Raw genomic sequence first — 72,089 nt, forward strand, 5'->3', positions numbered from 1 at the left:
ATTTATAAAAAATAATAGGATTTATTTTAACGTAATAAAGTAATAAAATCAAAAAAAAAAAATGGTGCTGATTACATAAATATTTTTTTTTTTTTGTTTTTATTTATTAATCAGATCAAAATGTGTCAATTACAAAAAAAAAACTAAAAACAATATATTTTAATCAATTTCGAGTATCATTTATTAATTTTTAACCTAATATAACCTAAACTAACTAAACAAAAGCTAACCTAACCTAATTTTCTTGTAAAATTATTTGTGGTTAGGGATGATTCAAGGAACAAAGTTCAATATATTTAAAATAATTAACAATTAATTTGACGTAATACAGTAATAATATTTAAAAAAGAAATGGTGCTGACTATATAAATATTTTAATTTTGTATTATTTATTAATCAGACTAGATGTATCGGTTAGTGTAAACCAACAAAACCGAAAAAAATGTGAATGAATAATTTATTTGGTGCTGGAAATAGAAAAAGTTCCAAAACAAAAGTTTACAATTCCAAAATACTCCATTTTAAATTAGTGTTGAAACATTTACTAAAAAACTTTGATACTACTACTTTGATACTAAAACTGTGATTTTTTAACCTTTCAAGGACAAAATAATTTTGAGAAAACTGAGTTTTTATTTTCCATATTTTAATAAATTTGAAGTATTTGTCGAATTTAATCTAACCCAATATAATCCAACCAATTCCAACGTAACCTAACCTAAGATTTGTTTAAAAATCAGCAATTATTCAAGTAACAAAATGGTTCCAAATATATAACAAATATAATATTGAATAATAAATCATGTAAATTATTAGTATTTATTTAAATATAAAAAAACAGATATTTTAAAAAGGGTGCTGATAAAATGCATATTTTATTTCGTTTATATTCATTAATCACCCTGAATGTGTTTGTTAGTGTCAACCAGTCAAACCGAAAAAATTGTGAATTGAATAATTTATTTGGTACAGGAAATAGGAAAAGAACCGAAGTTTACGACTAAACCAAAAGTTTAAAAATCGATTGTGTGGGAGATACTTCATTTTAAATTATGTTTCTAACAATTGTCAAAGAACTTTGATCATTAGTTACATTAATTACATTAATACTGTGGATTTTAATATTTTATTGCTACATTAAGAAGTTGTTTCAATTGTACACTAGTTTTTGTCATCATGATTGATTTTATCATTTACCTTTTTACTTTTTTGTTTGGTGCTACATTGAATTAGTAAGTAAAATGGAAACATTATCATTTAAACTATATTAAGAATAATAATCAATTTAAATTGACGTCGCCAACATTTATTAAATTAATGGACAGAGTTTTTACTTGTGACATTTAAATTAGTTCCGAGTATCGTGGCACTTAATTTTAACCTAAAATAACATAACCTAGATTTTCTTTTAAAATTATTTATGGGCAGCATTTACTGAAGCAACAGTATAATAAATATAATATGCAATAAATAAAAATTAAGTTATTATAATATTTAAACATTTTTTTAATGTTTTTAAACATTAATCAAAATGAAAGTGTTGATTAGTGTTGCTTATCATCCATTCCTTTTTTACTAACCTGAACAGAAATTTTACTTTAGATATATCAATTAATTTCATGGTTATTTTAATAATTTTTAACATCCTAAACTAACTTAACCTAACCGAATCTAACCTAACCTAGTTTAACCTAACCTAACATATTCTAAACTTGATTTCCTTTTAAAATTATTTGTAATCAGAAATTACTGAAGCAACGAAATAATGTAACAAATAAAAGAGTTTGTGTTTATTTATGGTAAACAATATAAAACATTATATTTGGTAATGAAAACAGAAAATAATCAAAAATTTACTTTATTCACTTTTAAACTAAACTAAAATACTCTAACTTATATTTTCAATAAAATATTTTATTTTAAATAGGATCCCGATAGTATATAAATTTTTTTACATTTTAAACATAATAAGACTGAATATGTCAGTTAGAATTAGAGTCAAGTTAATTTTCAATAGATTTTATTAATTATTGACCAATATAAAGGAACCGAAGTTAACCTAACAAAATCTAACTTAAGTTTATTCTCACCAATTATTAAAAAAATGTAATAAATAAAAATTAGTACTATTTATTTAAATGCAATAAAACAATAATATTTTTAAAAAGGTAAAATTAAATAAAAACCACTCAAAGTAGATAAAAAGTGGCTAAATATTTTAATTAGTGAAGGAAATAAGAAAAAATTGAAGTTTACGACTAAACCAAAAGTTTAAAAATCGATTGTGTAGTAGATACTTCATTTTAAATTAGTTTTTCGAACAATAATTAAAGAACTTTGATCATTAGCACAAAATTAATACCCTGAGTTTTTAATATTTTGTAGTGATACCAAGAAATTGTTTCAGTCTACTTGTTTAAGCCATTTAAATTGATTTTATTACTTACCTTTATAGTCTTTTGTTTTTTAAGCATTTAAATGAACAAAGTTAATAGAAACATTATATTAAAAATTTAAAACAATTCAACTTGGTGTTTCAAACATTTGTTAAAAATCATTACAATAAAATTAATTTGTAAATGTTTCAAGCACAGTAAAATGTAAGTGAGCAGTATCTTTCATTAATTTTTAACCTAACCTAACATAATTGAACTCATCTTTTTAAAATTATTTGAGGTTAATTGTATTATTTAATATTTTATCGTGATTATAAGAAATAGTTTCAGTGATTAAAATTATCATTACTTACATTTGTAATCTTATGATTTGAAGAAAAAAATAAAATAGAAACCTTAATTAAATTATATCAAAATTTTTTATATAAATTATATTTATATTATTTTTTATTAGTACAAATCAATTTTAATTTTCTTTAAAATATTTTTTACTTTTCTTAATTTAAGGAAATCTATCAATTTAAATTGATTTTATTACTTACCTTTATATTCTTTCGTTTATTCTAAGCAATTAAATGAACAAAATTAATAGAAATCTTATTAATTAAATTATATTAAGATTCAACATGATGTTTCAATTATTTGTTAAAAATCATTACAATAAAATTAATTTTTTAATGTATCTGTATCTTTCATTGATTCTTAACCTAACCTAACCTAATTTAACCTAACATAAGTTAACTCTTCTTTTTGAAAATTATTTAAGATTAATTAAATTATTGTACTTAATATTTTATCGTAATTATAAGAAATAATTTCAGTCATTAAAGTTATCCTTACTTATGCTCTGAAGAACAAAATAAAATATTATTAAAAATATTATTAAATTATATTAAAAATGTATAAAAATTTATATGTTCCCAACATTTATTTAACAAAATTAATTTGTTAATGTTTTCAGTACCTTAAAGGTAGGTGAATAGTATGTAACCTAACTTTATCCACTTTTTTAAAATTATGTGAAATCCATTCTAATCTTTTTAATATTTTATATTAATCAGAAAAAATGTCAATATTCAGTCATCAAAATTATCATTACTTACTTACCTTTATAATTTGATCGTTTGGGAGTCATTAAATTAGTAAATAAAACAACATCATTATTAATTAAATTATATTAAAAATTTATAACAATATATACAAGTATGTTACAGTAGTTTTGTACAGAATCAATAACATCGGAAACCAACGTCAACAAAACTCTATGGTCCCCTGAAACCATAAACTCAAAGAATACAATCAACATCAAACTTAATAATTTGGCAGTAATATAACTGTGCGCATTTATTAAAAAAGATGAAGATTACACCGTTGTAAATCGCCATTTTCGTCTAAAATTGATGCCAAGATTTTACTACAAAACCGCACCGGATAATGTACGAATTTTGCACCATTTAATTTATACGAACAAACAAGGAAGTTATGCGGTTAATGGTTCGATTGTTACGTCTTCAAAAACAACATAACTTCAGTTTTCGTCTTCGCTAATTTTCCGAATAAATTCCTGCCAAAAACTAAAGTGCCGATAAATTGGTGTTTCAATTAACGTTAAAGTAAAAATAATAAAAAAAAGTAGGGAAAATTGCAATCAATTTTAAACTGCGGCTCTTTTTTTTGTTTTAGTTTAATTTCGTCGTAATGATGAGACTGTGAGAGGCGTAATCTTCTCCCGACCCAATTTTCTTGAATTAAGAATATTCTAAGGGAAAATATTGCGACATAAAATATTGCCGCCTCGATGTAATCTTCAGCTCCACAACTCATTACGTCTCAACATAATCCTGTATAAAAATGGTTTTACAAGAAAACAAGGGGTAAGTCGTCGTATTTACATGCTGTATGCAAATTGTAAAAATATAGGCACTATTATTCACTAGGTTTATAGTAATGAATATTCCACAATGATATGCCAGTTTTGTTTCGGGTCAAACAGTCGTGAATAATGGACACACTTTTGGGGCGAATTTATTCGGTGGAATCGAAGAAGTGACCGCACCCAAGTTTAAGTGCCGGGCACCGGATTAATGGCAACATGTTTCGGCGGAAAGCTTTAAAATTGATCAAATAAAAGTTGGCTTTAAGTTTCGCCCAAAGTTTCGGGATCATCCGTGATCGAGGTGCATCAAAAATTACTAAATTAACAAAGTTTACCCCGTTACGTATGAATTATTAATCAGTTTTTAAAGCTGTTCCATTATAATCGAAATGAAAATAAACACCCGGAATATTGTTGTAATCCGTGTGTACTAAATTCTTGTTTTGTAAGCTCGATAAATGTTGAAAATAGCATTTATTAATAAACATAAATGGCCGGTGAATGGACATTAAAATTATTGGTGCGTATTTGTTTAATACATTATTTACAATGCCGTTCCAATTTAACGAATACGCGATTTTAAATTTTAAATAATATAAAATAAAACATGAAATTTCTTGTATTGTATTATGGAAAAAGTCGCCGTCATAAATTTCCGGCACAACAATTATTTATTACGTAAATTAAATCGTGGCGAAAACATAAAACCTCGACTCATAACTCGTCTTAATGTGCTTATACCGAAAACGGTGGATTTTTCGTTTGGGTTTATGTAACTTCGAAAACTTTTCCGCTCAATATATAAATTATTTGACGGCGAACTTTTGCCAAAACTAAAAATGTTTCCGTTATGGAATCGCCAATAATTCAACGTGTTATTTAGTTATTTCGGTGCGCTGGATTCTTTTGTCTTGTCAATCAATCAATTTTTTGCTGAATTAAGCTAATATTTTGGATATTCTTTAAATTTCTCAAACAAAACAATATAAAAATAAATAATAAGTAATTAATTAGTTTTTATAAATGAATCAGTTGATTTTTATAAACTTTAGATGATAAAATTAGTTTTAATTTTTTTTTTTGAATTAATTAAATAAATTTTAGACCCATTTTTGAATTAATTTAAATAAAAATAAAATATCGAAAATTTGTAGAAAATCCGTTAATAAATTATATTAAATTAAAAAAATAATAAATCTTATTTATATGTTTATCAATTTTGAACTTAACTTAATATAATATAGTAAATATAAATGTAAAATAAAAATATTTAAATAAATTAAATAAATTAAAATATTAAATTTATAAAGTAATTTTATTTAATTTATTAATATTTATATTTTATATTTTTATTCTACATGAATTTATTTAATAAGAAATTAAATTTTATTGCAACATTATAAAATTTTAATTTAATTTTCAATATTTATTCAAAGGTATCAATTTATATTTCTCTTAATTTAAATAAAAGTTGTGAAATTTAATATTTTATAATTTCAATGACAAAATTAATTATGAACTACACTTAATTTAATGAAATATGTACTGTGTAAAATAAAATAAAATTTATTATGAAAAGTGTAGAAAATTTATTAAATTTATATAATTAATTTTTTACTATTTATCCATAATAAATTTATTTAAATTATATTAATTAATTGTAATTTGAAAACATATATTGTAAGAAATGTGTCAAATTTTTCAAAACTTATAAAATAATCTTAATTCATTTATTATATTATATTTAATTTTATAATATTTAATGTAAAAATAAAAATTGAAAATTTAATTTTTATTACTTTTTATTATCTCAAAAACAAAATTAATTTTAAAATTCCCTTAATTTAAATAATACATGTATTTTTTAAATTTTAATCAAATTAAATCTGAAACTAGTAAATTAACAAAATAAAAAATTGTTTAAAAAATAATACTTTAGTATTTACTACTTTTCATAATTTATAAATTTATTTAACGTAAAATAATTTCGAGAAGAAAATAAATTTTTCAAAACTTTTAATTAAAAAAAAAGAAAATAATAGAAACTAAAGTTTAATCGAATTTAAATTGAAATTTAAAAATTTGCGAAATTTATGTAAAATTAAATTTTATTAAAATGAATAGACATTAAAAATTAAAAAAAAAATTAATTAGTTAATTTAATTTTTATTAACTTAAAAGGAAAATCAATTTTCATCAAATTGCCTTAATTTAAAGAAATTTATGAGCCTTTTAAATTTTAATCAAATTTAAAATAACGTAAATTTTCAATATATAATTATTTAGAATAAAATAAATTTTCAATTTCATTTAATTTAAGAGAATAAGAATATTGTTGAAATTTAAAGAAATTTGAAATAAAATTTTCCAAAATTTATTTATAAAAGCGATTTTAAAATTGAAATTTATTAAATATTAAATTTCAAAATTTAAAATTTTCAAATTTAAAACTTGGTAAATACAAATGTTAAATTTTAAAATTTAAATTTAATAAATTTAAAATTTTAAAATTTATATTTATTAAGTTTTAAATTTGAAAATTTTAAAATTTAAATTTGTTAAATTTTGAAATTTTCAAACTTAAACTTATTAAATTATAAAATTTGAATTTACTAAACCTTAAATTTATTAAATTTTGAATTTTTAATATTTAAATGTATTAAATTTTATAATATAAATGTTTTAAATTTTAAATTATAAAATTTAAACAAATATTTTAAATTTTGAATTTTAAAATGTAAATGTATTAAATTTTAAATTATAAAATTTAAATTAAATATTTTAAATTTTAAAATTTATGTTTATTAAATTTTAAAATTTATTTAAATAAATTTCAAATTTGAAAATTTTAAAATTTAAATAAATTAATTTCAAAATTTTAAATTTTAAAATTTAAATTTACTAAATTTTAATTTTAAAATTTAAATTTACTAAATTTTAAATTTAAAATTTAAATGTATGAAATTTTAAATTATAAAATTTAAACTAAATATTTTAAATTTTGAAATTTTAAATTTTAAAATTTATATTTATTAAATTTTAAATTTTAAAATTTATTTTTATTAAATTTTAAATTTTAAAATTTAATTTAATTAAATTTCAAATTTGGAAATTTTAAATTTTAAATAAATTAATTTCCAAATTTTAAATTTATTTAATTTTAAATTTTTGAATTTAAATGTATGAAATTTTAAATTTTGAATTTTAAAATTTAAATTTACTAAATTTTAAATTTATAATTATAATAATTTATTTAAAAAACTTTTATTTATAAAAGTGATAAATCTAAAATAATTTTAAAATATAATAATAAATTTGAGAAATTAATTTAAAAATACTAATCTCATAGAAAATTGATGAAAAAATTATATTAAATTTAAAAAAATAATAATTAGACTTACCTGAAACTTAAGAATTTCCAATATATATAAATTATTAAATTTAAATGATTTATAGATAGTTTGGAAAATTAAAATGTGTTACATTTTCACGACTTTTGACATTTTGATATTGAAAATACGTCTAAAAATTAACATAATTATATTTTAAATATGCGTAAAAGCAAATAAGTTAATGTGATCTTACATAAACTAACCCTTTGAAGATTCTTTTTTAACAAACCAATAAAAATCAAGTTTTGGTTGTATATTTTTTAAACAAAATTTTTATTTAATTAGCAATGTAGGAAATAACAAAGCAATAATTAAAGTTAATTCAGAAATTAACTGTTTAACACAGAAACCACAGAAGCCAAAATTGAGCCAGCCATCTTATTACCTTTGATTAAAACGTCGCGAGTCAGTCATACAGCGAAATAACTTATTTATCAACATCAACAAGGTTAGTTTGCAGTAGATCCGCATCAAAATTCATGGAAAACAAACAACCGGAACCCCATGTACACGGGTAAACATTCAAGACCCCGACTAAAGCCGGCGAATAAAAACCACACGGTCGAACTTCAAATGCCGGTGCCCGTGCCGTTGGGCAGATTGGCGTTCGGCGTGTCCTTCTTGATCTCGTCAATGGTCGAGACCGACATCCTGCGCTCGGTCAGGTCCAGCGGGAACTTGAAGCTGATCTCGCCCTTGCTGAAGATCGCCGTCGTCGCCTCGAGCGACCCTTGCCTACACTCGGCCGCCCGTTTCTGCTGCAGCATCACGTTGCGCGAGTGCCTCTTCATGCACGAGCAGACGACGAAAATGACGGAGAATATCGCCAGGATGACGATGAATACGAGGCCGACGAGGAGGCTCATCTTGCTCCTGTCCAGAGGCTCGGCCTCGTCCTCGTGGTCGGGGTTGTTGCAGGTGGTTATGTCCTCGAACTGCAGCAGGCTCAGCTTCACGTTGCGCAGCGAACGCGGCGAGGCGCAGTGCACGTCTTTGAACAGGTCCGATTTGTTGACGCGGAACAGTATGGGGGCGATGTGGCACAGGTTGCAGGTCCACGGGTTGCCGGTCAGGTTGACGTGTCGCAGGATCTCCATTTTGAGGACGACGCGCTCGCTGAGGCCGCGCAAATGGTTGTGCGATATGTCCAACTTCTTCAGCTGCAGCGGCAGGCTGTCGTAGGGCAGCTCCGTCAGGTTGTTCCTGGAGACGTTCAGCTCGGTTATGCGGTCGGGCAGCACGTTGGGCGGCAGACTGAGCAACTTCATGCCGGATATATCTAAAGTTTTGACTTTGTGCAGCGTCTGGAGGATGAGTTTGAGCGTCGGCACGTCGATGTTGTTGCCGCCAATCACTAGCCTTTGTAACGTTTCGCTGATCGGTTGGAAGGAGACGATCTCCATTTTGCGCAGCTTGTTCTGTCCGATGTCCAGGTCGACCAGACTGGTCATGTTGACGAAGGCGGTGTTGGTTATCTTGGCCAGACGGTTGCGGGCCAGGTTCAGATACTTGAGCTGCTGCTGATGGACGAACGTCCTCTCCAACACTACCGGCAGTAAGTTGCCTGAAACAATGGCATTCTTCGCTGTAATTAATCTCGAAGGTATTTCAATTTATAGGGAATTAACATCGGGAGAAACTGGCAACCATTGTTTTGGAATTTATGGGTCAAGGCTAATGGAATTACTAGTATCATTTTATGTTTATGGTATATATTAAATATTTATGGAAATGAATTTTAAATTTAAATATTTTACACAAAAGCATTTATATTTATATCAAACAATTTTAATAAATATATTTTAAAATGAAGGGTTTTAATTAATTTTTATTAAAAATGTGGACACACAGTCAAATAAATAAATGTTTTGTTCATATTTTTAATTAAAAGTTTTAACATATCAGGGAATTGAAACATTTTTATTAAGAATTGAAAATATGTTAATAAATTGTAATTATAAAATTTTGAAATTAATATAAATTATAATCATAAAATAGATGAAACGTTTTGATAAAAAATTATTAATAACATACAGAATAGTAAACAATTGTTTTATTCAATAATATTTTTAATTAAATATATGAAAACAATTTTATGAATGAAAATGAATTGAAAAGCATTTTTAATACTAATTTAAAATATATAATATATTTAAATATAATATTAAAATTAATAATAACTAAATATAATATATAATTATAAAATATGTCAAATATTTTGGTGAAACATAATTTACTGACTACTGAATATTAATTAACAAAAATCAATTGTAAAACATATTTTATATGATATTTCCACTTTATTATACAAAAATTTCAATAAACACAGTGAATTACCACTAAAATTATTATTGATATTATTATAAGACAATATTTACAGATTTGTTACAATAATAAAAAAAACTGTCTGTTAAAGAAAGGTAAAAAAAATAAAATATTTGATTTGAAATAAAAAAAATAATAAAATATTTAAGTTAAAAAAAATATTTAATTTAAACAAAAAACTATGAAATTAAAAACAAAAAAATTATAATTTAAAACTAAAAAAAACACTACAATATCTAATTTAAATTAAAATAATAAAATAATTAATTTAAATAAAAAAATAAAATATTTAATAATAAAAAAATAAATGTATAATTTAAAATTAAAAAAATATATTAAAATATTTAATTTAAATTTAAAAAAAAAATAATAAAATATTTGATACAAAATTTAAAAATAATAAAATATTTAATTTAAGTATGTGTACAATTTACAATTTATAAAATAAAACATTTATTTTATAAAAACTAAATTATTCATTTTAAAATATTTAATTTAAATTAAAAACAAATAAAACATTTAATTTATATAAAAAAAAATAAAATATTTAATTTAAATTTAAAAAATTAAGAAGTTAAAAAAAATTATATTTAAAAATTAATAAAATATTTAATTTAAAATTAAAAAAATAATAAAATATTTAAGTAAAAAAATACTTAATTTAATTTTTAATTAAAACATATTTAATTTTATAATTTAAAATTAAAGAAACACTAAAATATTTAATTTATGTTAAAATAATAGTAAAATAATTAATTTAAGTAAAAAATTAAAATATTTAATTTAAATTTAAAAAGAATTAAGATGATTAATTTAAAATAAAAAATAAAATATGTAATTTTAAAAAATTAAATAAAAAATTAAGAAATTTATAAACCATAATTTAAATTAAAAAATAAATTTAAAATATAAAAAATAAAGAAATATTTAATTTAAATTAACAAAAATAAAATTTTTAACTAAAATTAAACAAAAATTAAAGTACTTAATTTAAATTAAAAAAATATTTAAATATTCAACTTAAATTGAAATAACAATTCAAATTAAAATTAAAAGAGTTATAAAACATTTAATTTAAATAAAAAAATAAAATTTGATTTAAAATAAAAATTTAATATTAAAAAAATAATAATTTATATGAATAATACAAAATAAATTAATAATAAAATATTTAATTTAAATTAAAAAAGTATTAAAATATTTAATTTAGATTTATAATAAAATAATAAAATACATAATTTAAATTGTAAAAAATTGAAATAATTTAATTTAAAATTTAAGAAATAATAAAATACTGAATTTAAGTTAAAAAAAATTATTTAGTCCGATTAAAATAAATAATTTAAAATTAAAAAAATATGTATTTAATTTAATATTAAAAGAATAATAAAATATTTAATTTAAATTGAATAAATAAATTTATTTAAATTAAATAAATTAATATTTAATTAAGATTAAAGTAAAATAAAGTACAAGTTAAAACAAAATTGAAATATTTAACTTAAAAATAAAAAAAATAAATTTAAAATTAAAAAATAAAACATTTAATTTAATTATCAAAATTATATATTAAAGAAATTAAAATAATTAATTAATAATTAAAAAAATTATAAAATGTTTAAGTTAAAATAATAAAATAATTAATTTAAATAAATTGTAATTAGTAATCAATTATAAAAATATATATTACACAACCAAATTCATTCCAATTACCAAAAATATAATATGTCATTAATGTCAAAAAAATTTATGCTATCAGTTAAAAAATATTTTTTTCACAAAATACATCAATAAAAACCTACAACAAGGTCGCAAAAAGTGCTGATAATTATTATAAGAAAAATCAAAAATTCATTTAACGAGTTACTGAAAATGTCTTCAGATATATAAATATTACCTTGAAGGCTTATTTTTTGAAGGAATGTCGAATTTTTGCCCCATATGCATATGCATAAGTCGAATTAGATTTTGAGCTTCTATCAAACAGACTTGTGTACAAAATCAATACAATTGGCTAAATTTGGTCCAATAAATCCTGTAGTGTACCAATGATAGAATTGCAAATTAATAATTGGAGCATCGTATTGTTGCCCTTTCTCGCTTATATAAATTTAGAGCCGATCCGGTCCGAACATAATTCCATTATCGAGTTTGTTCTGACAATAAACGGCAAGTGAAAAGAAGTTTATTAAACAAAGGGAACGGAGACCGTGAGGAAGGGCGCGGAGCAACTTACCATCGAGTTTTAAACTATGCAAGCGATGTAGATCCTGGAATTCGTCGTAGTCTATAAATTGCATCTGATTGTTTCCCAAATCGAGATGAGAGAGATAAGGCAGCAAATGGTATATTTGAGTGTTTATTCTTTTAAGACCGCATCCCCGACATTCCAGCACTCGCAGATCCTGCAAAGGAAAATTTCAAAATTAGATTTAAAAAGGAGGGGGATGATAATCCGGCCGGCCTTCGGCACCAAGAACAATATTGACTCGGAATTTTATTGAGATTCATCGTATATTGGAAAATTCATCGTCTGGTCCCTCTTCAATAACCTTTTCACTTTTCACCGCTGACTGATTCCAAAAATGTAATGCGTCGACGTGAATGGTTTACAACGGGAGCGATGGAATATTCGCTGGTTTTATGAATGTTTAACGCCGAAATTAAGCTTGGATTATGCGCTTCGGTTTTTTTTTTCTTTCCCCGACCAACAATTAATGGAATTAATATTTAAACTGGCTAATTTATACGAAACTGGTGGGTGATTAAAATTTGAAAAAAGAAATACAAATAACTTCTCGTACACGATACAAGTTTCTGTTTAGTGATTGCAGCTGCACTCTTTTATTAATCAAATTCATAGATATAAAGAAAACTAGAAAAGCCTGATATGAATGATAAATGACGTTTTTTATAAATATATAATTAAAAAAATGTATAATTATGTATTATTAATTATTCTAATTATTATGAAAAACAAAACCTTAAATTAAAATTAAATTATTTAGATTATAGTAAAAAAAGTAAAAATTCAAAATGCAGAATTCAATAAATTAAAATAAAATAATAATTTAGTATAATTAATATATTATTAATTATCATAAAAAACATCTTAAATTACGTGATCATATGTTCACAGTTAATGTAGATTAAAAACTAAATTTTTAAAATTCTACATTAATAGTAAAATATTAAAAATTACAGATACAATAACAATTGAATTAAAGTACTATTAAAATATTTAAAAAAAAAAAATAATAATTCTAACTAAAAAAATAAAATATTTAATTTAAATTAAAAAAAGGTAATAAAATATCCAATTCAAAATTATAAATAAATATATTTAAATTAAATAAATTATTAATTATTTAATATATATATTATAAAATTAATAATATATTTATTTAATTTAAAAATAATATTAAAATATGTAATTTAAAATTAAAAAAAATAAATTATTAATTTAAAATAAAAAAAATTGAAATCTTTAATCCAAAACAAAAAAGTTATTAAAATATCTAATTTAATTAAACAAATTTGAAATATTTAATTTAAATTAAACAAAAATAAAATAAAATTGAAATATAAAAGGTGAATTTAAGTAGTTAATTTAATTTATAAAAAAATATATATAAATAGTAACAATAAAATATTTAATTTAAATCAAAAATAAAACATTTAATTTAAAATAACAAAAAATAATGAAATATTTAATTTGCAATTAAAAATTACATATTTAATTTAAAAATAAAATTTTTAATAAATTAATAAAATATTTAATTTAAATTGAAAAATATTTCAAGTAAATTAAAATAAAAAAGTTGAAATATTTAATTTAATTAAAAAACTATAATATTTAATTAAAAAATAAAAAAAGTATTAAATCTATAATTAACTAATAATATATTTAATCCTTAATAAACGAAAAATTAGAATATTTAAATTAAATTAAAATTAATTAAAACAGTTAATTTAATTTAAAAAAATAAAATTAAAGTAAAAATAAAATGTTTAATTCAAAATTTAAAAAAATACTAAAATATTAACTTTAATTAAAAAAAATAATAATTTATTTTTAATTATTTATTATTTAATTTAAATTAAAAAAATAATAAAATATTTTAATTAAATAAAATAAAATAATTAAATTAAATAAAAAATAAAATATTTAATTTAAATTAAAAAAAAATTATTATATTATTATTATATAAAAATTATATATTTAATTAAAATAATTAAATTAAATTAAATTAAATCAAAATATTTAAATTTAAAATAAAAATGTAAAATATTTAATTTAAATAAAAAAATTAAAATATTTAATTTAATTAAAAAAACTAAAAATTTAATTTAAAAATAATAAAAAAATAAGTATTTAATCCATAATAAATTAATAAAATATTTAATATAAATTAAAAATATTTAATTAAAAAAATAAATAAATATTCAATCCTTAATAAAAGAAAAATTAGAATAATAAATTAAAATAGTTAATTTAATTTAAAAAAATAAAATATTTGAGTTAAGATAAAGAAAATAAAATGTTTAATTCAAAATTTAAAAAATAATAAAATATTTAGTTTAAATAAAAAAGAAATAAAATATTTAATTTACAATTAAAAAATTAAAATATTTAAATTGACTTAAAATTAATTAAAATACTTAATTTAGTTAAAAAAATAAATTAATAAAATATTTAATTTCATATAAAATAAATTAAAAAATTCAATTAAATAATAAAATGTATAATTTAATTGAAAAATTTTAAAAAAATAATTTAAAATAAAAAAATAATAAAATATTTAAATTAAAATTTAAAAAAAATTAAAATATTTAAATTAAATAATAATACAAAAATTAAAATATTTAATTATATTAAAAAAATTAAACAAAATATTCAATTTAGTTAAAAATATAAAAAAAAAATTTAAAATAAAAAAAAATAAAATATTTAATTCAAAATTGAAGAAAAAATAAAATGTTTAAAATAATAAAATTAAGCCGTTTAATTTAAATTTGTAAAAATAATTATAAAATATTTAATTTAAAAGTAAATAAATATTTCAATCAAATAAATCATAAAAAATATTTAATATAAATTAAATAATAAAATATTTGATCCTTAAAAAAACATTTAATTTAAATTGAAATATTAAAAGTGTGAATAAAAAAATATAAAATTTTTTAAATTTAAAAATTAATCAAATATTATTAAAAATTTTGTACGATCATAGTGAAAAATAAAAATTAATACGCGGAATACCATAACAATTAAAATAAAATAAAAAATTAAAATAGTATATATTAATTTATTATTAGTTAATAAAAATTATAATAATGGTAACAAAATAAAAATTAATATAGACAAAAATGATAAAATTAATGTAAAAAATGTAAAAATTATTATGCAGAAAACAATAAACTTATTTCAATAAAGTGATCTAATTTTAACAATTAATGGAATTAACATTTAAACTAGTTAATTTATTCGAATGTGGGAGTGGGTAATTAAAATTTAAATAAAACACAAAAAATTCTCGTACAAGCTACAAGTTTCTCTTTTAGCGATTGCACTCGCACTCTTTTATTAAACAAATTCATAAATATAAGGAAAAATAAAGAAGCCTGACGTGTATGATAAATTGCGTTTTTTTCGTAGCTTTATCCTCCACTCTATTTGGTTTACAAATACGAATTTTGTTTTTTTTTTCCTCAGTTACGTCATGCGATTATGTCATTAGCCTGTGGGGTGTAAAAAATGTAAAAACATGTTAATTTTAATTGCGCCTTTTCCTGAAAAATTACGCCGGTTAATGCAAGGGGCATTATAGCATTCAGCCATTATTTTATCTAGCTTTTTGATTAAAAATACTTTGAACGTTTAATAAATAATTTTTTTCAAACCGACCTTTCTGCCGTCCTTAAATTGGGGCCTTTGTTCGCCACCCGGGAATTTATACTATAGGTACCATTACACAACGTTTAACACATGCTTAGCTTAATTACTGGTTAATCTAAGTGGCACTTTAACAGCTTCACTTAATTGTATGGCAATCTTGGTAATTGTATTACACATTATCACACATTCGTTGAAAGTTGAAGTTGAAATTCTCTCGTGTTGTATTATGAAAATAAAAAATATTTCCAGTTTTTAACTACATTTCGCATGTGTGAATCAGATACGGATTATTCCTGTAACACGATACACGGTGCGCACAGCATTGTTATTTGGGTTACGTTATTTAACACAAAAATTACCGATTTAATTATCGCGGCACGTGATCTTGACTAATTGAATCGCACACAATTTTAAATTTGTACGTTGCATTTCAATGCAGCTGTTGGATTTCTGTGACATTTTAACAATGAACATACCTCCATTTGGGTACCAACGATTTTTTATGGTTAATTTTTCTGTGCAGAATCTAAAAGAGCCACTAAATTTTGTCCACCAGATCTAGTTTTATAATTTAAGTCTTCTTAACTATGTATGTAGCTCAACAACAAAATTACGAAGTGGTATTTAAAAAATTCTATATTAGTGCCTGTATAAAGTGATACTTTCAAATAATCTAGATGCAGATAATTACTAATTAAAATAGTGAGGAATTATTAAATTTACTTCAAAGTCACTGCAGTTTTTTTCATCGGACGTTGGATTTTCTGAACCAACCAAGAAGCTTGGGAAGTCTGCTGAAGGATGAAACTGATATTTCTTCAGTATGTTGGTATGGTATATATAGATCTTATGGTTGAATAAAGATTAAGATGTACAGTGTTTCTACTATTCCTATTAATACGAGACTGTTTAAAATTGTTTTCTACTTAATGTCAAAGTACCAAAAACTTTGGGAGGATTTACATAGGTACATCTACTTACGGATGTCTTGGTTAGTAACCCTAACCTAACCTAAACTAATATAACTAAATATAAACTAATTTAATCTACCCTAACCTAATCTAACCTTAAGTTTTATTCTAACATGCTTTGTAGTTAGCATAATAAATGTAATGGAATCAAAAATAGTATTATTTATTCAAAACAATTTCATATTAATAATTTTAGTAATAATAATAACAAGTAACCTTATCTAAACTAATCCAACTTAAGCTTTTTTCTAACACTATTCATAATCAGCAAACACTGAATCAATAAATATACATGTAACAAAAGTTATGTTAAGTAAAAAAAGTATTATTTAGACAAAACAATTTATATATTCATAATTTTAGTAATAATATCAACAAGTAACCTAACCTAAATTAACCCAACTTAGACTTTCTTCTAACGCTCTTTGTAGTCAGCAAACACTGAATCAATAAATATCCATGTAATAAAAGTAATGATAAATAAAAAATAGTATTATTTACTTAAACAAAATAATTTCAAATTAATAATATTAGTAACAATAACGACAAGAAACCTAACCTAAAGTAACTCAATTTGGGCTTTCTTCTAACACTATTTGTAGTCAGCAAACACTGAATCAATAAATATCCATATAATAAAAATAATGATAAATAAAAAATAGTATTATTTACTTAAAAAAAAATAATTTGCATATTATTAATATTAGTAAAAATAATGACAAGAAACCTAACCTAAACTAACTCAATTTAAGCTTTCTTGTAATTTGCAGTCAAAAAACACTGAATCAATAAATATGGATATAATAAAAGCAAAGATAAATAAAAAATAATATTATTTACTTAAACAAAATAATTACATATTAATAATATTAGTAATAATAACGACAAGAAACCTAACCTAAACTAACTCAATTTAGGCTTTCTTGTAACACTATTTATAGTCAGCAAACACTGAATCAATAAATATCCAGTTAATAAAAGTAATGATAAATAAAAAATAGTATTATTTACTTAAACAAAATAATTTCAAATTAATAATATTAGTAATAATAACGACAAGAAACCTAACCTAAAGTAACTCAATTTTGGCTTTCTTCTAACACTATTTGCAGTCAGCAAACACTGAAACAATAAATGATCCATATAATAAAATTAATGGTAAATAAAAATAGTATTATTTACTGAAACAAAACAATTTATTAATAATAATATTAGTAATAATAAGGACAAGAAATTAGCACAGTTTAGGCATTCTTCTAACACTATTTGTAGTCAGCAAACACTGAATCGATAAATATCCATAAAATAAATGTAATGATAAGTAAAAAAAGTATTATTTACTCAAACAAAATAGTTTCTTAATAATAATATTAGTAATAATAACGACAAGAAACCTAACCTAAAGTAACTTAATTTAGGCTTTCTTCTAACACTATCTGTAGTCAGCAAAAACTAAATCAATATCCATGTAATAAAAGTAAAAATAAATAAAAAATAGTATTATTTACTTAAACAAAATAATTTCTTAATAATAATATTAGTAATAGTAACGACAAAAAACCTAACCTAAACTAACTCAATTTAGGCTTTCTTCTAACACTATTTGTAGTCAGCAAAAACTAAATCAATATCCATGTAATAAAAGTAAAGATAAATAAAAAAGAGTATTATTTATTCAAACAAAACAATTTCATATTGATAATTTTAGTAATAATAACATCAAGAAACCTAACCTAAATAACCCAACTTAGGCTATAATCAGCAAACAATGAATCAATAAATATCCATATAATATAATAAAAATAATAATATATTTATAATTATAAATAAATTATTATTTATATAAATAAATAATTTCATAATAATATAATAATATTAATAATAATAATAAGTAACCTACCCGAGACTAACCCAACCAAATCTATTCTAAACTAACTTACCCTAATCTAAACGAATTTAACCTAAGTTAGATTTTCTGCTAAAACTATTTGTAGTCAACAAAAGCTGAATCGACAAATACGCATAAATAATCATAAAAAAATAGTGTATTTATTTAAATAAAGTAATGGAATCAGAACAATATACTAAATCAGTTATTTGTGTTCGAAGAACAATTAATAATAATAATTTTAATATAATAATAATTTTGTTGCTTTTTGCTTATTTAGCATTAAATTCCTCCAGACGAAATGTCTGTTTTAATTACAAAAAAATCTTTGTTTTTCTTATGCCTTTTACCATAACTAAATTCAATTAGCCTGATCTCAAAAATTAAAATTGATGGCTTTTGTTGAATTAACGCCTTAAAATATTCCAATCCAGTTCTTTCCGCCACCAAAAAGAAAAAATCATATTATTGGCCGGTGTTATTATATTTGAGGCTTTTAAGAAAATTGCCAGTAAATTTATTGTGTCGGATTTCTCGTTATAAGTCATATTTATGAAAGGCAATTATTATTGGTGGCTTTACTTAAGTGGAATTTAGCACTGCTACATTTATTATCAACGTGATCCGCTTTTATCTTTCCCAGGAACAAATATTAAATTTATATTGTTAAATAGATGGCCCACATTAATTTAATTAAGTTATGAACAATATACTAGTTTTAATAATATGATCATTAATGAAAGGATAATTATAAGTAATGATTATACAAATTACGGCAATTTTGGAAATTATAATGGTACACAAAATACATAAATATATATGAGTAATAAAATATGATTACGTTGTTATAAAATATAATTGATCATAGACTCCAATTTATGTTTATTCATGTTTAATTTATACCTAATTAAATTTTAAAATGACCCACATCCAAACCAAACACCGAAAATTACTTTTAATTGATATACAACAAAAGATTTTTCGAAAAATTAATTAATAAAATAAACATGTTCTTAGTATTAGACTAAAGAGTCTCCGGGGGTGACTTCGTGGAGCACTTAAAATCACAAATTACGTGCAAACGAGTTTTTGTTTTTTCTTAATTAATGAACTTAACAGTTTCTTCGGGTTTAATTGCCTCGAATACTGTCGACATCAAAAGTGACTGAAAAAAATAGCAATTACGACCTTAACTCAGGAAACTGCATTAAAAAACTTTACGTTCTCCCGAAGAACGATTAAACAAAGTTTTATAATTATCCATAATCAAGGCACAAATCAAAGGCAACAAAGTTTTAAAAGCAAATAACGATAATTATAGAAAATTCGCAGGTACATCTCAAAAGCGAGTTTACGAGTTAGTTGCAAAATTTATATTTCAATTAATTTGAGAGCACGCCACCCCCGGATCTGCGTTACGGGGGGCAATTATTTTTATTAGACATAATTGGGAGCTGCTTTTTAACAACCGTTTCCTTGCAATTTGTCGAAAACTTAAAGAATAATAATGTGCAAATTGGGGTGAAAAGTAGTTCCTTTATGAATAATATTTTACACTAATTTAATGATAGTTACTTTAGACAATAAAAATAAATAATTGTCACTCGTTTTACTTAACAAAATTATTATTATTATTATTTTACTTTATTTTTATTATAAGGATATTTTTCGATACAATGTTTGTATAGTTACATAGTTTAAGTTAGATTTGGTTTATTAGTTTAGGTTTCTTATTAATAAATATTATTTGATGTAGCAAAAGACTCAAAGAAATAAATATATACTTAAATTTAAAATTGAATTAGCCGCATATATCTAGAATTGCCCTTGATTCGACTGACCTATTTAGTCCTCCCCTAGGCCCATATTACCTTTGGCCTACCCCTGTCTTTCTGAACTCACTAAATTTTGTGAGTAAATTTATGGTATTATTGTGTCCAGACTTTTGATGTTTAATATCAAAACACTAAACATAAATCAAAGAATCCACAAACAAACGTATGGGTGTAAATTCTCCAAATTGTTTATGTTGTGTGTGTGTGACGAATCCACTTTGTGAAAAGGGGTTATCTGACATACTTTGGTCGTTCATTTGGAAGACCAGGAATATTTTAGTCTGTGGATTTCGTCTGTAAAAGGTGTGTAAGCCAAATGTAGCATAATTAATCTTAAGAGTTTAAATATCATAAATTAATTTTAAAAATTTAAATTATTATTTTAAATTGACAAAACTTAAAGTTATGCTAAAAATGTATAAAATTAAGTTTACAAATTAAAAACTTACCAATTATATTTAAAACAAATAAATATTAATTTAAATTTACTTTAATTTTATTTTTACATAAAACTAACAAAACAAAATATTAAGTTTAAAAATATTAAAAATAAACAGTTAAAAGTTAAGTATAATTAAAAAATAATTATTATTAACATAAATTTTAAAATAAAAAAACATTAAGCTTAAAATCTTAAAAATAACCATATAAAAATCAAAATTAAAAATAACAATTAGAACAATAGAAGAAAAAAATAAAATCAATTCATAAAATTAAGCATAAAAAATTAAAATCAATCAAATAATATAATAATAAAAAAATTGTGGACGGATAAAAAAATGAAGATGATATTGAATATTAATTAAAAGATACGTCAGAGCTACAGCTTAAAAATTAAAATTAACAAAATAAATGTGAAAAATCAAAATTTATATATTTTAAAACGTAAATGTTAAAAATTTAATTAAACTAAAAAAAAATGAAATCATTAATTTAAATTTTATAATTCTAAAAATCAAGCTTAAAAATTAAAAACTTTACCAATTATAATTAAAACAAATAAATATTAAATTATAATTTAAATTTATAAAATTTTATAATTGTGTTTTAAAAATTAAATTTAAAAAAAAATAAAATTTTATATTTCAAAATATTAAAGATAAATAATCAATAATTTTAAATGCAATAATTAATTTTAATTGATAAAATTTGAGAAATGAAGCATAACAAATTAAAACTTATTAATTAAATAGAAAAATAATTAGAATTATTAATTTAAATTTTAAAATAAAAAAATGAATCTTAAAATCATAAATAAATATAACCAACTAAAAAAATATAATTATTGATTTAAATTTATAATTCAATTAACTTAAATTTAACATAATTATCGAGAAAAATTTATCTATTTCAAAATTTAAAGCTTAAAAAGTTAAAATTTACTAATTAAATTTAAAAAATTAAAATTATTAATTTAAAATTTAAAAATTAAGCTTAAAAAATAAAAACTTACCAATTATACTTAAAACGAAAAAAAATATTAATTTAAATTTATAAAATTTTAGAAATTAAGCTTAATATTAAAAAGAACAAATTGAACTTAAAAATATTAAAAATAAACTAATAATTAATTAGTTAAAAAGTAAGCTTAAAATGTTAAAAGTAATCAATTAATTATAAAAATAATAAAATTTAAATTTACAAAATTACAAAAACACAATTAAATTAAAAAATAATAATAATTATGTTTGTTTAATTTTATAAAAATCAAAATATTGAAATTGAAAAATTAAAAGTAGCCAATTAAATTAAAGAAAAAGTTGAAACCAGTCATCAGTAATTATAATTAAAAAAAATATTGTAAAAAATAGTTTAAAAAATTGTTGGTAGAAAAAAAAAAACAAGATTAAAAATATAAAATTAAAAGCTAATTCAGCAATACTGAACATATAAGAAAAATAAGGCTTAACAAATAAAAATTAACAAATTAAATTTATATTTTAAAAACAATTAAACAATTAAAAATTACTAATTAAAACAATAATAATAAAATAAAATAATTAATTTAAATTTTAAAATTTAATAATTTAAACTTAAAAAATAAAAGATTAAATAAAAAATTTAAAAACATAAATAATAGAGCTTTTTTAAGCTTTAACTTTTTAGTTAAAAATTAAATTGAATAAAAAATAAAATAAAATTGTTATTTAATTAATTGGTATTTTTTTATTTTTAAGCCTAATTTTTCAAAATATATAAATGAATCTGTTTTTTTAAGAAATAAATTATAAATATAAATTAATGAATTTCTTAATTTAATTACATATTTTAAATTTTTGTAGCTAATTTTTTTAAATATACTTAATAATTAAATTAACATTTTTATTTTTTAATAATTACTCATTTTTTATTTTCTGAGCATAATTTTTCAAAATATACAAATAATTCTATTTTTTCTTTTCAAATTGAACTGTTTTTTCTTAATTACTTAACCCTATTTTTTACAATTTTATAAAATTAAATAAAAAATAAATTATAAATATAAGTTACTGATTTTAATTTTTTTTTTTTAATTTATTTTTTAGGCTTAATTTTTTAAATATTGCATTTATTAATTATATAAATAAATTGAGATAGTGACCTTAAAATCACCAATTAAATAAAAAAAAAAAAATATAAGAATAAGGCATAAAAATTAAAATTAACTAAATAAAAAATATAATACTTAAAAAATATTTATAAAAATTCTGTCAAAGTTCAGACAATAATTAATATACTATTGAAATAAAGCTTAAAGATTTAAAATTAACGTAAATAATGTAGTAATTTAAATCCATAAAATTTAAAAAATTAAGGTACAAAAATTAAAAATTGCCAATTAAACTTAAATTAATTTTCAGTTTCTCCGTACAGCTAGAGGTTGCTACCGAAACAATTGTACATTTCAAAAGAGTCTAAGTATACTCATCCAGATTAAACAAAAACGAAAATGGGGAAATGGTAAGAAACGTGCTTTAGAAAATAAAACTGTAAATATAGTCTATGATAAAGACTAGATCTGATGACAAAATCTAATAGCTAATTTTAATTCTGCAGTTAAAAAGAATTTTGATACCTTTATAAATGGCTGATGGACTAATATATTTAAAATAATATTATAGTTATAATAATAAAATATCATTTGGAATTGGAACCTGTAAGGTCGTCTTATTGGATCACGCAGGGACATGGATAATACGGACTCACCGGTATATCCTTAAAAGCCTCGGGATCCAGCTCCTCGAATTTGTTTCCACTAAGCTTGAGCACATGTAACTTAACAAGTTTTACGAACATCCGTGGCACCAATTCACTAATCAAATTATTCTGCAAACTTAATATTCGTAACTCGGTTAAGTGTTTAAAGACGCCACTCTGGATGCGGCCGATCCTGTTATGGTCCAGATTCAATTCCACCAGGTTGACCAGTCCGCGGAAGTTGTGGTCCAGGATGTTGGTTATCCGATTGAAGGACAGATCCAACAGTCTGATGCTGGGCACGCCCCAGAAAGCGTGCATCGCGATCTGATGCACGTTCGACTTCCTGATGGTCAGCTCCTCCAAGCTCTTGAACCGCTGAAAGATCTGCGATATGGTGAGGGTGTTCTTCACGTCGTCCGGCGCCGATATCTCCAACACTTCCATGCCCAGGTCCATCTCGTCGGTGGGCAGCGGGTCGTGCAGTCCGCCTTTGATGCAGCTCACCTTCTTCTTGCCCTTGTCCGTTTGGTTGCACGTGCACGATGTCGGGCACAGGGCGTTACTTGTACACAGCCACAACAACAACAGGCAGGATGTTGAGACGTGCCAGTTTGAGAGCATCCTGAAACGCACGAAAGAAAATGTTTTACTGCGAACAATGGTAATTGAGTCGAACGTTTTTGCCAATAAATAAAACATTTTATTGAACTGCAGTATCCCTGTATTTTTGAAACGTCGACATTACTACAGTTTTGCGCTCTATTGTTGTGCATTAGCGCAAGACTCGTATTTCGGTAAGTGATCCATTAAACCGGAAACGTTGGAAATAAATTCTTTGTTAAATTTACAGAGAAAACTAGCAAACAAAATCTCCTAAAATTTCCGGGATAAAACAACAATGTGAAGAACGTGAACAAAACAAATATTGTGTGTCATTTGTAAAGTGCAGTAATTTATGAAAGGGTTGTTATAAAATATTGTTTGTTTTTGACGTTTCCATTTTTTTAATGCTGTTTGGTTTGGTTTAATTAATTTTGTACAAATATGTTGTGAACAAGTTATACGAAATATTCATAAATACAAACTTTTCAAAATATTTGTCAAGTTGGATAATATTGTCGAGCTTTCATTTTTTTATTTGGGTTTACCGTTTAATAATTGCATGTTAACCGTTATTTTATTTACATTTTATGAAAATTATTCACACAACATTTTACCCCATGTTATATTTCACAAATTACGAGTAGATTTAAGGGAAGAAAAGTTGGAGTCAACAATATACTACAATTATTTTTTTATTTATTTTTTATTATGGTTCTTGATATTTTATTAGCTTTCAGTTTCATTTATTTTTTTCTGTTTATATTGTTCTTAAATTTTAAATTTTATAAAAATAAATATTAACAATATTACAATTATTTATTAAAAAACCATAAATAAATTTTTTAAAATTAATTAAATAATATTAATTTTTTTTTAATTAAGTTAAGTTTTATTTTTTTTATTAATTGATAATTTTTTATCTCTAATTTTTCAAAGTGTATAAATAATTTTATTTTTTTAAATTTAATTGTTTTTTTTAACATTAACCTTATCTTTATAATTTCTTAATTTAATTGGATACATTTTTTAACTATTTTTTTAATTATATAAAATATATTGCTAATTTTTTATTTTTTAAGCCAAGTTTAATAGTTTTATAAAATTAAATAAAAAGTAAATTATAAATATTTATAATTTAAATTTAATGATTATATATTTTTTAAAGTTAATATTAATTAATTTATAATTTTTTAATTTTATAAATTAGTTTTTTGTTTATTTGTCATTGATTATTTTAAATTTTGTTTAAAAGTATAAAATGAAATTAATAATTCTATTTTTTTTTAATTAATTGGTAATATTTTATTTTTAAACCTAATTTTTCGAAATATATACATTTTTTAACAAATTAAAAAAAAAAATAAATTATAAACATAAATTAATGACTTTATGTTTTTTTCCCTTAATTTAATTGGATATTTTAAATTTTTTAGCTATTTTTTTTTAAAATTAAATTAATAATTTTATTTTATTTTTATTAATTAATTAGTATTTTTTATTTTTTAACCTTAATTTTTCAAAATATGTAAATAATTCTATTTTTTTAAATTGACTTGCCTTTTGTATTTTCTTAACCTTATTTTATTAATTTTATAAAGTTAAATACAAAATAAATAATAAATAATAAATATAAATTAATAATTTAATTTATTTACTTAATTTTTGTATTTTCTTAATTTAATTGCATATATTGTTTAACTATTTTCTTTAATTATGTAAAATTAAAAGTGATATATTTTTTTAATTTTGATAATTTTTTATTTTTTAAGTCTAAATTATCAAAATATATAAATAATTCTATTTTTTTAATTTAATCTTTTTTTCTTTCAATTTCTTAATCTTATTTTTTAATAATTCTATAAAATTAAATAAAAAATACTATAAGTTATAAATATAAATTAATGAATATATATTTTTAAATTTGATTGTTTATTTCTATTTTGTTAATTTTATAAATATTAAGTTAACAATCTTATTTTTTTATTTATTTGTCATTGGTTATTTTTGTTTAATTATATAAAATAAAATTAATAATTCTATTTTTGGTAATTTTATATTTTTAAACCTTATTTATTAAAATATATAAATAAATATAAAAAAGTAAATTATAAATATAAATTAATGAGTTTTTTTTCTTAATTTATTAAGTTTATTTTAATATATTTAATAATTAAATTAATAATTTTATTTTTTTTTTTTAATTAATTAGCAATTTTTTATATTTTAAGCCTAATTTTTCAAAATTTGTAAATAATTCTTTAAATTGATTTTTTTTTAATTTCTTAACCTTATTTTTTAAAATTATATAAAATTAAATAAGAAATAAATTATAAACATAAGTTACTGATTTCTGACTTAATTTTTTAACATTATATTAATAGTATTAATATTTAATAAATAATAATTTACTTTTAACATTAAATATTATTTTATTAAATTTTATGAATTTAAAACTATAAATTCATTTCTTGTTTTAATTTAATTGATTATTTAAGTTTGTTGTTTTGAATATTTATTTTTCAAATGTTTATACATTTTAGTTTTTTGATGTAATTTACATAAATTAATTTTTTTCATTAATTTTTTAAATAAAATAGTAATCTTTTATTCAACAACATTTTGTTAAAATATAACCAAATAATAACTTTTTAATTCATAATTAGATACATTTTGTTTTTATATCCATTAAAACATACAAACTGTATTTAATTTATACATAAACATGATTTGTTCATCTTGATATTAAAACAAACATGATTCAACAATTATTGCTCAAAACACGCTAGAATTAAAATAAATTCACCTGGTCGTAAGCGCAAACATTGATTTGTTGGTATTTAACACGATTCAACGCTTTTTTATTACTCCAATACGGTTTTAGCCGGACATATCGGATTTTTACATCACGAAATTTCAGCAGACCGATTTTTTATTGGGCAAAGTTAGCAGGAATTCATATTAATAAATGATTTATATTTTGCGGGCCCGTTTAAATTGGCCACTAAAATTTTATTTGATTAAATTACATTCGTTTTGTCGATTTAATTTTATAATAGTTCTAACTAAATAGTTAAGGGCCGTAAAATTTGCTAAACAACGAAAATGATCGACGGGTTTTATGTCGAGGTCTTTCTATTAAATTTAAATTAGTGGCCTAGTACCTAGTTAATTGGACAAAGAAACTTTTGTAGTGTGAAATCGGGACAACAAACAAACTACCCCGATGAAATTTTATTTATAACTTCGGCGTTAATTAAAAGTTACCTAAACTAACAAATGAATTCGGAGGTGAAGCGATATTGGGGTTGTGAAATAACATGTTGTCTTCTTCAGACGTCTGAAACTGATGTTTACCAAAGAAGGCAGCAACAAGACGGAACGTCAAATTGTTTAAATTGTAGACACCCTACAAAACCTGAAAGTCACTTTACTCCTAAACATAAGTTCTTAAAATAACAAATATATTTACCCATGTTTGTGTAAGTAATCTAGTTTCTTCTGCCATTATTTATTCTGTAAAATTCTGTGAAACATCAAACAATAAAGATGTAATTGATATTTTACTGATTTTCGACTTTTTTATGTGATAGATATCACTGAATAATTTATTTTTTAATTAGATTTTATTCACGAAAATGGATGAATGTGTATTACTGGTCTTCAGCAACTTTAATCTTCCTCTTACATGGTCTTCTTTCAATTAATTGGCCATTTCATTGATTATTCTATTTTTTTATAATTGGATTAAGATGGATGAAGTCTATACTCCTCCTATTATTTTTTATTTTTAGTCAACAGAAAAAATAACTCAAACTATCATAATTTCTCTATATAATAAATTTGGATTGAATTTATTGCATTTAATCCTCAAAAATAAATTAAAGTGGTTAATTATTGGTCTTCATCATCTTTCACCTTCCACTTACAAGGCCTTAATTCAATTAGTTATTTATTTTTTAATATTAATTGGTTTTTAACTTTAATAAATTTGAAATATAAATTAATCATTTAATTTATTTTCTTAATTTTTATATTTTTTTTAAACTACTTTTTTAATTATATAAAATTAAATCGATAATTTTATTTTTGATGTTTTTAATTTATTGATAATTTTTTATATTTTAAGCCTAATTTTTCAAAATATATAAATAATTTTATTTTTTTTTTTCAATTTAAACTTTTTTTAATTTACTAACATTATTTTCTAATAATTTTAAAAAATTAAATAAAAAGTAATTTATAAATTAATGATTATTATACTTATTTAAATTCAATTGGTTATTTATAATTTTTTAATCTAAATATTAAATTAATAATCTTATTTTTTTATTTATTTGTCATTGGTTATTTTTAATTTTTTAAGCTAATTTTTTTTAATTATATAAAATAAAATTAATAATTCCATTTTTTTTAAATTAATTGGTATTTTTTAATTTTAAGCTTAATATTTCAAAATATATAAATAAATCTATTTTTTTAATAAATTTTAAAAAATAAATTATAAATATAAATTACTTTAATTTTTTTAAATTGGTCATTTTAATTTGGTCATGGTAATTTTTTATTTTAAGCCTAATTTTTCAAAATATATAAATAAATCTATTTTTTTAAAAAATAAATTAGTTTAATTTTTTTATTAATTTAAATGGATATTTTAATATTTTTAGCTAATTTTATTTTTTTTCAAATTTAATTATTTATAATTTTATAATTTTATAAATATTAAATTAATAATCTTATTTTTGATTTATCTTGTTTAATTATATAAAATAAAATTAATAATTCTATTTTATTAATTAATTGGTATTTTCTTATTTTTAAGCCTAATTTAATTGGATATTTTAACCTTTTGTATTATTATTTTGTAATATATTTAAAAATTAAATTAATAATTTTATTTTTTCGATAATTAATTAGTATTTTTTTATTTTTTAAGCTCATTTCTTCAAAATATATAAATAATTCTATTTTTTTTTTAATTCAATTGTTTTTTTTTTAATTTTTAAATATATAAATAAATCTATTTTTTTAATAAATATTAAAAAATAAATTATAACTATAAATTACTTTAATTTTTTTTAAATTGGACATTTTAATTTTATTATCTAATTTTATATAATTTTTAAGCTTAATTGGTTATATATAATTTGTTAATTTTATAAATATTATATTAATAATCTTATTTTTTTAGTTATTTATCGTTGGTTATTTTTAATTTTTTAAGCTAATTTTAATTAATTATATAAAATAAAATTAATAATTACATTTTTTTTAATTAATTGATATTTTTTTATTTTTAAAACTAATTTTTCAAAATATATAAATAAAACTGTTTTTATAATAAATTTTAAAAAATAAATTATAAATAATTTTAGTTTTTTTTATTAATTTAATTGGATATTTTAATTTTTTTTAGCTATTTTTTTTTAATATATTTAAAAATTAAATTAATAATTTTATTTTCTCGAAAATTAATTAGTACTTTTTTTAGCACAATTTTTCAAAATATATAAACAATTTTATTTTTTCAAATTGAATTGTTAATTATTTTTTATAATTTTATAAAATTCTATTTTTTTTTTTTTTAATTAATTGGTAATTTTTTATTTTAAGCCTAATTTTTCAAAATGTATAAATAAATCTATTTTTTTAAAAATAAATTACTTTAATTTTTTTATTAATTTAATTGGATATTTTAATATTTTTAGCTAATTTTATTTTTTTTTTCAAATTTAATTATTTATAATTTTATAAATATTAAATTAATAATCTTATTTTTTTATTTATCTTGTTTAATTATATAAAATGAAATTATTAATTCTATTTTTTTAATTAATTGGTTTTTTCTTATTTTTAAGCCTAATTTAAGTGGATATTTAATTATTAATTTTATTTTTTCGATAATTAATTAGTATTTTTATTATTTTATAAGGTCATTTTTTCAAAATATATAAATAATTTTTTTTTTAATTTAATTGTTTTTTTTTTAATTTTTAAATTTATTTTTTATAATTGTGTAGACTTAAATAAAAAATTAAATTATCTACCTCTTACCTTAAAAGTTTTTACTATGTTCCTTGAAAGTTTTTTGTTTTGTCTGTTGTTTCTACATTTGGAGCAATTTTGTTATTTATTATAGCCATGAGAAGTAATATCTCAAGTAATAAAATGTTTACTACTCTCACAGGATGTAATCCATCCATCCTCGTCCTCTTTCGTGAACTCAATCCAATTATAAAAAATAAACTAGTCAATGAAATGAGCATGTAATTGAAAGTCCAGAGGTAATAAATAATGTACAGAATCGCAGAAAAGACGTATAATACGTTAGTGAAGGATAATGAAGACTGGTGATACTTTCATGGACTCAATCCAATTAATGGAAAAGAATTGTCAATGAAACGGTCAAGTAATTGAATGAAGCCACCGCGTAACAAAGTGAGTCGAAAACTAGTAAAATTTCAATTACACCTCGATTTGTTTTCGGCCATATCAAATCGAGGACAATGGAAAGGAGAACGACAAATTGAAAAAGTTACTGTCAGCTCTTATAGTTATCGCATAGAAAGTTGTTAGGACAAATGCAATTATATTTAACCGCGTGGAAAAGTTTCGACATTATCCGGAACATTATTTAAAATTTTCAGTTTTATCGCACCCCCTCGCCCTTTTTATTTTTACCAACAAATAAATAAATTCAGGTCGAAACGAAGATGGCACTGTGCGGCACGAATGCGAATTAAGGATAAACGACACACATCCGGCTCGAAACTTTTACGCCCGATGAAAAATTACCCGACACCAAACGTTAAAATTAATTTAAAACAATTTATTTGCATAAGCCAACTTAAAAACGGTAAATTCTGGTTAGTTCCATTAATTACCTTAAACAAATATTTGTTCTGGCCTTTTAATTAAATGCACCAGTAAATAAAACTTTAATGTTTTTTTTTTAAATAACTTTGTACTAAACTTTGTGCAATTTTTAATATGCACCTCAATTAATTTGAATCTCGATGGTCCCGGATACGAAAAGTTTTCTTGGGCCAATTAAATTAAATTCCCGAACAATGTTCTGCCGTGAAAAATAGCTTCCTTCGGGTTATCCAATAAGGGAACTAAACGTGATAGTTTCGTTGCCACTACGAAATTCCATTTTAATATTAAACAACGTGACAGTATCAAATCCCGTCTTTGACATAGGTAAAACCGGATACGTACATAAATAATAACTTCATAAAATAGAGATTGATGATTACCAAATTAACTTGGAACCTTTGAATTGTGCATTATGCAAATCAGTCATTTTTACGCCTGGAACGAGTACACTGAAAAATGGTGCCAGACATGGGGATTTAAGAGCGTTAACGAGAGAGGCTGTAATGTCTATTATCCGATACGTAAATCGTGATAAATGATCCGAGCCGGATGGCTGAGGAAAATTTTATTTGTTTCCGAGAACTCGCCTATTTTCCTTCGGCTCGAACCGGATCTGGTAATTGTGAAATACAATTTCGATTATCCGATATTTCGAATCATCCGAATACTTACACAAACTCGGTAATTTATTTATTGTTTTCAGGGCTTACGTTAAGGAGTAAAGTGATTTTCACAGGTTAATTTGTTGTATCGAACTTTTAACAGTTGAGACATTATTTCTCTTCCCCATAATAAACACTTGTAAGTGGAAGTTGCAGGATGATGAAGATCAGTAATACACATTCATCTCTTTTTGGGAACTCCATTCAATGGTCAATTAATTGACTGATTCTTTCTATTATCATTTATTTTAGCTAACGGAAATAATAACTCAAGCTGCCACAACTCCTCGGTATATTAAATTAACCTGTAAGAAAAATCAGTATGTTCAAACAATCAAGAGTAATTGATATTTTACTAATTTTCGACTCAGTTTGTTACAACAGAGGACAGAGGACAGAGAATAGGCGACAGAATACAGAGAACAAAGGACAGACAGCAGAAAATAGAGAACAGAGAATAAAGAGTAAAGAATAGAGGAAAGATAACAAAAAAAAAAGAGGGTAGAGGACAGAGAATCGAGGATAGAGAACAGAGAACAGACGACAAATAACAAAGAACAGAGACATGGGGCAGAGGACAAAGGACAGATGACAGAGGTCAGAAGACAAAGGACAGAGGACAAAGGACAGAGGATAGAGGACGGAGGACAGAGGGCAGAGAACAAATAGCGGAGGACTGAGAACAGAGGACAAAGGACTGACATCAGAGGGTAGAGAACAGTGGCCAGAAGACAAAGATCAAAGGATAATGGACTGAGAGCTGAGGACAGGGGACAGAGAACAGAGGGCGGAGGACAGAGAACAGAGGGCAAAGGACAGAGGTCAGAGGGCAGAGGTCAGAGAACAGAGGACAGAGGACAAATGACAGACGGCAGAGAACAAAGGACAGACAGCAGAAGATAGAGAACAGAGAATAAAGTATAAAGAATAGAGGAAAAATAACAGAAAAAAGAGGGTAGAGGACAGACAATCGAGGATAGAGAACAGAGAACGAAGAACAAAGAACAGAGGAAAGAGGACACAGGACATTGGACCGAGGACAGAGAACAGTTGACAGAGAACAGAGGACAGATAACAGAGGACAGAGACATGGGGCAGAGGGCAAAGGACAGAGGACAAAGAACAAAGGACAGATGACAGAGGTTAAAGGACAGAGGTCAGGGGATAAAGGACAGAGGACAAAGAGCAGAGGACAGATGACAGAGGACAAAGGATAGAGGTTAGAGGACAAAGGACAGAGGATAGAGGACAAAGGACAGAAGATAGAGGACAGAGGGCAGAGGACAGAGAACAGAGAGCCGAGGCCAGAACAGATAACAAAGAACAGGGAATAAAGGACTGACATTAGAGGACATAGGATAGAGAACAGAAGACAAATAACAGAAGTCAAATGACAGGGGACAGAGGACAGAGGACAGAGGACAGAGGATAGAGAACAGAAAGCAGAGGACAGAGGGCAGAAAGCAGAGAACAGAGAGCAAAGGACAGAACAGAAGACAAAGGACTGACATCAGAGGGTAGAGAACAGTGGGCAGAGGACAAAAATCAAAGGAGGAGGGTAGAGGACAGAGAATCGAGGATAGAGAACACAGAACGAAAAACAGAGGAAAGAGGACAGAGGACAGAGGACATTGGACCGAGGACAGAGAACAGATGACAGAGAACAGAGGACAGATAACAGAGGACAGAGACATGGGGCAGAGGGCAGAAAACAGAGGACAAAGGACAAAGGACAGATGACAGAGGTCAAAGGATAGAAGTTAGAGGATAAAGGACAGATGACAGAGAACAGAGAACAGAGGACAGATGACAGAGGATAGAGGACAAAGGTCAAAGGACAGAGGACAGAGGGCAGAGGACAGACGACAGAGAACAGATAGCAAAGGACAGAACATATAACAAAGAACAGAGGGTAAAGGTCTGATATTAGAGGAACAGAAGTCAAAGGTCAGGGGACAGAGGACAGAGAACAGAGAACAGAGGACAGAGAACAGAGAGCAGATGTCAGAGAACAGAGGATAGGGGACAAATGACAGAGATAGAGAACAAAGGACAGAGAACAGAGGACAGATGAGGACAGAGGACAAAGGACAGAGGACAGATGATTGTGGACAGAGAACAGTAGACAGAGGACAGAGGATACAGAACAGTTGACATAAGACAGAGGACAGAAGATAGAGAACAGAGGACAGACGACAGAGGTCTGAGAACAAATGGAGGAGGACAGAAGATAGAAAGTAGAGGGTAGAGGGTAGAGGACAGATGATAGAGGACAGAGAACAGAGGTTAGAGGACAGAGAACAGAGGTTAGAGGACAGAGAACAGAGGGCAGAAGGTAGACAACAGGGGTTAGAGAACAGAGAACAGAGTATAGAGGACAAAAGTCAAAAGACAGTCTAATTGGATGGTGACCATGAACGTGGACATCAGTTACTTGTCCATTTCAATAATTATTCTATTTTACTAATTTAATGAAGTCGACGAAGATGGAGTCTCTCTATTCCGTATTTCTGATATTTATTAATATATATCTAGTGTTTTTACAAATTTGAATCAATCTGTTTCCTCCTATTATTATTTATTTTAGCGAAGAGAAAAACAATAACTCAAACAGCCCAGATTCCTCGATACAAGCTAACCTGTGAGAAACATCAATAGGCTCAACCCAGATGTTGGAATCAGACGTATTTCGCAGTTTTGACGGAAATCATAATGGGAGAAATCCGTTGCTGACTCGGAATTTTAATTAAATTTCGCCGGGTTTATGCATAATTTATTTACCGAATGCTTTAAGAAAACGTCTATATTTGCGTAACGCCCGCGGATATAACAGATGTGTAAACATTCATTCCCCAAAATAAAATTGATAACTGCAAACACGCCAGATTACAAAGCAGCCTCCGGAATCGGAACATTCCCCGGGGAAGGATCCCAACGAAATATATATATTGGCTTTGTACTAGGAACGAGGAAAAAATGGAAGGGAGTTATAGCTTCAATTATGAGCCGGTACAAAGAGTGACAAATTAAGTCATCGTTTATTTCCTCGCACGGTTCCACCGTCTCGTCGTCGGGGCTTCGACAAAGGGGTATTTTTAAGGATTCACACGCGGTTTAGCCGGTCTCAAAAGAACAAACACGGAGAACACGTTCGATAAAGTCTCTTTGATTCTCTGTCGGTTACCCGGTTCTTTTTTTTGGCGATGCATTAATTCGCGAGATGCACTCTCGCCGCGGTGTTGGGCGGAAGCCTCCGACAATACGTTCAATCAACCAGTTTCGTCGTGATCTCGTACCTAAAAACCCATTAAACAACGTTCAGATGACGCTCCTATGTCGGGTGTAACGGAACAGCAGGACGGATAATTCAGGTTGTTTAACTAAGTGGGCCGACGCGGATCCTCGCGATTTTTATGGATAAGGAATTGACGGTGTGGGAAACGTTTCGAAAACAGCGGCGCAGTTTTCACGCTTTTATTCTCGGCGTTTTGTATTCACAATTGAATTCGTTCACAATAAAATCCCTGTTTTCTGATACTTTCCGAGTTACTCTAATTTTATGTTATGTTGTGTTACGTTTGGTTAGAGTAAGTTAAACTAGTTTAGGTTAGATTAGATTATATTACAATAAATTAATTTAGATTAGAAATTTTGTTACATAAATTCGACAAACACACAATGTAATTTTACTAATATAGTAATATTAATAAACATTTCTTAGTTGATATTCTTTATTTCGCTAAAAACTAAGCCTCACCTAATAACATCAAACATCTTTGTGTTAAATTTCAGTAAAATAAACAAAATTTACACGTATAAAGATTGAGATATGTTAAGTTATGATAAGTTAGGTCAGAGTAGGTAATATTATTACCTAATAATATTAATAGTTAATAGTTAATTTCAAAAAGCATTTTTTATTCTATTTTATATTATTATAAAGGTCCCTTTAATTTATATTATTTAAAAAAAAAACTTAGTCTCTACCATCAGCAAACATTAAAATCTAGTAATAAAATTCAATAAAAACTAGAATATTTACATTTGGTAATTTTCTGTTTATTATTTTAAAAATATGGAAATTTTCTTGATTTTTTTTTTAATAATAATCACTCTAATTGCATCTTAGAATGAAGCAGGTTAGTTGAGGTTAAGTCAGATTAAGATAAATTAAATTAGGTAATATTTCTATAACTTACATTAAATTTGAAATATTGACAGTTAATTTTAACAAAATTTATTTTACTTTTACTAAAAAATTGTTATAGATTCTTTTTAGTTTATATTCTTTTTTTTCTAAAAATTTAGTCTCATTTACCAATATAAATATTAAAACCTAGTAATAAAATTAATAAAAAGTAGAATTTTTATATTTTATTTTAAAAATAGAACAATTTTCTTGTTTTTTTCACTGATTATCACTCTAATTCCATTTTAGAATGAAGCAGGTTAGGTTGAAATAAGTGAGGTTAGGTCAAAAATTAAATTAGGCAATATTTGTATAACTTACATCAAAATAATAATTAATAAAAAGTAGAATATTTACATTTTGTAATTTTCTGTTTTTTATTTTAAAAATAGAACAATTGTCTTGTTTTTTCATTGATAATTACTCTAATTTCATTTTAGAATGAAGCAGGTTAAGTTGAGATAAGTGAACTTATGTCCGAAATTAATCAGGTAATATTTGCATAACTTACATCAAATTAGAAATATTAATTGTTAATTTTAACAAAACTTCTTATATTTTACTTTAATTTAATCTCATCTAACAACATTAAACATTAAACCAAGTAATAAAATTTAATAAAAAGAAAATATTTAAATTTTATAATTTTCTATTTTTGAAAACATAGATATTTTTTAACTAATTACTCTAATTTCATCTAAGAAAGAAGTAAGTTAGGTTAAGATAAGTGAGGTTAGGTCAGATTAAGTTAAATTAGATTAAGTAATATTTGTATAACTGATGATAGTTAATTTCAACAAAACTTCCTGTATTTTGCTTTTACTAATACTAAAATTTAGTCTCATCTAACAATATAAACATTAAAACCTAGCAATAAAATTTAATGAAATATATATTTACATTTTGTAATTTTCAGTTTTTTTATTTTGAAAATATAGGAATTTTCTTGTTTTTTTTTTCACTAATAATTACTCTAATTTCATCTTAGAATAAAGTAAGTTATGTGGAGACATGTGAGGTTAGGTCAGATTAAGTTAGATTAGGTTAGATTATATTTGTATATCTTACATAAAATTAGAAATTTTAATTTTAACAAAACCTATATTTTTCTTTTACTAAAATAAAAATAATATAAACCGAGATTCTTTTTAGTTTATATTTTTTTTTCTCTAAATATTTAGTCTCATCTAACAACATCAAATAATCAAAACCTAGTAATAAAACTTAATATTTGCATATTGTAATTTTCTGTTTTATATAGAAATTTTCTTGTCTTTTTCTTTTTTTTTTTTTGTTTTTTTCTTTTTTTTTTTTTTCTTTTTTTTTAATTTCATCTCAGAATGTAGTAGGTTAGGTTAAGATAAGTGAGGTTAGTTTAGATTAAATTATGTAATATTTATATAACTTATATCAAATTAGAAGTATTGATATTTCATTTCAATGAAACTTCTTTTATTTTAATTTTACTGAAATAAAAATATTACAAACCAAGTTTTTTAGTATATATACTGTAAATAGTATATTAGTATATTCTTACTACTATACGTACTCTAAAAACTTAGTCTCATTTACGAACCTCAAACTTTAAAACCTAGTAATAAAATAAAAGTAAAAAGTAGAATATTTACTTTTTATGTTTTTTTTTTATTTTGAAAATATGGGAACTTTCTTTACACATACAATTTCTTCATTTTCATAGTAGGATAAATTATATAATATAAGGATAACTTACATGAAATGGATAAATTCCATGAAAGCCTGTTTATTTTGCTCCCACAGAAATAAAAACATGAAAATTAATCAAAAAAATACAACATTTACATATTGTGTAATATTCCGTTGTTTATTCTGAAAACCATGAATCATTATTGTTTTTATACGAAGAATAATATTTAAACAATATATATACAAATCCAATTTCTCAGCATGTTTTTTCAACATTTGAAATTTACTTATAACCCACACCAACACATTTTTTGGGACGCCACTGCCATGGAACCTTATGTAAATACCCATTTTGCATGTCATTAAACAACGAGGGTCTCATTTCGAGACGAAAACGACGTATATAATGTATTAAAATATATGCATAATATACATTGAAAAAATTGAGTTTCATTTAACTTGCCGAAACTCCTGTAAAAAAAGGAAAATGTACCATTACATGGCTGAAGTAAATTCGATTATCCCGCGTCTCCGTGTCCGTGTTCAAAACCTAAATGTGTATGTATATAAATCATGTGAAGGAAACCTCGTTTTAATGTATGCATGTAATTTGGTAATTTGGTTTTTATAAAAATTATAGGCCATAAAGGGTGTAATAACTTTAATAAAACGTTGGATTGATTACTTATTTTAGTGTTGTAACCACAATTGATAATCATAAAAACTTTCATAAATATTTATTTACGTTTATTTTATAAAATGGGCAAAAATTAATTAATTTTCCATTTGATTTTTATCAAGTTTATGGTTTAATTTAATTTTTTAACATCTAGTTAAAAAGTTATTGAGCAATTATTGTATTCAAAGTGACACATTAATAACCAATTGTCTTTATTGGAGTACATACGTAATATCAATATTTGATATGGTTTCCCATCTTGTTTATACTATTGTTCGTTGTATAAAGGGATACTTAGTAACATTGTAAATACATCGTTTAATTACGATATTATTTGTGTACGGATTTAACCAACCAATAATTTAATTAGATTTACAAATGTTTATTGTGGTAGGTTAATTATAACTGTCCAATGGAATACCAAATATGCGACTATTAATTAATGTACAATATTAGTTTGATATTAAATATTTACTACTCTTGTTAGTGGAATTTAAATTTGTTTTATTCTTGCTGATTCAGTGATTAGATTTTATTAAATTTGTCATTAAAAATTCAGACAAATATAAATTGGGTATACATTGTCCTTACGGAAGCTCAAGTACTTAAAATTGATATATGCATTCACCATTTATTTAAAAATATCATTCCCCAATTTTATTACTGTTTAAGTCTTTTCTATAAAATTTTCAAAAACTATATATGTATAAAATTAAATGTATGAAATGTATGTATAAAATGAATAAAATGTATAAAATATATATAATATATAAAATATGTAAATATATAAAATATATAAAATATATTTTATATATAAAATATATAAAATATATAAAATAAAGTATATAGAATGTATAAAATGTATAAAATAAACATATAGTATATATAAAACATATAAAATATATAAAATGTATAAAATAAATATATAAAATATATTTTATATATAAAATATATAAAATATATAAGATATATAAAATATATAAAATATATAAAATATATAAGATATATAAAATATATAAAATTTATAGAATGTATAAAATAAATATATAAAATATATAAAATATATGAAATATATAAAATATATAAAATAAAGTATATAGAATGTATAAAATGTATAAAATAAATATATAAAATATGTGTATAAAATAAACATATAGTATATATAAAACATATAAAATATAAAAATATATAAAATATATAAAATAAAGTATATAAAAATGTAAAATATTTAAAATGTGTAAAATTTGTAAAATGTGTAAAATGTGTAAAATGTATAAAATGTGTAAAATGTGTAAAATGTGTAAAATGTGTAAAATGTGTAAAATGTGTAAAATGTGTAAAATGTGTAAAATGTGTAAAATGTATGAAATGTATAAATGTATAAAATGTATGTATAAAATAAATGTATAAAATGTATACTAAAATACTAAATGGATAAAATGTACAAAATAATTTATTATTTTATATTATTTAACTATTATTGTGCCTGGTTGTCTTGATACTAAATGGATAAAATGTACAAAATAATTTATTATTTTATATTATTTAACAATTATTTTGGCCTGGTTGTCTTGCTACTAAATTTTGACCACCTAATTTAGAAACACCTTGTACTAATACTCCATTATAATTTTTGTATGTGACTCTAACAGTAATATTTTTTATGGACATTAAAACTTCCAGCAGGGATTGTTACATGTTAATGTTGCCATTTTCCTGCGAAACTAACCATAAATATTTTCGTATCGGGTTAATTAAAAAGTGAATGGGGCGCAACACAAATTACCGAAAAGTTTCCCTTTTCCGGTTAAACCGAATGAAGAACTAATTAAAACTTATCGGGGGCTTTTAAAATATTGTTTAACGAACGTTTTAATCATCGATCGATTTTACGTCCAAAAAATTAACTGTTGTTCTCCATTTTTTTCCTTTCCATAACAAATTGATGGAAATGTTTGCGTACGTTCCGCCGAAAACTATCTGAGACAGTAAAACTAAAAGTAAATGCGGTGGCAGTATTAAAATTTTACGTCAACAGCATTAATTTTACTCGTCGTCGTAAAAATAAGTTTGGCGGTACGAAGCCTTAATTCATCCCGAAACTTTCCTATACTTCCAAGTAACTGTTCTGTTTTATTGCTGTAGTTCAAATATCTAATAATACAAGTTCAAGAAGTTCCGCCACTTACAGAACTGGTTTATAACAATTTCCCTTATATAACAATAACTTGAACTTAAAGTGCATTTGCATGTTACAGAACATTCCGCGATATGGATATTTTACTTAGTTATTCGATATTGTAATTGGGCACTTTTAAGACCTTCAAATAACTAAAGGGCAACACGAAAAATCAATTTAAACGACAAAACATGACAAATTTTATTTAACATCGGGGTTACCGGTTACTTAGCTTAAATTCAAATAAATAAATTCTTAATAGGTTTTTATTTTTAGCCAATAATATATGTTAACCACCTTAGTAATCAACAACCTTTTGTCATCCAACTCCGAACCGATAAAATTTAATTTCGAGATACCCAATGAACTGACAAACGATTAGATTAGCATTAAGAAAAATTATCTCTGACCAAAGAATCTCATAAAAATTATGGCAATGCAAATTATTAATAACTTTGTGTCGTAATTTCGTATAATATTGATACGTTTCAACGCATTAACATTCAAATCAAACATCCAATTTAAATGCACATTAACCAAATTAAAATTCCATTTCGGCTTAGCCGTTAAACTTCATCCACGCACTTTTTAGGGAAATAATCACCAGACCCTGCAAAGTGCCCTTTTATAACTAGTTTAATTGAGTTAAAGTTAGTTTGCTGAACTTTAAGAGGATGTATGAATTTTAGTTGAAATTATGACTCTAATATGGTGGGTAAACTGTATACAGAATCCGGAGTAGTTTCACGTTATTTCTCTTTTTTTTTGCTTTTTTTCGGTCGCTGTTATTTTAGTGATGATGCAATTTGATCGTTCAAATTGAAATGCATTTTGCAAATTGGAAAGAATTGTGTAAACATATAATTCGCTCTTTGAACATTCACTTGCTGTGAATGAATAAATGAAATGACTGGATTATTTAGGAAAAATGCATCGTATGTTCTGTTTTAATATTTGTTTTATTCCAGCCAGTGAATTCGTTCTACAAAGGGAGGAAATCTTTAGTAATAATAAAAACTTTATTTCCACAAAGTGTAATGTAATAATACAAAAGTAAGTAATTTAATTATATTTTTATATATACTTTTATCATATTTATTGCATAAATGTTTAACAATAGAGAAATAAATTTAAATTTAAAGTAAGTAATTACATTATATTGTTTAGTATACTTTTATCACATTTATAAAGTAAATGTTTAACAACATTGAACTAAATTTATTACATATATACCTATTATTACCTTACATAAACCTAAACTAACATTATCTAAAAACCCATTTTAATTGAAGGGGTTAGTTTAAATTATGTTAGGTTAAATTAAATTTCGACATTACATTTTGTTTTTTATAACGTTACTAATTTTTAATAATCCTCTGTGAGTAAATGATTATTTAGAAGAAATATAATTTATATTTTGTTTTTTTTTCAGTAATAATAACCTCATTTTCAATAATATTAGTGACATTTTTATGTTACAAATAAAATTTAAAATATTGGTTAGGAAAGTTGAACCTGATTTAAATTAGGTTAATATATCTGAGATTAGGTTAGATCGGGCTAACCAAATCCACTTTATATAATTTAATTTATTTTTTTTTTAAATTAATATATAATTTAAATTTCAAAAAATTAAATTATTTAATTTAAATTAAAAAAGTTAAATATTTAAATCTAAATTTATAAAATAGTAATAATCAAATATTTAATTTAAATTAAAAAATATATATTAACGTGTTCAATTTCAAATGTAAAATATATATTTAATTTAAACTTAATAAATTGAAATAAAATTAATAAAAAATGATAATAATGAAATATTTAACTTATATTTAAACGAAAAAATGAAATATTTAATTTTAAAATTAAAAAAATTTAATATATGTGTTAATTTAAATAAAAAAATATTTTATTTATATTAAAATAATTAAATATTCAAATTAAAATTAAACTTAAAAATATATTATTAAATATAAAATATATAATTTAGATTAAAACAACAATAAAATATTTAATCCAATTAAAAAAAAAATATTTAATAAAATTTAATTTAATTTTATTTAATTAAAAAATATAAAATAAAATTAATATATTTAATTTAAATTAAAAAATAAAATTCTTAATTTAAATTTAGAAAATTTAAATATTTAATTTAATTAGAAAAATAATAATAAATAATTTAAATAAAATAGACAAACAAAATACTTAATTTAGTATTAAAATTAGAAAAATAATACAATATTTAATTAAAAAATTAAAATTTAAATTAAAAAATATATATTAAAATTAATTCAAATTTAAAATATATATTTAATTTAAATTAACACAAAAAATACATTAATCAATAATAATCAATTTAGCATTTAAAAAATAATAATATGTAATTAAAGAATAAAATAATAATTTAAAATAAAATATGTATATTAAAATATTCAATTTCAAATTAAAAATTTATATTTAATTTAAATTTCATAATTTGAACTGCTTAGTTTAAATTAAGAAAATTTATATTAAATTAATAAAAAAATTATAAAAATTATATTATTAATAAAAAATTAAAAAAGGAGAAAAGAATTAATTAATTTTAAAATTAAAAAATATTAGTATGTGTTTAATTTAAATTACAAAAAAAAAATTATATTAACATAAATAATACAATATTCAATTTAAAATTAAATAAATAAATATTTAATTTAATTTAAAAAAATATATCTGTAATTTAAAATTAATAAAATATTAATGAGATAAATATATGAAATATAATTTAAATTAAAACAAAAATAAAATATTTAATTTATAAATTAAAAAAATTAAATAATAAATATTTTATTTATATTAAAAAGATTTATAATAAAATATTCAAATTAAAATTTAAAAAAAAAAAATATTTCATTTAAATTTTAAAAAATTAAAATATATAGTAAAGTTAAAATAATCATAATAATGATATAAAATAAAATATATCAGTTAAATGTAATTAATACATAAAAAATTATTACAAAATTTATGTACGGAATGTCAAGAATCAAAAGGTAGATTATTTCTTTTAATACATACATAGAAAAAAATGAAATATGAGAAAATGGGACTACATTTTATTAGTTTAGAGTAGGTTACGTTAAGTTAGGTTAGGTAAGATTGCGTTAGGTTAGGTCAGATTACAACACGTTAGGACAAATAAGTTAAGTCTAGAAAAATTATATAAAGTTGGAGATGTAAAATAATTATTACTTCGCAAAGAATTAATAAAATAACTTCGGAAATTATTTAGGAAAAATACAATTTTTATTTTTGTTTTATTCCAAACATTAAATTGATTCCATAAAAGGAGGCACTCTGTAAATATAATAAAAACTTTATTTTCGCAAAAAATTTAGTGTAATAATATAAAATTAAGCATTAACTATATACTTAAGGATTTAAAATATTTGTATTATATTTAAGCTGTAAAAGTTTTACAACATAGAAATAAATTTATTATTATTGTATGAAATTTCATAATTAATGTCGAGGATATTATTGTGTTGTAAATAAAATATAAAGCTTTGATTTAATTGAGCAAATTTAGAATTATTTATTTTATTAAACAATACTGGGATTTTGTCATAAAATGCTTTAGCAGAATAACAAATACAAATTTATATTCATTTTGTTTAAGCTTATTAAAACAGTGAACTAAAATAAATATAATAAAATATTATATGTTAATACATGTGTAAATATTAATTCTGAAAATTTCTCAACAGGCCTCTTTATTAATTATTAATTATACAATAAATGTATAAAATTCCAAATTATAAATAATCATGTTTAGAATATTTTACTTGTAGATGTATGGAAATTTGAAACACAAAATTCCCTTCAATATCCCAAAAACAATACCCTCAAGCCTAGATAAATAAAACTGATGATCTCCATTTTATTTTCCAACAAAACAAATCGAACAAAATCTTCCTAAACAAATACGCACCGTTTATTTCATTGATTATTAAAATAGGCCCTAAGTGAAGCCCGATGCTTGTCGGTGCATTTGTTTGTAAATCCTGATTACGTGAATAAAATGCTTTATTTAATTCCTCGGCCCGGTCAATCATTTACAGCTCAATTTGTACTTGTGTGCCATCGAATAATTATACAAATTTAGCGTTTATTTAATTAATCGCGTTTGCCGTGCACATAGAGTCGTTTTCACAAACGGCCGCACGACGACGATAACGTCGCCGACCATGCCCAATTTATTTTAAATATTGCCAAAAAACGAAGAGCAAAAAAAAAAAGAAACCGCTGCCGGATTAGATTTAATGATGTGAACGTAATAAATGTGCGCCCCTACGGCCAAGTTGCGTGTGTTATTTGTTTTGTTTTTCCCTCTCCCTGTGTGTGTGTGTGTGTGTGTGTGTCCGTTGCTCGTGCGGACCCATAAAGAAAAGTTTATACGGCCGTTTGTGCGGGACGGGCGCACATTAATTTGAGTAAAGCGGTTTAGGTCCTAATCGAATACGGTAATTATAACGCAGACGTTGGAACTCCTGACATGTCCGGAATGTATTTATTAGCCGGCGAAATGGGAGCCGCAGTTGAACGAAAACCGAAATAAAGGGTCCGGTTATGGGGATTAGTACTATTTGTGTAGTTCCGTCGGTGTAATTGTTAAGGATATTTTCTATTGTTTCTGGTAACAATCAGGTTATGTTTATTGAGGAAACGTTCGCCGAGGAAGAAACGATTCAAGTGGTATCACAAAAGCTAAATGAAACAATCGTATCGTTTTAGTTTGGGTTAAGTTTTCATATCGTAAATTACGTGGATCGTGATGAATCATTTAAGTGGAGGATGGTCACGGACAGAAAATGAGTTTTGACTCGAAAGACATAGAAATTCTCGTATTTAAAGATTTTTAAAGCTATTTCAGAATTTTCTGGAGAAACGAATATCTGTTTAGCCAACTAAAGAACTAATAACAGCAAAACAATAAAATTCAATATAAATAACAAATGTTCAATTAAAAATTAAAATATTAAATATGTGCAATTATTTTAAAAAATATTAAAGCAACAGAAAATAAATATCTATTATACATTTGCGTAAGTAATGCAAAAAGTAAAATTATTTTTTAATATATAGTTGTAATTTGATAAACAAATTGAAATTTGAAAAACTGGCCAAAAATTTATTGGAACAAGAAAATTTTAAAAACTACTCACTTATCTGAGAGCTTAAAAACATATAAATAAAATAAAATTATATCCTTAATAAATTATTAATACATTATTTATTTAATTATTAATTAATTTTAAATGTCAATATTCACTGCAGAAACAATTATTTATAATACATTTATATCAGAAATTTTAAGTTACCAAAAAAAAATATTTTTTTTTAATGTACAGAAATAATTTTTGAAATTCAAAAAATCTGGACACAAATCTTTAAAATTAACTGGAATAAATTGATAATAATAACAAATTACATTTAAAAAATATGGTACATTTATGTGAGAAATCTTAAGTTATTAAAGAAAGAAAAATCTCTAAAATATACTGGATTAAAATTGTGAAAATATACTTACTTCGCTGAAATCTTAAAAATATATAAATAAAGTAAATTAATTGTTTTATAAATTATGGTAATTTCAATTAATAAAAAAATATAATAAAAAAATGTAAATAGGAGCATAAAAAAAACTTAAAGAAAAATTATGTATGGAATATTTTTTTATGAGAAATTTTAAGTAATCTAATGAAAATTATTTTTTTTAATATAAATCTGGTCGAAAATCTTTAAAATTTACAGTAATAAAAAATGTTAAAAAGTGTGAACTACAAAGAAAAATTATCTATTGAAAATAATTTTTTAATACATTGAAATAAATTAAAAAAAAAAAATGAAATTTAAAAATGTGGCCAAAAATCTCCAAATTTATTGAAATAAATTGTATTAAAAAGTGCGTATTTATCTGAAATCTTGAAAATATATAAATAACAGTAAATAACATCCTTTATAAATGATGGTAATTTTAATTAATAAAAAAAATTATAATAAGAAAAATATTCACTCTACAAAGACAAATTATCCATGGTACATTTTTATGAGAAATTTTAAATAATATAATGAAAATTATCTTTTCTAATATAGAGTAATAAATTTTAGAAATAAAAAAAAAATGAAATTTAAAAATGTGGTCAAAAACCTTTAAAATTTACTGGAATATATGTTAAATGTTAAAAAATGCATATTTATCTGAAAATTTAAAAATAAACAAAGTAAATAACATCTTTTATAAATTATGATAATTTCAATCAATAAAATAAATAATATAACAAAAATTATTCACTCCACAAAGAAAAATTAACTATGGTACATTTTTTATGAGAAATTTTAAGAAATCTAATAAAAAATATTCTTTTTAATATATAGATATAATTTTTGAAATTCAAAAAATCTGGACACAAATCTTTAAAATTTACTGGAATAAATTGATGATACTATGAAATACTTATGGAAATTTAAAAAAATATAAATAAAATAATAAATTGTGATAATTTCCATTAAACAATAATAATAAACTCTAAAAAGAAAAATTATCTGTGGAATATTTTTTATAAGAATTTTTAAGTAATCTATTGAAAATTAATTTTTTTAATATAAATCTGGTCGAAAATCTTTAAAATTTACAGTAATAAAAAAAACTTAATGTATATAAATAAAGTAAATAACATCTTTTATAACTTACGGTAATTTCAATTATTAAAAAAAAATAATAATAACAAAAAATGTAATCAATTAAATACATTAGAAAAAATATTTACTCTACAAAGAAAAATTATCTATGGTACATTTTAATGGGAAATTTTAAGTAATCTATTGCAAATTATTTTTAATACATAGCAATAAATATAAAAAAAAATGAAATTTAAAAATGTTGCCAAAAAATTTATTGAAATAGAATATATTAAAAAGTGCGTATTTATTTATTTAACATTTTTTACGAAAAATTTTAAATAATATAATGAAAATTAACTTTTTTAATATAGAGTAATAAATTTTAGAAATAAAAAAATTGAAATTTAAAAATGTGGTCAAAAACCTCTAAACTTTACTGAAATACCGTTTGCGTTTAGTTTAATACAACAATGTTAAAACGTGTTATACAAATCATTATCACATTTTCCTATACTGAATTTATTTTTATGTTTAAGGAGTCTGCTAACAACAGCCGTCCCAGTTTCACATAGAATTTTAATAAAAAGTACACATTGTCGAGTGTGTTTAAGATATTCCATGTAAAATTAAATCAACACAGAACCGAAAGAAAAGTTTTCAAGTTCAATACCCAAAAAAAAACTTGGGACTTAAAAGTTCAATACAAGACACAGTTCTTAAATATCAGCCAGTTAAATACATAATTAACATAAAGCCACCCATAAATTATCCCTAACGTGAACCTTAGTAAATTTCCATTAAAAAAAAAATCAGGGTGAAATATTTAACAGTAACGGCACCGAACGAATCCGTTAATTCCGGGGGGTTGGAGGAACAACTCCGACTTCAAGGGCATGAACCAATTTGTTCGTCGTCCCTTTTTTGCTTTCGCATATCTCATTTCTAATACCTTAATTCCCTTCCGGCTAAACGATATTAAGTATCTCATAACCATAAAATTTGAGTTATTGCCCCTTTTGCTCAGCTACTTAATAACAATTTGCGCATTTTAATAATCGCACGCGAATTGCGCCGAAGTGTCGAATTATTAAGGATATTCTGACTAGTTCACTTCTAAATAACTCTAAAGATTCTAAAGAATTTAAAAAATCTAAAGAATCAAAAAATACTAAAAAACTTAATAATCTAAAGAATCTGAAGAATCTAAAGAATCTAAAGAATCTAAAGAATCTAAAGAATCTAAAGAATCTAAAGAATCTAAAGAATCTAAAGAATCTAAAGAATCTAAAGAATCTAAAGAATCTAAAGAATCTAAAGAATCTAAAGAATCTAAAGAATCTAAAGAATCTAAAGAATCTAAAGAATCTAAAGAATCTAAAGAATCTAAAGAATCTAAAGAATCTAAAGAATCTAAAGAATCTAAAGAATCTAAAGAATCTAAAGAATCTAAAGAATCTAAAGAATCTAAAGAATCTAAAGAATCTAAAGAATCTAAAGAATCTAAAGAATCTAAAGAATCTAAAGAATCTGAAGAATCTAAAGAATCTAAAGAATCTAAAGAATCTAAAGAATCTAAAGAATCTAAAGAATCTAAAGAATCTAAAGAATCTAAAGAATCTAAAGAATCTAAAGAATCTAAAGAATCTAAAGAATCTAAAGAATCTAAAGAATCTAAAGAATCTAAAGAATCTAAAGAATCTAAAGAATCTAAAGAATCTAAAGAATCTAAAGAATCTAAAGAATCTAAAGAATCTAAAGAATCTAAAGAATCTAAAGAATCTAAAGAATCTAAAGAATCTAAAGAATCTAAAGAATCTAAAGAATCTAAAGAATCTAAAGAATCTAAAGAATCTAAAGAATCTAAAGAATCTAAAGAATCTAAAGAATCTAAAGAATCTAAAGAATCTAAAGAATCTAAAGAATCTAAAGAATCTAAAGAATCTAAAGAATCTAAAGAATCTAAAGAATCTAAAGAATCTAAAGAATCTAAAGAATCTAAAGAATCTAAAGAATCTAAAGAATCTAAAGAATCTAAAGAATCTAAAGAATCTAAAGAATCTAAAGAATCTAAAGAATCTAAAGAATCTAAAGAATCTAAAGAATCTAAAGAATCTAAAGAATCTAAAGAATCTAAAGAATCTAAAGAATGTAAAGAATCTAAAGAATCTAAAGAATCTAAAGGATCTAAAGAATCTAAAGAATCTAAAGAATCTAAAGATTCTAAAGAATCTAAAAAATCTAAAGAAAATCTCTTCCCATACCATAATTGAGCTTCCTCCAAAATCATTAAATATTTCTTGTTTACAAAATTATTGTAGTAAGTTGATAGAATTGTAAAAATTTGATTCGAGTTCAACAAAATTAACCGAAACGACAAACTGATAAAAAAGTTTTTTTCTGTTCGACACCTCGTACCACTTTCCACTTTCCAATTTCCAAACAAAACAAAAGCAAACTTAACCGTTAATCGAATTTAAAATTGGAACATTCCAATTATTCATCCAAAACATCCGAATTGTAAATTGATACAAACAAAAACCGTCGGAAGTATAATGGAACTTGTCGACGGGACTAGAAATATTTGGACGAGCAATTCCCTAATCCATTAATGCAATCACGATCGGTGCAAATTCGAAAATCGTCCGGGAATCAGTGTTTTCGTTAAGTTTTTGCTCGGGCCGTTCCGAATATTCCAGTTTCACGCATGACATGTGCCACACAACATATTTTGTGTGAATTACGCCGAACCCGGTACAATAATTCGGGTCATTCGTGAAATTCGGGATGGCCTCCTGTTCTCATTTACATTTTAACACAGGTATTTGCCCGTCTATGTGTGAAATGGCTATTGTACCTTCTTTGCATATATTTCAACGTGAATCACTTCCCTTACTCAATATTCATCGCAAATGAGTGGCATTTTCCCCCTCGAAAATCAGTTTAATTTAACTCGATTATCATGTAAATACTACCGGCTAAACATACACTTTGTAAATTGAACACTTCGTACGCGTTGTAGAACAACAGACAATGAAATTTACACGCACTGTTTATTACGAATGCAAAAAGTGTTCGACTACACCACCACCACCACCCACATCCCTGTGTACATTACGCGTTACCGTCAATATTTTGTTTACTTAAATCGTCCACTTGGCCAACAACCAGCAATCCTTAAATCGACTCGAATAGAAATTTTAGTATTAAAATTTGGAATTTCATAATGTTTGAATTAAATTTATCATCACCAATACTGATCTTGAACGTATTATAATGTTAATTTTAATTAATTATGAGTATCAAATTCATTTTTGTCTCAAAATTTATGTAAATTTTAAAATTTAATTTTTTATCGTCTATTTTAGTTAATTAAAAATCAAATAATCTTTAAATCCCATTTTCACATTTCTAAGTATCAAAATAGTTTTAGTCTCTTATTTGAAGGTTTTTTTGTTATAATAATGTTCCTTTAATGTGAATTTTATAATTTAATTTCTTAAGTTCACTTTAATTAATTAAAAATCAAATATATTTTTAATTAATTTTAAAATTTTTGATTATCAAATTCTAAACTAATGTAAATTTTAGAATTTAATTTTTAAACGTCAAATTTAATTAATTAAAAATCAATAATTTTAAAATTCAATTTTCAAATTTCTGAATATCAAATTCATTTTTGTGTGAATTTTATAATTTAATTTCTTAAGTTCACTTTAATTAATTAAAAATCAATTAATTTTAAAATTTTTGATTAACAAATTCTAAACTAATGTAAATTTTAGAATTTAATTTTTAAACGTCAAATTTAATTAATTAAAAATCAATAATTTTAAAATTCAGTTTTCAAATTTCTGAATATCAAATTCATTTTTGTGTGAATTTTATAATTTAATTTCTTAAGTTCACTTTAATTAATTAAAAATCAAATATATTTTTAATTAATTTTAAAATTTTTGATTATCAAATTCTAAACTAATGTAAATTTTAGAATTTAATTTTTAAACGTCAAATTTAATTAATTAAAAATTAATAATTTTAAAATTCAATTTTCAAATTTCTGAATATCAAATTCATTTTTGTCTCTTATTTGAAGGTTATTTTTCTGTTTTCTTCTTATCTTAATAAATTTCTAATGAATGATATAGGTGAATCATCCTGTATATGAATTATACGAGTATAAAAAATGAAAAGGAATAAATTGGTTCAAGTCTCTGAAATGAAATTAATTATATGATACTGTTGAATACTTCACCCCAAATTTTAAATGCAAATTAAGCATGATAATTTTTATGTTAATTGTGTAGTTAATTTAAGATCTGTTAACAACCATGTCAGTATTGAATATCCAACTTTTAGTCTTTACGAGTTTTACAGTTTTAACTTCAAATTTCTTCATGGAAACTTCCCCTTCAGTTCTTTGTTGATTTAATTTATAGGTGGCTTCATGTTAACTACTTATTTAACTCTCTGATATTTAAAAAAGATTTAAGAACTGTGCCTGTACTGAACTTTAAACTTCTCACAATTTTTACAACTTCCATTATTTCAACTTCGAATTTTCCCTTGAAAACTTTTCATTCAGTCCCACGTTGATCCAATCCAGCATGGAACATCTTAAACACACTCAACACCGTGTACTCTTTATTAAAATTGGATCAAGATTAATCGGGTGTCGGCATCCTTTGGACGTTATTTTTAAGCCTGGACCGGGACGCGTGTTGTTACCGGATTACAAAAAGACACCGTTCCACTTCTTTTTTTTTTCGTGTCACTTGTGGAATGAGATACGATCTGAGAAAATTAAATCAAATCACGACAGAAGCGTTGGCAAGCTTTAATTATTTCGCAAAGCTGATTATAACGAAATTCACGTTGTAAAGAATTACGAGTACATCATATTGTCCCGGGGTAGTTTTTACCCTTTTCTGATTATAATTAGGTAATTACTTAACTGGAATTCTATTCTATTCTTATCTGGAAATGAGATCATAAATATACGAATTTGTTAGAATGTTCAGAATTAAGGTAATTTATGTCGTTAGTATAGAAATGTCATTTAAACGTTGGTTAACAAAAAATGTGTAATTTGAGGGAATGTTTGAATACCATTATATTGGTTTTTGGTGTTTACATTTATTAACTTATAATTATGGCAATAAACCATCATTAAGATTAATGTTAATAAAGGCAAATTGTAACAATAATTGACCTTTATTATTAGAGTTAAATTTAGAACCATAATGTGGATATCAATAGTTATAGTTAAAAATAATTTATTTGATTTGAATATATATTTAAACTTATTTATTCTTTACAATATTTCTTCTCAATTTATATTTTACACAGAGAGATTTATATTAATTAAAAATGAGAGAAGCAGATTCCGGGTTTAAAACGACGGAATAAATTATGACTTATATGATTATATTTCAATTAATGTAACTAAAATGTCAGAAGGTTTGAATAAATATTAATTTATGTTTCTCATAAGTTTTGTATTATAATTAATAAATATTTTAAAATTGACTCTCTCATTTATGTGAAATATTATTAGAATTAGAAAAATCATTAAATATGAGGCAAAAAGGAATTTTTTATTAATTAATTTTGACTTTAAGACCACAAATCATGTAATTTACTTAACATTTAATTAAAAAAATATTTTATTCTTAATTGACTTTAAGAATTAAAATATAAAATTAAAAAAAAGGATATTATTAAAAAAGTATTTAATTTAATTATTAAAGTTGAGTATCAAATGATAAAATTTACATTAAAACTGAAAAAAAAAAATACATACAAGAGAAAAAGGAAATTAATTCTCAAAAATCTTAAAGTGTATTTTACGAAGTATTTTTAATTAAATTAAATAGACTTTAAGAAATCAAACTATAAAGTTTACTTTAAACTCAAATATGAAAAAAACTTCAAATACAAGACGAAATAAAATTTAATATTCAAAAAAATATATTTTTTAGTTAATTAAAATTCAGTCATATAAAATATAATAAATTTTGAATTTGATAATCAATAATAATTTTAAAATTTAATTTAATAATTATTAAATACGAGACAAATGAAATTTGTCAAAAAACATTTTTAAAATTAAAATTAAATTACAAAATTTTTTATTAATTAAAATATCAGTGAAAAATTAAATTATAAAATTTATATAAATTTTTAATTAGTAAAATTGACGTTAAAAAGTTAAATTATAAAATTTACATAAATTCTGAACTTAATAATCAAAAATTTTAAAATTTAATTAAAAAAATTGATTTTTATTAATTAAAATGGATTTTAAAAATTGAAATTAGAAAATATCTTCAAATAAGACACAAAATAGAATTTAAAACACAAATTTTAAAATTGGATTTGGAAATTATTTGATTTTTAATTAATTAAATTTTAAATTGATATAAATTTTGAATTTGATAATCAAAAATTTTACATATAATTAAAAAATTATTCGATTTTTAATTAATTAAAGTAATCTTCAAGAAATCAAATTATAAAATTCACATATTATTTAAACAGGAAAAAAACTTTCAAGTAAGAGACAAAAGAGAATTTGATACTCAATTTTTTTTTTAATATTTAATATTGACGTTTAATAATTAAATTATAAAATTTACAAAAATTTTAAATTTTATAATAAAAAATTTTAAAATTAAATGAAAAATTATTTGATTCTTATTAATTAATGTGGATTTTAAGAAGAAATATTAAAACATGTAACAACCTTCAAATAAAAGAAAAAATAGAATTATGATACTCAGAAAATTTAAAATTCGAGTTTTATTAATTGAAGGGAACTTTAAGAAATTAAATTATAAACACATTAAAGAAATATTATAAAAACAGCCAGAAAACCTTTAAATAAGAGACAAAATAGAATTTGATACAGAGAAATCTTAATATTGTATTTAAAAATTTTTATTAATAATGAAATAAAATTAAATTTTAAAGTTCACATAAATTTTTGAATTTGATAATTACAAATTTTAAAAATTATTGAATTTGGTTTGTATTAATTGAAGTGGACTTGAAAAGTCAAATTATAAAATTTACATTAAAGAAATGTTATTAAAATAAAATATCTTCATATACGTGACAAAATTTGAGAGTAATATTTTCATTGATAAGAAAAAGTTTAATGTTTTTTCTTAAAAAAAGAAAATCTAAAACTTAAAAGTAGAAATAAAAGTTTCCGACCATTAAATGCGCCCTCAAAAACTTAAAGTTTGTATTGTACTAATCCGACCTTTGACATTATTAACCCCATTAAACAATCCAGCGAGTTTGAATAAATTATAAATTATTTCTAACTCGTTTATATTAAACCCGGCTAATTGTATGTTAATTTAATGTACACACTAAACCATTTAATGCCCGTCAGTAATTACTTGAAGTATTTTTGTATTCATTTGATTGGAAAGCATCAAATAGGAATTACGGAATAGAATTTAATTCGGTTTTTATTGAATTTCCGTTTAGCCGGACGCGTTTTGTTGCAAATTAAAAACAATACTAATTGCATTTGTTATTTAAAATTATGCAAACACATTTTTATTACACGTCCGCGAAGCGTCGCATCAATTAATACAGATTATCCACTTTTGCAGCGTGCGCAAACAAGATTTTCGTATTTTGCAGAGTTGTGTAACGGCCGTTAGCCGTTTTGTTGTATACAATCGTGATAATTCTATAGAAAGGAATTAAATCAGTAAACATCTGAAATGCAAATTTGTTAAACTTTCCTGGATAGTTAAATATTTGCTTTGAAACTATTATGCTAACGGAATTCACGCGCACCATCTTTATACCGAAATAGTGCCCCATTGATAACAATGAGATTAGGAGTCGCTGAAAATTATTAAGGAGGTTTTGTTTAATCAAAAATTCCGGGTTTAAAGCGACGGAATAAATTATGAAGGACGCGCTTGTTTTGATTACAATTGGACCAACTGGGTCCAATAAATATATAAATGTTTCAATTAATTTAGCAGGATTGTCAAAATTTGTAAAATGAATTTACTGAGTTTGAATAAAACTTTTTTATTAAATAAAACTAAGAAATCACATATTATATTATAGAAATATAATTATAATTAAAAATATCATTTAATACAGGAAAAAATTGTATTTTATACTAAAAAATATAAAAATTTAACCAAACAATTTTATTTTTAATTAATTAAAGTTGTCAAAAAATTAAAATTTGATTAAAAATAATACAAAATTTATATCAACTATTAGATTAATACTCATAAATATTAAACTTTAATGAATAAATATTTTCCTAATTAATAAAAGTTAGTCTAATCTTTTATTATATAAACCTTCATATAAAAAACAGTGTAATTTTATACTTAAAAATTTTGATGTTTAGTTAAAAAATCAATTAAAATTGTTTTCAAGAAATTAAATCATAAAATTAACGTTTGTTTACAAATATTATTAAAAATATGAAAATTCGAAACAAATTTTTAAAACTGAAAAATCCTCAAATACAGGACAAAAATTTTAAAATATTAAAAAATTATTTTGTTTTTAATTATTTAAAACTGACTGTCAGAAATTAAATTATAAAATTCATATTAAAGAATTTTTATTATTTAAATTGGAGACAAATTAAAATTTGATGCTCAAAAACGTTAAAATTTAATTAAACAATTTTTTTTAATTAATTAAAAATATAAAAACTGTTATTAAAGAAATATCAGAAAAACTGGAAAAAGCTTTAATTACAAGACAAAGTATAATTTTATACATATTTTTAAAACTGATACTTTAAATATAGATAAATAATTTTAAAATTTAATTAAAAAATAATTTTATTTTTAATAATTTAAAGTAAGGATTATTATTATTATTTAAAACGGAGTCAAAATAGAATTTGATGCTCAAAAAGTTTAATTAAAGTATTTTTTTAATTAATTAAAGTTCATTTAAAAACTGAAATCAGATCAACTAAAAAAACCTTCAAATACAAAATAAAGTATTTGATACTCAAAAATTTTAAAGTTCTTTTAAAAAGCATTTTTTTGTAGTTAATTAAAATTGACTTAAAAATATTTTTTAAAGAAATATCAAATCGAAAAATTGACATTTAATAAATATTATTAAAATTAAAATAAAAAGTCTAAAAGGTTAAAAATTTTAAAATTTACTTAAAAAAAATATTTTATTTTTAATTATTTGAAGCTGTAAAAAATAAATTATAAAATTTATACTAAACGATTATTATTATATAAAATAGAGAAAAAAACAGAAGTTGTACTAAAAAATGTTAATCTTTAATTAATTAATTAAAAGTATATTTTTAATTAAGTAATGTTCATTTAAAAATGTTTATTAAAGAAATATCAGAAAAACTGAACCATTATAATAAAAAAACTTTAAGGAGTCAAAAAATTAAAATTTAAGAAAATTTTTTGATTATCTAAATTAATTTTGTCTCGTGTTTTTGTTAATTTTAGTTATATATCATTTATACAATTTATTTATTTATAATTTTATTTCAAGTTTACTTTAGTTAATAAAAAAATGTTTTTTTTTTTGACTAATTTTAATTTTTCTTGAGTATTAATATGTATTTTTTATTTTTGAACAGTTTTCTAAATTTTAGTTAGTATTGATTAAAAACAATAATAATAACTAAATTTTATATTTTTGAGAACAAATAAATATAAAATTTAACGAAAAAAATTGTTTTTGATTAATTAAATTTAATTTAAAGAAATTAAATATAAAAAATTAGGAAAACTATTAATAAAAGTGAAAAAATATATAAAAATATGAGAAAAATAAAATTTGATAGTCAAAAAATCTAAAACTGAAATAAAAAAATTGTTTTTCATTAATGTCGACTTTAATAAATTAAATCATAAAATTTACATTAGAGAAATATATAAAATATAAACAATAGTTAAAATAGGCGATAAAATATGAATTTGATACTCAAATGTAAAATTAATTTAAAAAAAAAATATTAATTATTAACTTATAATAATAATTGACTTTAAAAATCAAATAAAAAAATAGGCATTTTAGAAATATTATTAAAATTAAAATAAAAAATTTTCAAATACACACTTACAAATGTAATTAAAAAATTATTTTGTTTTTAATTTATTTAAGAAAACTTAAAAGACAAATTTTTAAAACTGGAAAATCTTCAACAAGTCAAAATTTTTAAAAATTAAGTAAAAAATTATTTTATTTTTAACTATTTAAAAAATAAACTAAAAATTATAAATTTAATATTAGAGGATTATTATTAAAATTGAAATCTGATTATTTAAAATCAACTTTAATTAATTAAATACATTTTTTTATATTCTTTGATTATCAAATTTAATTTTGCTCGGTATTTTTTTTTTTCAATTTTGATAATACCTCATTCATATATTTTATTTATTTATAATTAACTTGAGTTAATATTTTTTTTTTTTTTTTGCTAATTTTTAGATTTCTTGAGAATTTTCCAAATTTGAGAAACAATTCTCGATTGTATTATAAATTTTTGTGATTTAATTCCTTAAAATCAAATTTAATTGATTAAAAATAATAATAATAATTAAATTTTATATTTTTGAGAATATTTGAGAATTTTTGACTATTAAATTCTATTTTTATCTCGTATTTGAACAACAATAAAAAATTTAAATAAGTATAAATAAAATTTATAAATATCTGCAGAAAGTATTGTTTTTTAGTTTTCTTGACTTTTCGTACTAATTATAATAAAAATAAATAAATTAAATGTCAGATAAAATTAATATTCAATTTTTAATAAAATTTGATAATAATTTTATAGAAAGCTTCTAAAAAAATACATCTAAACTATGAAAATATACGGTGTAATGGATAATTCACCGCTTTAGTTACAAATTAATTTTAGTAAAAAACAAAGTTTATTACTTTATTACAATACTTTAAAAAAATATATGACATATTTTGAATTCTACGTTCCCTTGTTCTGCCATATCTCTGGGCAATACTCCGAAAACATTCACTTGTAAGCGAGGTGCACACTCGTAAACCGCCCCCCTTTCATTATTCGCCGCCCCATTCCATATTCGAAAGTGGCGGCAGCCAGTCATCAAATTTTCCCAAAAGACTATGTTATTATTTGATCGAAATGTGATACACTGGCGCGATGGTCACAATAATATAAGGAAAAAAAAATCGACGAAAATAATGTTGTCGGAGGGGCGGCTGAGACGGCGATAAATTTCGGGTGGGAACTTGCGAACGTATCAGCCGTTCGAAGCCAACAATAAAAACGGCCTATTTCACACACTCCATCCCGGTAATAAGAATTTGACTCGTAAAAATCAGTCGGTTTTATCTACTCCGGATAACTTGCCGCCACTCTTTTCGGCTAATTCAATACGGATGTAACCTTAAGCCGATAAGCCGGATGAGCATTGGCACTTTCTTCAGCCATCCACCGATTTGTCCGCGCTTCCGGCCAAATTCATACAATAACCGAGCACCAAATCATCCATTCACAAAGTTCCCGATTTAATTAAAACCGCAAACTTAAATGCAAACAGCTTTATTGCGTCGAACATTGGATTGGCAAACAAAATTAAAATCGGTAAGTCAAAACTTTCGTCTTGCACGCCACAATGGCGAACTTAACGTATTGAGATTACGGCGAAGTGCCTCGATCTGTGTACAGATTTTACGTAATCCGATCCGTGGCAGATTTGACGAGGCAATGGCGGTAAACGACCGAGCAAATACGCCCTTTGGCACACGCACACACAATTTTTGTGTCTCATATAGGTTTTTACGGCATGTTTGTTTTTAAATATTAACATGATTTTTTATTGACAGACCTTAAATGTTATTTTTACATTTATTTGTTAAAACGAAGAAGTACTTACTCTATTATTCAAGATATTTTTCATCAAATTTTAATCAAATTTTTGTATGTCAAATTCCATCTTGTCTCGAGTTTTTGCTTTGAAAATATTTCTTTAATGTAAACTTTTTGTACTTTATTAAAGTCGAATATTTAATTAAAAACAGTACACATTTTTTTTTAATTTCTACGTATTATATTCCATTTTGCCTCATACGAAATGAATTTTTAAAATTTCTCTAATGCAAATTTTATAGTTTCTTAAATTCAACTTTTTAATTGATTAAAAAAAGTTCTACCATTTTTGAGAGTCAAAAAAAAAATCAATGAATTTTAATTAATTAAAAAAAATTGCCCCTTTTTTACTAAAATTAATTTGTAACTGAAACATTAAATTCTGTTGTGTCAATTAAAGTTGACATTAATATATGACAAAAAAATATTTTTAAAACAGAAAAACAACTAAATTATTTTTTAATGAATTAAAGTTGACTTTAAATCTTCCAAACATAACATAAAATAGAAATTGGTACTCACAAAAATGTGGAATTTAATTTAAAAAAATATTTTTTATTAATTAATCTATTAACTTACATTAGATAAATAATAGTAAATCATTAAAATATGAAAAAGTAGTCTAAAATTTAATTAAAAAATTGATTTTTATTAATTAAATTTGACTATAAGGAATAAAATAATAAATATTATATCCGAGAAACTTTCCAAAAACAAAAGTCTTTCAAATACAAGATTAATTTTAAAAAATATTTTTAATTAATTATTGTTTATATATTATAATCATAAAATTTATATTAGAAAAATATTGAAAGAACTCAAAAAATCGTTGAAATATGAAAAAAATAGAATTCAATTCTCAAAAAATATAAAATTTAATTAAAAAAATTTTTATTTAATATATTAATAATAATAAACTATAAAAAATAAAATACTAAAATTTATATTCGAGAAATATACTAAAAACTAAAAAAGCATTTCAAATACGAGATAAAATCGAAATCGATACTCAAAAAATATAAAACTTTATAAAAAAATAGTTTTCAATTAATTAATAATGTTGATTTATTTAAATTATATAATTTATATGAGAAAAATGTTTTAAGAGAAGTCAAAATGTCGTTGAAGTAAGTAAGTAAAAAAATTGTTTTTGATTAATTAAACTTGATTTAAAGAAATTAAATAAAAAAATTGCGAGAACTATTGATAAAATTTAATAAAATATATTAAAATATAAGAAAATTACAGTTTGATACTCAAAAAATCTAAAACTTGTTTTTGGTTAATTAATGTCGACTTTAATAAATTAAATCATAAAATTTACATTAGAGAAATACATAGAATTTAAAAAATAGTTAAAACACGAGATAAAATAGACAGAAAAATGTAAAATTTATTTAAAAAAAAAAAAAATATTTTTAATTAATTAATGTTGAAATTTACATTAGAGAAACTCAAAAAGTCGTTGAAATTTGAAAAAAATAGAATGAAATTATCAAAAAATCTAATATTTTATGATAAATGATAGTCAAAAAATCTAAAATTTAATTAAAAACAGTTTTTAATTAATTAAAAAGAAACATAATTTACATAAAAATAAAATAATTAAAATATAATCCAGTCAAAATGGAATGAAAAACCAAAATCCCAATCCCCTAAGTTTGATTAACAAAATAATTTTGTTTTTATTTAATTTACATAAAAATAAAATAATTAAAAAATAACCCTAAGTATGGTATTGGAATCAAAATGGGATGAAAACCCAAAATTCCAATCCCCTAAGTTTGATTAACAAAATAATTTTGTTTTTATTTAATTAAAGTTTAATTAATTAAATTCATAATCTTTTAACTCCACGTTAAGAAAGTCCACATTGAAGAAACACTATTAAAACTGAACAAAAACCTTCAAATATGGCATAAAATTGAATTTGACATTCAAAAATGTTAAATGGCATTTAGTAAATAACAAAAGTCGTAAGTAATCAAAAGTTTAATTAATTTAACCATTATACCGGGCTTATGCTAACCACAACAGGACAATGTTTTCGTAAACTTTATCAAGCCCTATATTAATTTATTTAGGAAGTTTAATTAAGACAGAAAACGCAGAAACTACATGTTTTGTTAATTTTAAAGTTTCATTTTAAAACTTTCCGAATGAATCTTTTATAATTAGTGATTCCCCAAACTATCAACAAAACTCAGCGTCAGTACTAATTTGAAATCAATGAATCGGTTTGTTTATTTGTTATTTAATTAATTCACCTGTATTTGAATAGATTAATTTATACTCCCCGTTGATTTTAGTGCATGTTTCGGTGGGTCAATAATAAAACGTTACCAAACACTGTTGGGCAAATTAATTATTTAATTAAACTAACGTATTTGACCGGGTAAATACGTAAAGTTTGAAATTAATACTTTTATAAATTGCGTCCCCACCTTTCAGCCCCTTTGTCTTACGAGCAACCTAATTTGAATTTCACAAAGCAAGAATTAATAAACTAATCTCCCCTAATGAAAGTTGCCATAATTCCATGTATAACTTGAAAACCGCGTTAAAATATAAGCGTACACACTTGCTGCATTCACTAACTCGCTTTTGGATCCAGGAACTAATTGCGGCACTGTTTGCTCCATAACAGATTAGACTCGTAACTTTTCGTCTTGACAAAATCTACAAAATACCGAATATAATGCGAACTCACTCCGATGGAATTACGGTGCGAAACGTCTCCGTCGTATGAATAAATTATGCTCATAACGAAATTGGAAGATAATGTTGCACGAATGCTTATAAAACAGTTTATCCACTGCTCGACGCTCCAACGGTTCTATTTCGTGGAAAAGTATGTTCACTAACATGTAACTTAGTGGGTAATAAACGTGAAACTTTGCCGGATGGAAATCTTTTTCATTTGCTGTAATTCATACAACACTCTATGGATTAATATAAGATTGTAATTTAATGTGATAATGGGACCATTATTTCCAAGTGGTTTTCGTTATAAATTCTGAGCAACGATTATTACTTCTATAGTTTTAGTGAGTATGGCCTGGTTTATGTTTTGATCGGTTTTATAATTTACATACCCTAACTTTACATTAATGATTCTCCAACACTAATAAACTAAACTTCTTTCTGTTAACAATTTACTAGTGGTATCAGTAGTAGTACGAGACAATCAAATTCAATGACAATTTCTAAGACACTTCTATGGTTTCATTAAATTTAGTTACTGATTCATCTAATTGACCAATTTTAAAATTTGTGTACCCTAACTTCAAAATATTGTTTTTACAGGACTAGAAAATTTAAATTCTTTCTATTAAAAGTTTACTAGCTACAGTTAATATTGTTCATACGGACGTAAATTTAATAAATTCAATGACAACTTCTGAGACACTTCTATTTTTTAAATAAATTTAGTTACTGGTTCATCTAATTGATCAATTTGAAAATTTTTATTTAGGTTAGTTAGGGTATAACTTCAAAATATTGTTTTTTCAGGACTAGTAAATTTATATTATTTTTATTAAATGTTTACAATTACTGTAAGTAATTGTTTATGAGCAAATATATTTAAATTCAATGACAACACTTAAGGCATTTCTACGGTTTCAGAAAATTTAGTTATTAGTTCATCTAATTGACTTATTTTAAAATTTATATATCTTACCATCAAAATATTATTTTTCCAGGACTAGTAAACTTAAATTCTTTCTATTAAAAGTTTACTAGCTACAGTTAATATTGTTCATACGCACGTAAATTTAAATTCAATGACAATTCCTGAGACACTTCTATGGTTTCAATAAATTTAGTTACTGGTTCATCTAATTGATCAATCTGAAAAATTTTATATACCCTAACTTCAAAATATTGTTTTTTCAAGACTAGTAAATTTATATTATTTTTATTAAATGTTTACAATTACTGTTAGTAGTTGTTTATGAGCAAATATATTTAAATTCAATGACAACACTTAAGGCATTTCTACGGGTTCTGAAAATTTAGTTATTAGTTCATCTAATTGACTTATTTTAAAATTTATATATCTCACCATCAAAATATTATTTTTCCAGGACTAGTAAACTTAAATTCTTTCTATTAAAAGTTTACTAGCTACAGTTAATATTGTTCATACGCACGTAAATTTAAATTCAATGACAACTTCTGAGACACTTCTATTTTTTCAATAAATTTAGTTACTGGTTCATCTAATTGACATATTTTGAAATTTATATATCCTACCATCAAAATATTAATTTTCCAGGATTAGTAAACTTAAATTCTTTCTATTAAAAATTAACTAGCTACAGTTAATAGTTGTTCATAAGCACGTAAACTTAAATTCAATGAAAACTCCTGAGACACTTCTATTTTTTCAATAAATTTAGTTACTGGTTCATCTAATTGATCAATTTAAAAATTTTTATATACCCTAACTTCAAAATATTGTTTTTTCAGGACTAGTAAATTTATATTATTTTTATTAAATGTTTACAATTACCGTTTGGTTTATGAGCAAATATATTTAAATTCAATGAAAACACTTAAGGCATTTCTACGGGTTCAGAAAATTTAGTTATTAGTTCATCTAATTGACTTATTTTAAAATTTATATATCTTACCATCAAAATATTATTTTTCCAGGACTAGTAAACTTAAATTCTTTCTATTAAAAGTTTATTAGCTACAGTTAATAGTTGTTCATAAGCACGTAAACTAAAATTCAATGACAATTCCTGAGACACTTCTATGGTTTCAATAAATTTAGTTACTGGTTCATCTAATTAATCAATCTGAAAAATTTTATATACCCTAACTTCAAAATATTGTTTTTTCAGGACTAGTAAATTTATATTATTTTTATTAAATGTTTACAATTACTGTTAGTAGTTGTTTATGAGCAAATATATTTAAATTCAATGACAATACTTAAGGCATTTCTACGGTTTCAGAAAATTTAGTTATTAGTTCATCTAATTGACTTATTTTAAAATTTATATATCTTACCATCAAAATATTATTTTTCCAGGACTAGTAAACTTAAATTCTTTCTATTAAAAGTTTACTAGCTACAGTTAATATTGTTCATACGCACGTAAATTTAATAAATTCAATGACAACATCTGAGACACTTCTATTTTTTCAATAAATTTAGTTACTGGTTCATCTAATTGATGCATTTTGAAAATTTTTATATCCCTAACTTCAAAATATTGTTTTTTCAGGACTAGTAAATTTATATTATTTTTATTAAATGTTTAAAATTATTGTTAGTAGTTGTTTATGAGCAAATATATTTAAATTCAATGATAACACTTAAGGCATTTTTATGGTTTCAGACAATTTAGTTACTGGTTCATCTAACTGACTTATTTTAAAATTTATATATCCTACCATCAAAATATTAATTTTCCAGGACTAGTAAACTTAAATTCTTTCTATTAAAAGTTTACTAGCTACAGTTAATAGTTGTTCATAAGCACGTAAACTAAAATTCAATGGCAATTCCTGAGACACTTCTATGGTTTCAATAAATTTAGTTACTGGTTCATCTAATTGATCAATCTGAAAAATTTTATATACCCTAACTTCAAAATATTGTTTTTTCAGGACTAGTAAATTTATATTATTTTTATTAAATGTTTACAATTACTGTTAGTAGTTGTTTATGAGCAAATATATTTAAATTCAATGACAATACTTAAGGCATTTCTACGGTTTCAGAAAATTTAGTTATTAGTTCATCTAATTGACTTATTTTAAAATTTATATATCCTACCATCAAAATATTAATTTTCCAGGACTAGTAAACTTAAATTCTTTCTATTAAAAGTTTACTAGCTACAGTTAATATTGTTCATACGCACGTAAATTTAATAAATTCAATGACAACTTCTGAGACACTTTTTTCAATAAATTTAGTTACTGGTTCATCTAATTGACATATTTTGAAATTTATATATTCTACCATCAAAATATTAATTTTCCAGGATTAGTAAACTTAAATTCTTTCTATTAAAAATTAACTAGCTACAGTTAATAGTTGTTCATAAGCACGTAAACTTAAATTCAATGAAAACTCCTGAGACACTTCTATTTTTTCAATAAATTTAGTTACTGGTTCATCTAATTGATCAATTTAAAAATTTTTATATACCCTAACTTCAAAATATTGTTTTTTCAGGACTAGTAAATTTATATTATTTTTATTAAATGTTTAAAATTATTGTTAGTAGTTGTTTATGAGCAAATATATTTAAATTCAATGACAACACTTAAGGCATTTCTACGGTTTCAGAAAATTTAGTTATTAGTTCATCTAATTGACTTATTTTAAAATTTATATATCTTACCATCAAAATATTATTTTTCCAGGACTAGTAAACTTAAATTCTTTCTATTAAAAGTTTACTAGCTACATTTAATATTGTTCATAAGCACTTAACTTAAATTCAATGGAAACTCCTGAGACACTTCTATTTTTTCAATAAATTTAGTTACTGGTTCATCTAATTGATCAATTTAAAAATTTTTATATACCCTAACTTCAAAATATTGTTTTTTCAGGACTAGTAAATTTATATTATTTTTATTAAATGTTTACAGTTACCGTTTGGTTTATGAGCAAATATATTTAAATTCAATGAAAACACTTAAGGCATATCTACGGTTTCAGAAAATTTAGTTATTGGTTCATCTAACTGACTTATTTTAAAATTTATATATCTTACCATAAAAATATTATTTTTCCAGGACTAGTAAACTTAAATTCTTTCTATTAAAAGTTTATTAGCTACAGTTAATAGTTGTTCATAAGCACGTAAACTTAAATTCAATGACAACTCCTGAGACACTTCTATTTTTTCAATGAATTTAGTTACTGGTTCGTCTAATTGATCAATTTGAACATTTTTATATATCCTAATTTCAAAATATTGTTTTTTCAGGACTAGTAAATTTATATTATTTTTATTAAATGTTTACAATTACCGTTTGGTTTATGAGCAAATATATTTAAATTCAATGAAAACACTTAAGGTATATCTACGGTTTCAGAAAATTTAATTATTGGTTCATCTAATTGACATATTTTAAAATTTATATATCTTACCATCAAAATATTATTTTTCCAGGACTAGTAAACTTAAATTCATTATATTAAGAGTTTACTAGCTACAGTTAATAGTTGTTCATAAGCACGTAAACTTAAATTCAATGACAACTCGTGAGACACTTCTATTTTTTTCAATGAATTTAGTTACTGGTTCGTCTAATTGATCAATTTGAACATTTTTATATACACTAACTTCAAAATATTGTTTTTTCAGGACTAGTAAAATTAAATTCTTTCTACTTTAAAGTTTATGAATTACAGTTAGAAGTTGTCCACAAATTGAAATCAACTCAATTACTGACCCATCTAATTAAACAATTTTAAAATATATATTGTCTAACTTTTAAATATTGACCCAAAACAAGTAAATATATTTTTTTCTGTTAAAGTTTATGACTTGCCTTTTATTAGTTGTTCATATGTAAGTGAACTTAAATTTAACGATAACATATTTATTTATAAGATATTTTTATGGTTTAGATAAATATGGTTACTGATTTATTGATCAATTAAATATTTATATACCCTTATCAATTAATTATCGATTCATCATGGTCTCATAAATCAAATTTCCTTGATAAAAGTTTACGGCTAGCCATTTAATAGTTAGTTGTTCATAACCGCGTTAACTTAAATTCAACGACAATTCCTATGACACTTTTACAATCAAATCCTTGAGTAAAGTGCGCAATTATATGAACCATAAAATTTTGATTGCACCATCGTCACGAAAGGCCGGTGTAAAACACAAAAATAAACTTAGTTACGGTCATTTTACGGTATTTAATTGAGCATTCAGCAACCTGTATTGAATTTTCGCAACGTTCGGTTCATTGATCCAATTCGATTTAATTTTCGCAATCCGTGAAACGTGTTACAAGGAGATGTTTGCATTTCCCATTGCCACTTCCTATATGACGGCGACATTTAATTACTAGTTACTGCGGCGCCCAAACAAATAAATCGAATCAGAATGTTGCTAAAACTAAATTAATTTGCGTGCGACGGGGATTAAAATAACAATCGCCTTGTTGCACGTCGCAGGATCGGTGGGTGGGTGTTTTTACGTCCCCCTATACTTTTCGCATCAATTCAATGCGAGGCCCTGTGAAATAATAAATTATAATTTAGACAGTTGTTTTGGGTTTAAACCGACAATTAAAACCCGGCCTGTCGAAATTCGAACGCGGCCAAATAAATTGTATTGGGCTTTATTAAAACAATGAGCCACCGTGTTCGCATTAAACGGCGGAAATAAAAAAAGTGATTAAATATAACTTACCTGTTGTAGTTAATCCGTTCGTTTTCGAAATATAAATTGTGTTTTTGTTTGGATGACGCAAAACACGACAGCGGGGACTTGACGAGTCAAATAAAAGTGCAGAACAGAAAATCGACCTGGCTCCCGTTAAATTATAAATGCGCAATTGTTCCGTCGTTATTGTTAAACGGGGCCGAACCGGCCGACGCCTCGTATCGGTGGTCGAAGACATTTTCAATAAGTGGACGAATAAATCGATGGATGATTCCGTATTAAGACCCGGGGACATAAATTAAATTACATACTAATTAAGTTTCCAGTTTAACCTCCTTCGAATTTTTCTTATTTCCATTTCATAAAAAGCGGATTTATGGGGCCGGATTTAATTATTCCGAAAGTTCATAGAAAAAGATAAAAACTTTTAAATTTATTAGTCGGCACGGAAAGATATTTACCGAAGATCGTGGAAAAAAGTTCTTTAATCATATCTGTGTTACGGTTAAATAATTTTTTCCGTTTAATTATTATAAAATTATGTAATATTGAGTTGTCGAAGTCCCCAAAGAATGTCAGTTGTTGTTGTTGATTTATACTTAGGCCAGAATGAGAATACATAAGCCTTAAATCTTTTTGACACGGGTAAAGCTGAAGATATTACTTTTATATAGATAAAAATGATGTATGGTTTTCCACCAGTAAATTTATCATGTTACTAAACACGTTCCTTAATGTTCTAAGATCTAGTTGTTTATAGTCGTAGGTATATTTAACATAATTTTTAAGACATGATCTATTTTAAGGCTCACACCGTCCCAAAAGGTACGTTATAATTTAAAATTGTTTTAATATCAAATACTCAGTGACAAAGAAATTGTACCACACACCATTTTTTAGATAGTTTTATAGATAGTTATCAATTTTAGTTAATAATGTGTTTGTCTATCGAGGTTATCTAAACACTCCCCAACAGGTCTTAACATTAATTCAATGAGGTGGTCTATTTCCTCTTGAGGTACAGTATCCCAAGCTACCTGTACCTCATGTCTTAGAGTCTCCAAAATCCGTGGAGGCTGTGGTAAATTTCCTAGGGTATCTGGCTAGCCATGGCATCAGAGTCTCTTTAAAATACTTTAAACTAATTCTAGCAATATGGGGCAGAGCATTATATTGCTGAAATATTGGATCCCTGGACCGAGTAAGGTAAGGAAGGGCGTACTGCTTCCTGAAGGTTACTTTACTGATAAAGTTTACTTGGGATTATACTTTTCATTAATTAGTTTTCTCACTTATGAAGTATCATCAGATTTTAACAATGGGAACCAATTTTCATCGGAAAGTAGTCTCGCTGTCCTATTTTTTGTAGAAATGAGAGATATTTTGCTGATTTTCTACCATAGGAGCCAGTTTCTTCTAGTCCTCATTTTACGGTACTCACCGTCACATTGATTTCGTTTATTTCTTGATTTACCACATTTGGGAACTCTTTCCAGTGTATTCCTGTTGTTTAATTTGTATTGATAAGTGGACAGCAATCTAAAAATTATCCATACTATTTCATTACCAGATAATAGAATAAAATTTCAGTTAAGTAATGACCTAATTATGATCATAAAAGGGTAAAAACTACCCCGAGACAAATATGATGTGATATAATTCTTTACAACGTGGATTTCGTTATAATCAGCTTTGCGAAATAATTAAAGCTTGCCAACGTTTCTGTCGTGATTTGATTTAATTTCCGCGGATCGTATCTCATTCCACAAGTGACACAAAAAAAAAGAAGTGGAACGTTGTCTTTTTTAATCTGGTAACAACACGCGTCCCGATCCAGAAAAATAACGTCCAAAGGATGCCGACACCCGATTAATCTTGATCTAATTTTAATAAAAAGTACACGGTGTTGAGTGTGTTTAATATGTTCCATGCTGAATTGAATCAACGTGGGACTGAATGAGGAGTTTTCAAGGAGAAATTCGAAGTTGAAATAATGGAAGTTGTAAAAATTGTGAGAAGTTTAAAGTTCAATACAGGCACAGTTCTTAAACATTTTTTAAATATCAGGGAATTGAATACGTAGTTATCAGGAAGTCACCTATAAATTTAATCAACAAAGAACTAAAGGGAAAGTTTCCAACAAGAAATTTAAAGTAATAACTATAAAACTCGTAAAAACTTATAGTTGAAAATTCAATACTGACATGGTTATTAACAGATCTTAAAGCAACTAACATAAAAATAAGTTAAAAATTATCATTAATGTGAATCTGGTTAATTTGCATTGAAAATTTGGGGTGAAGTATTTAACAGTCTCATATAATTGATTTGTTTCCACAATTTCGTCTTCAAGAGCTTGATTCAATTTGTTCCTTGTCCTTTTTTACACTCGTATATCTCATATACAGGGTGATTCACATAACTTATACATTAGAAGTTTAAGAAAATAAGGTAAACTTCAGAAACAAAACTTATTGAGATTTTTTTCATTATTGGAAGTGATCTACCTGACATTAACTTTGATATTTTCAATGAAACACCCTGTATATTTTTATATGTTTCAGTTCTACATGTATTTGCTATTAAAATGGCTCTATCATATCCTATATATACACTCACTAGTTTTTTAGTTATTAATTTTTTTTCAAATATTTTGATTGATTGGTGATCCAACAAAAATGTTGGTAAAGCCATCAATTTTTCCTTAATCTGAAAATACGAAGAAATTTTAATTAATATATAAAATGAAACTAAGGAAATATAATAATTGTCGCTACAGCTTCGTTAAAATATTTCTGAAACATCAAAAATTAAATTTTTACCCCTTCTTCAGTCTACAACGACAATTCCTAAACAAACAATTAAATGCAACCATACAAAACTTGCAGCGCCTACTTGACAGGCGCGGCTCCACCTACCTCCTATTTCATCCTTCTCTAATTCACATAAACATCTATTCCCTTTCTCCCACTTCAAGGACAAATATAAAATTGGAATTTTGGGTCGCCATAGCCAACTACAAAAATAAAAAAAATGAAATAGTAAGTAATTCATTTAAAATAATCTAATTAAATTATTTTTTTTTTCTTCACTATAAATTTCGTACATTGTATCAGATTTACTACTTTAATCTGGAACAAACTCCACACTAATATAGCCAAAGGATACAAAACAATTAACAATTTTAGTACACCGTACCGAACATCCAACGTTCAGGTGCTGATTTAATTACAATACAGTTTAAGTTTTGCCACGGCATTAAATAATACGGTTTTCTTATTAAAATTTCAAAACAGTTGTTTAACGAACAACTATAGTTATATACACGTCCCGGAGTTTTCGGCGAGTTGCCGGCATCAGTTTATTCTTTAACTCAGTGGAAAATAATTGGCCGTGCCAAACTTTCATAAACAATCGGGTTTAAGTTTCAACTAAACAACTCGTTACTTTCGCTCGGAAGCATCTCCCCCCACCCCCTTGTTCCCTAATAAACTGATCCGATAGTTAATATAATTGTTTAAGTTTTAAAGAAGCTCCACAAACTCCCGTCTCGCCTCGGCGCTTCGCCTGTTTATATCCATTGACACAAGTTTCGTGTAAACTAAAAATGAATGAATAAACGCCCATTGTGTGAGCAGGCTGCGAATTAAATCGAGTTTGACAGACGTTGCGTCTTTCGTTACGTAGTTATTTTATTGTCTCATCCTCAACGTCGGATTAGACACGACGGAAGACAAACCGGAATTAAAATGTGATTTGTGCAGTGGGGGGTGACATGAGGCTGTCATTCGTAGTAAAATCAAATTCTAATTTTTTATAAACATTAAAATTTGTTAATTTTTAATTTTTTTAGAAAAACAATGTTTTTTAAGATTTTTTGTAATAATTATATTTTTAAATAAATATATTAAGAATGTATAAGTTCATTTTTCCCGTTTGTAAAGAATAGAAACATAAAAAATGTATTTTTTAATATTAAAATCATTTTCGTAGGTGAGGCACTGCCTCACACTCCTTATTTAAGTACCCGCCACTGTTTATTTTATTCCTCGGTCAACGTCGGATCAGACACGAAGAAACACGAACCAGAATTAAAATTTGATTTATGCAGTCAAATCAATGGAATAAAGCTCGTGTTTATATTCTTGGGGTGGTTCGTTGTGTGTGGAGTATCTTACTTAAATTTTTGAGCACGGCGAATGATCCGGGTCGTGCGTGTGCGACCGAATAAAATATACAAAAGGTCCCGGGCCCGTAAAAACGTGTGTTTTAGTGTACGCAGTAACATTTATGTGTTTTTCTGACGTAACCGAATCAAGAATTTACAACTATCGTAAATGTTATGTTAAATATACCTGCGACCATAAACAACTAGATCTAAGGACATTAACGGAAGTGTTTGGGAACATGATAAATTTGATGTTCATTTTTCTGTATATAAAAATAATATATAATATCAACAGTTAAATGCGAGGAAAATTGAATTTTAAAATATAACAGTAGGATAAATCAGTTTCCATACCTTCATAAC

At 23.5% G+C, this 72,089-nt stretch overlaps 1 protein-coding gene across 1 annotated transcript; it reads right to left on the bottom strand.

The window, feature by feature from the left end:
- Nucleotides 1–8,233: 8,233 nt before the first annotated feature.
- On the bottom strand, nt 8,234–24,383 carry LOC109604432 (leucine-rich repeat-containing protein 15). The gene is made up of 3 exons (XM_020020957.2): nt 23,769–24,383; nt 12,226–12,394; nt 8,234–9,228 (listed from the first exon to the last, which is right to left on the bottom strand). Exons 1-3 carry the CDS (start codon nt 24,381–24,383, stop codon nt 8,234–8,236), a joined length of 1,779 nt encoding a protein of 592 aa, XP_019876516.2.
- Nucleotides 24,384–72,089: the final 47,706 nt, after the last annotated feature.

The sequence above is a fragment of the Aethina tumida genome, chromosome 4, assembly GCF_024364675.1.
Source record: "Aethina tumida isolate Nest 87 chromosome 4, icAetTumi1.1, whole genome shotgun sequence".
NCBI classification, from domain to species: Eukaryota; Metazoa; Arthropoda; class Insecta; order Coleoptera; family Nitidulidae; genus Aethina; species Aethina tumida.

Bases quoted from the DNA above. Each gene is read 5' to 3' on its own strand.
- LOC109604432 (XM_020020957.2), bottom strand. From the start codon at position 24,383: ATGCTCTCAAACTGGCACGTCTCAACATCCTGCCTGTTGTTGTTGTGG. The intron at 12,395-23,768 runs GTGAGTCCGTAT...TTTCCTTTGCAG, and splicing joins AGGCTTTTAAGGATATACCG to GATCTGCGAGTGCTGGAATG. The intron at 9,229-12,225 runs GTAAGTTGCTCC...CCATTGTTTCAG, and splicing joins GCATAGTTTAAAACTCGATG to GCAACTTACTGCCGGTAGTG.